General features: G+C 39.0%; 4 protein-coding genes and 2 pseudogenes across 8 annotated transcripts; 4 read left to right on the top strand and 2 right to left on the bottom strand.

Moving 5' to 3' along the window:
* The first annotated feature begins 32,105 nt into the window (after positions 1-32,105).
* On the top strand, positions 32,106-37,511 carry LOC104596450 (transcription factor BHLH42-like). Of its 3 annotated transcripts, none has more exons than XM_010257619.3 (9): positions 32,106-32,278; positions 32,438-32,571; positions 32,703-32,957; positions 33,968-34,064; positions 34,254-34,268; positions 34,364-34,420; positions 34,610-35,222; positions 35,854-36,752; positions 37,207-37,511. In XM_010257619.3, the coding sequence occupies exons 2-9, from the start codon at positions 32,468-32,470 to the stop codon at positions 37,285-37,287; spliced, it is 2,121 nt and encodes a 706-aa protein (XP_010255921.2). In that variant the 5' UTR covers positions 32,106-32,278; positions 32,438-32,467; the 3' UTR covers positions 37,288-37,511. The 3 variants fall into 3 exon arrangements, with proteins under 3 accessions (XP_010255921.2, XP_088751379.1, XP_010255923.2); XM_088895253.1 differs by having other exon boundaries at positions 32,119-32,278; positions 32,703-32,924; XM_010257621.3 differs by having other exon boundaries at positions 32,124-32,278; positions 32,429-32,571.
* A 6,111-nt stretch (positions 37,512-43,622) lies between these two features.
* On the top strand, positions 43,623-44,816 carry LOC148804161 (protein ELF4-LIKE 4 pseudogene; annotated as a pseudogene).
* A 3,268-nt stretch (positions 44,817-48,084) lies between these two features.
* Positions 48,085-53,234, top strand: LOC104596451 (mevalonate kinase-like). Its single transcript, XM_010257623.3, has 5 exons — positions 48,085-48,456; positions 50,005-50,251; positions 50,356-50,609; positions 50,933-51,346; positions 52,932-53,234. The coding sequence occupies exons 1-5, from the start codon at positions 48,324-48,326 to the stop codon at positions 53,048-53,050; spliced, it is 1,167 nt and encodes a 388-aa protein (XP_010255925.1). The 5' UTR covers positions 48,085-48,323; the 3' UTR covers positions 53,051-53,234.
* A 1,018-nt stretch (positions 53,235-54,252) lies between these two features.
* Positions 54,253-56,180, bottom strand: LOC104596452 (AAA-ATPase At2g18193-like). Of its 2 annotated transcripts, XR_016080647.1 has the most exons (2): positions 55,052-56,180; positions 54,253-54,851 (listed from the first exon to the last, which is right to left on the bottom strand). XR_016080647.1 is itself a non-coding variant. In XM_010257624.3 (1 exon), exon 1 carries the CDS (start codon positions 56,178-56,180, stop codon positions 55,575-55,577), a length of 606 nt encoding a protein of 201 aa, XP_010255926.1. In that variant the 3' UTR covers positions 54,880-55,574. The 2 variants fall into 2 exon arrangements, 1 of the variants encoding a protein (XP_010255926.1); XM_010257624.3 differs by lacking the exon at positions 54,253-54,851 and having other exon boundaries at positions 54,880-56,180.
* Positions 56,181-58,378: 2,198 nt separating this feature from the next.
* Positions 58,379-58,840, top strand: LOC148804160 (uncharacterized). Its single transcript, XM_088899720.1, has one exon. The coding sequence runs from the start codon at positions 58,379-58,381 to the stop codon at positions 58,838-58,840; it is 462 nt and encodes a 153-aa protein (XP_088755846.1).
* Positions 58,841-68,735: 9,895 nt separating this feature from the next.
* Positions 68,736-70,280, bottom strand: LOC104596453 (glucose and ribitol dehydrogenase-like; annotated as a pseudogene). Its single transcript, XR_016080646.1, has 3 exons — positions 69,984-70,280; positions 69,136-69,879; positions 68,736-69,031 (listed from the first exon to the last, which is right to left on the bottom strand). The product of XR_016080646.1 is annotated as a glucose and ribitol dehydrogenase-like (transcript).
* Positions 70,281-70,866: the final 586 nt, after the last annotated feature.

Genomic DNA, 70,866 nt, shown 5'->3' with positions numbered 1-70,866 from the left:
TTTTTTTTGATGGCCTTGATGACAGACTTGACAAGATTCGAGCAGATGTACTACAAATGCATCCTTTTCCTACTGTTGAACAGGAATACGCACAGGTTCGTAGGGAAGCTATTCGGCAAAAGGTCATGATCATCGGTAACAATATTGAAACTCCAGGGGCTGTTTTGGCCTCCAAAAGTGTTAAAACTAGACAATCTACTTCATCCTCAACAGGCTCTCTTTCTTTGAGCAACGGAAAATCTGATATGTCCTCTAAATCATGAACATCTTCTGGTGGAACTAAGTGTTCTCATTGTGGTAATTCAAAGCATACCCGGGAGAATTGCTTCAAACTACTTGGCTATCCCGACTGGTGGCATGAACTCCAAGCTCAAAAACGTCAAGACAAGGCAGAAACTGTTGATAAGGCTGCGATGGTTACAGTAGAGCCCCAACTCTCATTCACACCACCTGTTGAATTATCACAAGGAGATGCACTCCTCTCAGATTCAGGTAACAATCTTCCCCATAACGCTGTTGATAGCAATGCTTGGATACTTGACTTAGGGGCTACCGACCACATGACCTATGATGCTACTGATTTTTCAAAAACTTCACCACCAAGACGGACTACAATTGCTAACGCCAATGGGGTTATATCTCCAGTCACAGGAGTAGGCACTGTGACCTTGTCACCTACAATATCTTTAAATAACACTTTGCTTGTTCCCTCTCTCTCCCATAAATTACTATCTGTTAGCCAAATTTCCACTGATCTAAATTGTGTTGTGCTCATCTATCCTACATTTTGTCTTCTTCAGGATATTCTCACCAAGGAGATAATTGGGCGTGGTACTAGAAGAGGGGGGCTCTACTACATGGATGATCTTAGTATGGGTCAAGCACATCATGCACATCATCAAAGTAACACCAAAGAACAACATATTTGGATTTGGCATCACCAGTTGGGACATCCATCATTTGGTTACATGAAACATTTATTTCCGGATTTATTTACAAATATGCAGCCTTGTGATTTTCAATGTAACACTTGCATTTTAGCCAAGAGTCATAGAACTATCTATCTTTTAAGTATGAATAAAAGTAAAGTTCCATTTGCTTTAATTCACTCTGATGTGTGGGGGCCATCCCTAGTAACTACAGTATCTGATTTTTGCTGGTTTGTAATTTTTGTTGATGACTATACTCACATGACATGGTTGTATCTGCTGAAACATAAAGATGAAGTGTTGATTGTATTTCAATCTTTTCATATGATGATTAAGACCCAAGTCTCTACTAAAATTCAAGTTCTCAGGTCTGATAATGGCGGGGAATATATGAATCAACGGTTCCGAGATTATTTCCGAATTCATGGACTACTTCATGAGACTTCATGTCCACAAACTCCTCAGCAAAATGGCATTGCTGAGAGAAAGAATTGACACATACTTGAAACTGCTCGTGCTTTGTTACTTGGAGCACATGTACCTAACCGGCATTGGGCTGATGTTGTTGCTACTGCTATGCACCTCCTTAACCGAATGCCATCACGAGTCTTAAATTTTAAGACACCATTACAAGCTCTTTCATCACATGTCTCTCTGCCATCCGTGTTGATGATTCCACCTTGAATTTTTGGTTGTGACATTTGTACATCTGCATAAAAATCAACGCACAAAACTTGATCCATGTGCAACTAGGTGCTTATTTTTGGGATGTGCATTACATCAGAAAGGATACCGATGTTATGATCCAGCCACCAAACACACCTATGTTACCATGGATGTTACTTTTTTGGAATCTAAAATATTCTACTCTCCTTCCGAATCCAATTCTTCTCTTCAGGGGGAGAGTCAGAGTGAAGAACATAATTGGTTTCTACCTGATTGGCTGAATAATAATGCCTCAACAGAAATGGTGGATAATACGAAACACTCTAGAACTGAAATGGTGGTCAATGAGGAACCTTCTACAACTGATATAGTTTCAAGAGAGACATCTATAGCACCAGAAACATCTACATCGCCACTTCTAGCTGAAATAGAGACCCCAACCTCCACAGTACTTGAAGACTCATCTCTTGAGAATATTCCTAAGGTAAACTCTCCTATTACACCTTCAAGCTCTAACGGTATGAATACTTCTATTGGTTACACTTTACCTTTCAGGCATAATTGTGGCAAACCGCCAAATAGATATTCTCCAGATATTGAGGATCGGAGGTCAAAGTATCCAATTGCCAATTATGTATCAACAAAGAGACTCTCCAAACCTCTCAAAACATTTGTGCAAGAATTGTCCTCAAATCATATTTGCACTAATGTTCAAGAAGCTTTGACAAATCCAAAATGGACCCAGGCCATAAAAGAAGAAATGGAGGCACTATTGAAGAACAAAGCATGGACTCTCGTTACCTTGCCCGAAGGGAAAAGACCTATAGGGTGTAAATGGGTATTTTTCATTAAATACAAGGCGGATGGGTCGATCGAGAGATAGGAAGCGAGACTGGTTGTGAAAGGTTATACGTAGACATATGGCGTAGACTATCAAGAGACCTTCTCACCAGTGGCCAAATTGAATACGGTTAGAGTTTTATTATCTCTTGCAGCAAACCTTGATTGACCATTGCACCAGTTCGATGTAAAGAACGCCTTCCTCCATGGTTATCTTGAAGAGGAGGTGTACATGGACATCCCACCTGGTTATACATCGAATTCCAAGACCAAAGTTGTGTGTAAACTACAACGAGTACTATATGGATTGAAACAATCACCACGGGCATGGTTTGGGCGGTTTAGTCTTGTGATGAAGAAATATGACTTTAATTCACCTTGCTTTTCTACAAATCTTAGTTTTTACATGTTTTTCTCAATTATCTTTCAACAAAGTTCTATCTTAAGAACACCTTTAGAATGATTGATTTATCATGGCCTTGATAAGTATATGTGATTTAGTATGGCTACTTTTATCATTTTTTTATTTGTTACTTTTTTTTGGCTATTTGTTGTTGTTAGTCCATAGAAAGTGTTCAAATCTAAAAATTCAGGGGTTTCTGTTGTAAAACAAAGTCTGAGGGCCTAGCTAAGTGTACCACCTCTAAAATACAATGTGGCTCTCTGTAACTAATTTACCCTTAGAGGCCATTTGATAACCGTTGAAGTTATTGAAATACTTATTTTTAGTGGATAAATTTATTAAATAATAAAATAATCAAAAAGGTATTTTAATCAACCGAATTTCATGAGCTTCAGCCATTAAGGAGCACACAACCTCCTTAAAAACTTATATAGATGAAGCAATTAGAAGTTTTTAACAGGAAAATGGGGTTATAGCTATGGCACTTTAGCTACGGTCAGAAAAACCGTAGCTAAAACATGGGATATAACCGAGGTTCAAAGTATTGGAAACGCTATGCGTATCTGAAAGGCAAATTTAAGAGACGTATCGGGATACACCTTGGATACACATGAATATAAACGAAAAATTAAGATACGCATAGAAACACTGGAAATGCTATAAATACTCTAATAAATCATAAATAAACATCAATACCACTAAATATAAGACGTAAATGAGCTATTTATGCATAAAAATAACACATTTTAGTGGGTTTTATGAAAAAACATATTATAATCAATAAACGGGAAGTTGGGAATAGAAACATACTATCTAATTATGAACATAATAGATCAAGTAATTATTTTGCATGTTTTATTCTAAAAAATAAATTAAAATTAAGAAAAGTAAATATGTGACAAAAAATTGAATGGATTTATGGACATAATAGATGAAATAGTTATTTTGTATATTTTATTTTAAAAGTTAAAAATAAATAAATATCAATGTTTTAAAACACAGAGTTATTCCACTACCTAGAGGCGTGAAGCACATAGTTCAGAATGCAAGAGGCGTAAGCTTCCTTAAGAGGAGGAAGGAGGAAGGGGGGATTTCATTTTTTTCTTTATCTTTAATAAAAAACTTTTATATTAAGAAAAATAAAAATGCATAATAGTTGTTAAAAGGGGGGTTTTGTCGAAGCAGAGGCGATTCGCTCGCTCGCCAAAGGGGTAGGGGGCAAACCACTTTGTTTCCCCTTATCTTTTCTAACATTGGCTGAAAATGTAAAAGAAATTTGAGAAAACATATTTAGTTTCACTCATTTTTTCACGACCTTGAAAACCTTATTGAATCTTGCAAATTTATAGATGTTTTAGCAAATTTTTACAAGATTTGAGTCTTTAAAAAGGTTAAAAAGCTTTTTGAAGGGTTTTGGAAAGAAAGAGGGCTTCTAAAATGGGTTTAAAAACCCTCTTTCGAAAGGAGTTTTATTTGCATTTCCGCCACAGTAAAATCGTATATCGACTGATACGCTACCGTGGCTGATATAGTGCCGAAACGCATCGATACTCAACGATACGGGTACGATACGGGCACAATACGGCTTCGATACGACGAATAGATACGGCACATTCAATTTGGTACCATGTATCGTGCCAAAAACTTGCTGAAATGATACGTATTGGCCCATATGTGACAAAATTTTGAATCTTAGATATAACCACAAACAATTCGATATCCGCAGTAAAATGTTGAACTTTAGCTACGGACAATTTGTCCGTGGCAATAAGTTCAGCTATTTTCAGACAATAACTACATTGGTTGCTTTTCTATATCTACAATGGGGCCCTTGTCCTTGTTTTTCAATAAAAAGGAAAAGAAAAAAAAAAACTCTGACTAATCATCTTTAAATTTATATATATTATATTTGGTGTTAGAGAATAAAAGCTTATTCATAGAGTTCACCTAACAGCATAAGCTTTTAGGTTGAATGATTAGTTGAGATTTAATACCAATGTGTTTAACAAGCGTTCTCTTTCACCAAGAATCAGGATGTTCCTATTATGTTTGGTGGAGATGCATGTTGATGGGATGTTTAATGCGCTTGAACTTTATTTTTAGGGTAAAATATAAAAACCTCATAAAGTTTCTGACAATAATAAAAACCTCTCTTATAGTTTTATTTTTCCTTTAAACTTTTGAGAAAATCGTTAAAAATTCCCCTTTCTAATGAATCATTTTTTTAAATACCAATTTTACCCTTTTGTAAATTATTTTATATAAAAAAATACTTAAATAACCCCATTTTAAACTCAGCAAATACCCCCTTACATTTTTATCCTCACCCTTCGAACTCCCATCCCTAAACTCCATCGACGCCAAGATAGAGGAACCTTGTTCGAAAACTTCACCGATTCTAAGAGAGGAGTCCTGTTCGAAATCCATTAGAAAAGAGAAACCCCAAAAGAACATCAACTCGTTCAATCTTCCAACCCTTGAAATCCCAATCCATTGACCAAGGAGGAGAGGAGCATCTTTCTGCTCTTTGTCGGTGATTCTTTCACCATTGATTCTTATGGTGAAATCAACAACCTTTATTTATTTCACCGCTGAAACTTACTCGGGTTGAGAAGTCAGACACCATTATTTGTGGTTCAGGCAAGGATAACACAGGTAAAGGGAGACACGGTTTGTGGTTCAGGCGGTGGAGAAGTGAGACATCATTTTAAATTATATTGGGGATCATATCATTCTCTAGGTCATTTTATTTTACTTTTGGATTGTTTTTTTTTTTTTCTAAAAATTTTGAATGGAAACTGGACCGCCATAAACATATACATTTGCAAATAAAATTTAAGATCCAGGTGTATAGATGCCATGCGCTGCATACTAACAATAGTCAAGTTTCAAGCCATTCCAGATCATTTTATCAACAACAAATTCTCTGTTTGTCCAAACACACACATCTCAGAGACAATGGAGAGATCCACAAAGATAGAAACTGGTTTCCAGATTTGGCAACCTTCAAAATTTTGATTCCTGAATCAATTACGAAAATGCCTCAAGTTTCACAACAATTTCAGTCTGGCAAAAGCCGAAATTTCGAATTTGCTCGCATGGTTGACGACGAGGCTAAGAAAAATGGGAAAAGAAAAAGTGCTATTGATATGCAAGTTAGCAGGAAGCCCTTTTTGCTGCAAGGAAAACGAATACCTTCTAGGTTAAGAGGAAGAACAATGGGAGATCGATGGAAGAGTCTTGTAGAATAAAAATGAGGGCAAATATGGTCTTGTATGATATCTTTAAATGATGCCTCAGGGTAATTTCGTATGTGTATACATTCTCCATTTGGATCAATAATGGAAAGTTTTGTATTTTACCCTTATTTTTATAATATTTTCTTCATGACAATATACATCTCAAAAAATTTGTGGTGATTTAAGAAATGTTAATACTCTCTCTCTCTCCTATTCCTACCAAAAAAAAATAGGGTAAAATACAAAAACCTCCCCTGAAGTTTTTGAAAATCATAAAAACCTCTTCTATAGTTTCATTTTAATAAATATCTCCCTTGAATTTTTGAGAAACTCAATAAAAACCTCCCTTTTGTCACTGTCCCACACAAAAAACGTCTAGTTTTTTCCAAATATCCATTCTACCCTTTTATAAATTATTTTACATACAAAATTACTGAAATAATTTCATTTTAACTCAACAAAAAAACATATTTCAGTAATTTTGTATGTAAAATTACTGAAATGATCGTTAAAAGAGGTTTTTGTTGAGTTAAAATGGGGTTATTTCAGTAATTTTATATACAAAATAATTTATAAAAAGGTAGAATGAGTATTTGGAAAAAAACTGATGCATCAATCTAAAGTTTTTCGTTGGGACAATGATAGAAGGGAGGTTTGTGTTGAATTTCTCAAAAAGTTCAAGGAAGGTATTTGTTAAAATAAAACTTTATGAGAGGTTTTTATGATTGTTAGAAACTTTAAGGAAGGGTTTTATATTTTACCCTACTTTAAAACTCTCTTTCTCTCTCTTCATGCGGCTATAGAAACGAGAGTTGGTAGACCTGGCAAAAAGTTGACCCAACCCAACCCGAAAAAAAATAGGGTTAGGGTCTAATATTTAGCTACCTGAATGTGAAGACGACCCAGCCCGACCCGACTTGACCCGACAAAAAAAAAAAAAAAAAAACTGGGTTGGGTTGGATCATGGGTCAACCCGCTGACCCGATTAATTGGAATTATTTATGCATTATTAGAAGTCTCCACTCTTTAAATTTTTCTATTTAGTCTTTAGTTTTTATTGTTTAATTTTTAAATTATTAAATGTTTAAATTTTTTATTTTATATTTAGAATTTTAAGATTAATTCTTTAATTTTGACATTTTTCATGTAATTTTTCTTTATTTTTTTTAATTTCAATTATTTTTAGAATAACCCAAATTAACCCATGGGTCAATCCTAACCTGAGCATTTAGGGTTAGGGTCTAACATTTGACAACACAACCCAAAATTCAACCTAAAGTACCTTGACCCAACCTAAAGTACCTTGAATCCTGTGAACCCGTGGGTTCACGGAAGCATGAACCCACCAACCAGAAATGAATACATAAGCAGCTTAGAAAATTATAGGCATTAACCGAGTTCACACGTTAGCTGAAAGAGTCCGATTAAATCGGATACAAAAGGACAAAACCCCATTTCTTTCATTCATTTGGGATTTTTTCTCCTCTCTTCCATTGATCCATAGTCCAGAAGCCTGCTGGCAACCTCATTGCAAACCGACATTCGTGAAATCAACTGTAAAATCTATCGGTGACGGCAAGAAATCAACCGGCATTTGTGAAAGCAAACGTAAAATCTATCGGTAGCAGAAAAAAAATCAACCGGCAGTCATCTAAAATCATTCAGTAGAACAAGTAATCTGTATCCCGACGTCAAATTCTTCTTATTCTCTTCCTCCTTCTCTCCTTCTCATTTTCCCTTTTACTCTCTCATTTCTATCGACTGCTGTAACCAAGCTATTGCTGGCTGCTATGACGAAGCTACTGTCGGCAGATTTCTGTCAATATATATACTTTACTATTCCACATTGTTTTTCTTTAGAAGTTGCTGGATTGCCTGGTGTCCGTGACCATCTCTGGAACTGAAACTCAGGAAGTCGACCCAATCAGAGAAAATTTATACTACAAAGAAACAAGAAAAGGGGAAGAAGAATTGGAGGAGGAAGAAAATAAGAGATAAACTTACCGCTCTCCACTGGTTGTCGATCGGTCGTTAGTTGATTTTTAACGCCAAATGTCACCAGTGTTCTGGTCACGTATGGTGATAGACGATGGGAGGAGATTTCAAATGAGAGAGGAAGTCCAAAAAGTTTGGGTTTAATTGTTTTTTTTTTTTTTTTTTGCCGGTTCAATCATAATTAACAAAGCAATTCCGTTATAAACGAGTAGACGAGTTGACGCTTCCCGTAACCCAGCTACGGGAGGGGGGTTAACTTTGGCTGTTGAGGCCCAATAGCAGTTTTTGGGATGGGCACCTCGACCAGTTCATTTATTCACACCTATGTTTTGATATTTAGTAAAAATATATAATTATTAATTTATCCATTCTTACGACAACGTGGCATTCCTAAAAATTCTTTCAACAATATAGGGTGTTGGCCCCCAACAGTTAAAGTAAAATTTTTTTACGGAGGATAGCCATTCCAATCCTTTTAACCCTCAATTCCTGGTGGCAGTTGCAACAAGTCAAAGATCCTATCAATTAAGAAACCATTAATTGATAAGAAATTCTAGCAAATTTAATGTTTCAATAATGAATCCCAAAGCTTATCATTGCAACAATACTTATCAAATGCCATGAAAGAGCATTTTTGTTTTTTACTTGATATAACAAGTTGGTGATATGGATCACTCAAAAAACATTAATGCCAAACACTCACCTGGTCTAGGAAGGCAATTTTCTTCATGGCCGTCGGAACATCCAGCCAGTGATGGGTATTTTTTTGGCAGGGCGGGGACGAGAGTGTGGACTAATAGGAATCTCCAACCGTGGTCAAAAAGGTTCGGAGATTTGGATCTCGGGGAACCCGACTCCATCAAGGACCGAAGATGGAGGATAAGTTTTAACCCGTGGCCATTCCAAACCTAGTCTATGACACAGTTCCCCTAAGGTTGGGTTTGGTTTAAAAGAAAAGGTAGTGCCAAACCCATTAACGACTTTCCCTACTTTTTAGGTCTGTCAATGGATCGGTTTTGGTTACAAGAACCGGTTCCACCCAGTCTCAAACCAATTCAAATCCGACCCGAGGAGATTTTCAGTAGGTTTATTAGAATGGGGTTCATCGGGTCAAACCCGTTTGTCTCGAGAACAGATTGATATTGTTCTTGATCTAAAATTACAAGTCCTATCGGGTCCAGTTTGGTTCTAAATCCTTAATATTTTTTTATCAGTTCCATTCCAATTCTACTTGAACCCAACCCAAACCCAATCTATTGACGGTCCTACTACCTTTATCTTCCTTTCCCCTCCATTTTCTTTCAAACCAAACAAAGACTAACTGCGCGTTTTGATCTTGAGCTGAGAACCAGTTTACCGTTGTATGGTAACCGCATAGTCATAATACCGCACTTTGGCCTGACATGTGCATATATGGAGTTGATATTGTGATCAGCTAAAATTTAATGTGTAGAGAGAGTTACTTACATCATTACCAAGCAAATTTCCAAATGAAAACTTATACAATGTATGTCTAGTATATAAGTTCATTTAATTTATATTATTTTTATACCAATTTATGTGTCTAAAATTACAAATTTTGTTTGTTGTGTCTCTATGCCAAATATTTTCTAGTTTCTAATTTTAATTTTCCTCTAAATTGTAATGTATCATTGTGTTGTTAAATATTTGCTGTAAGATTGCATATTTTGTATTTCTATTGTTAATAAGTACTTTATAATTTATCAACTTTTATGCTTATATGCATAGTAATTTGTTTAATTTCTTTTTTTCTTCATAAATTATAATCTATTAATATAACATTTGTGTTCAATTTGCACGTATCTTAATTATACTGTTGTTTGTTAATTATTATTTTTTTTAATTTGTAAGTTTAAATTTACAAATTATTATGTTTCATTTGTATCTACATTTTATTTAACTAGTAGGTGTGCACATACTTTGCACGTGGCAATTCTAAATGATGATAATAATAGGAATAGTGTATCCAAATTTTTCAATAAAATTCATGTATTTTTTATTTTTTTATATTTTTATTTTTCACTATTAATTAGATGCAGATTGCAAATCCGTATCTGATTATGTAAGCACCTCATATTGGGGTACAAAGTTTTGGGTATCATTGGTAGGCCTACCTATTCCGCTGGACTCTTTTTTTGTAATGTTTTATCTTCTTATGTATACTTTTTCAAAAAAGTGTAAGATTTAAAGAGGGGGAATTGAATGAGGTGAAAATTGTAGTTCAAACTACATTTTAAACCTTACAATTAAATAGAGATAAAATTCAAAAAATGAGTATTTTAGTCAAAAGAAAGTTCCATAATTTTATTCATATTTTTAATAGTAGTGTAAATATGGTGTTATAGATGTATTCAATTCTTCTATAGTATTTTATTTCTATATATGTAAAAATAATGATGTTATTTACACTTTTTTTAATGTGTTAAATATATGATATTATACTTGTGCCCAAAATGTTTTTTTTTTGTAAAATTTATGTATTTTTTTGTGTTTTTTATATTTTTATTATTTAATTATGGCATTAAAGGTTGACAAATTTGACCCAAAAGTTTAACTATTGATCTTTGCTAAATAGGAAAATAATTTCATTTTTGGTTAGTTCTAGATTATGTATTTCATTTTTATCTTCAATAAAAATAATTCTTGTTTATTACACTTGTTTTTTTTTAATTTGATTGATAAAAAATTTTCATAAATGTGTCTATTTTTTATACATTTTTGTAAATTTCTATATTTATTTATATTTAAAAATTTTATTATCAAACTATAACTTCATGGATTGGTCAATTTAATTTGGATAGTTGAATTGCATAGTCATCACTTGGATAAAGAATGATTATGGTTTTTGAGTAAGTTTTAAAATTTATGGGTTTATATTGTTAAAACTATTTGACATAGATCTAATTAGTAGCATTTATTACTGAAAATTTAATTTAAATATGGGATTTAATACGAGAGAATGGGAGTTAATACCTTAAATACAAGAGTTAATGAAAGGGAATAAAATAAAGTAAAAAGCATTAATTGAAATTATATTTTCAACATTCACAATTAGAGATTGACTAAATAACAAATGTGAACATTTTTAGTCAAGAAAAGTTCCACACCCTTATTCGTGCTTTTCTTAATGGTATAGATTTGCATGTAAGTGTGTATGGAATATTATAATTCAAACTGTGCTTTATGTCCTTGACTACTTGAACCTTTCCAGGTTATTAAAGATTACTTTTTTTCTTCATTTTGAGGGTATTATAGAACAACATTAAATTTAGCAAGAATTCTTAATTAAACCAAAGAATTTTAAGAACTCGTTGGTTCGAGACCAAATCAGCCCCCCACAAGACTGCCCCCCACAACGTCCCACACCACATCCCTTCCATGTGTTGGGAACATCTCCCGATGATGACATCGTAATTCTTGATATCATCATCGGAAGATGTTCCCAATACATGGCAGGAATGTGATATGGAAAGTTGTGGGGGGCAGTCTTGTGGGGAGCTGATTTGAACTCCGTTGGTTCATATTATCCTAGAGTGAGTTTTAATAGCTCGTTGGTTGAATGAACCCAAGTCTATGGTTGAATGAGCTCATTATTCGTTAGCAAGAACTCTTCAAATTTTTTATTTATATTACTTAGTTATGTGCCTCAAGACATAGAATCTAAATTAAGGTTTTGATGGTCTTAGTATCAAAATATTATTTAATGTAACACAGCTAATTAAGCAAATCTCAGCTGAACTTGGTTCATTTACACCCTACTCTGTATTCATTTTTTTTTTTTATAGAATCTACTTCCTTGGTTTTAGCACTTTCCAATTGATTGAATGGAGTCCCACCAGCAACCATCCTTCTTCTCATTTTCTGATTTCCAACTAATGATTTATGTATCATAGTTTAGCAAACATTACTCTAATACAATTGAAACCATTTTAGTGGTCTCGTAGTCATAGATCATGAATGAAGTTGCATACTTGGGGCAGAATACTTGATTGTTGCCTTTTCTTCTTAAAACAAATGGACAAATTACTTTAACATTAATTAGTCTTCTATTGCTTAATTACTTTAACATTAATTAGTCTTCTATTGCTTAATTACTTTAACATTAATTAGTCTTCTATTGCTTAATTACTTTAACATTAATTAGTCTTCTATTGCTTAATGGTAGAGCTTGTAGGTTTCACACGATAGAAAGCTCACCGTTGGGAGACTAGATAAAATAGAAAAGATGATACCAATGGATTTATGAAAATTTCATAAAGATATATGGGGAAAATATAAATTAACAAAAATTTGAAAATGTAATTTTTTTCTCTGTCTATAAAGACTAAATATGTTTTAGACCTATGAGTTTATCTATCATATCTATAGAGCAATTGAAACTTATTCTTTAAAATTTTTTTATATTTTTAGAATTAAAAAATAAATAATAATTAATTATATTTAATCATTTGATCACAACAATTGAATATATTATAATTCTATGGATGATCCATCATATCCACAGACCAATTAAAATTTCTTGTTTAATAATTATTTTTTTTTATATTTTTAGAAGTAAAAATAATTAAATAATTAATTATATTTTATCATTTGATCACAATTATTGAATATATTATAATTCTATAGATGATATATTGTATCTACAAAGCAATTGAAATTTCTTCTTTAATAACTGTTTTTAATATATTATATAATATTTATTTATATAATTTTTGGAAATAAATAATAAATAATAATGATTTAAATAATAAATAATTATTAATTATATTTTCACTTAGAAGTTGTGCCAATGTATGTTTTATGGTTGGATATGAGAGTTGGGCTCCCATAAAACATTAAAACTTAAGAATGATAATTTATAAATTATAGTTAAGCATAGGATTTTTAATGAAATTATAATTAACTACAATTTATTTCTTCATAAAACCATTAAAATGTATTAATTTAATGTATATACACCCATTGAGGTCTTATATTTAGTGTCGTTGACGTATTTTTATGATTTATTAAAGTATTTATAGTGTTTCCAAGCATATCTATGTGTATCTTAGTTTTTTTGTTTTCTGATATGCATGCGTATCAAAGGCATATCTAGATATGTCTCTTAAAATTGCCTTTTTGAATACACTTACTATTTCCGATACTTTGAATCATGCAGCTGAGCAATCGTTATTGTGATTCCAATTGAAAACTATTGAATGAACATAGGGTCCATTTGATTTATAGTCGGATTAGGAATTGAAATCGGAGTAGTCCATTCCCATAGTTTGTTTGGTTCAGACAGGAAAGGGAATGGGAATGGGAATTGGAATTAACAGGAATAGGATTTAATTCCCAAGGGAGCGGTAGGGAATGGCCATTCCCTCAAATGGGTAATTGTCATTCCACCAGGAATGAGAATGGGATTTTGATTCTACCCAAATAAACAATTGGAATCGGAATAGCCCATTTCGATTTTGATGGGCAAGACATATATGCTTGCTACTATTTTCTTCTTAAAACACATCAAACACCAACTTTAACACTAAGCACTCTCTTATTGCTAAATGAGATAGCTTGTAGGCTTCACACGACGGAAATATTAGAGTTAAGGGACTAGATATAAAAGAGAGGACCACCAATTTGTTTCCTAACCCCTAATCTTGGCTTTACTAGGTTCATTTACAACCTTACTCTATAATTCATCATTTTTGAAGGACATGGATATAAGTAGTAAGAAATGATTTTGAGCAGGGTCTTAGATCAATGAAGAGGGCTTTTTATTACTTGCTTTCTTCAGATCGTGGCCGAGGTCAAACGAGCCATGGTTCAAATGATGTCTTTTGAATGGTAGCTTCCGGACAGTTGTGTGCATATATGTGCGGATGTGACACCTCATTAGGTTATCATGGATGCCAACAATTTATTAAATTGGGTTCAGATTCTTGGAATTCAAAGCATCGCATTGATCTGGATTGCTGAATGAAGTCGATCATAGTCGTTGGAGACCCGGGCCCTCCAGCTATAAATAGTTGTCCTTGGGGGGGTCCATTTCCCCTGTCTTTAAGCGAGAGTTTTGTGGCGGAGAGCTCAGTTACGTTGGTTTGGTTGGTAGAAACTTGCGGTGTCGGTCATCCCTAAGGGTTTTTTGGTAAGTTTTTCTTCTTCTTTGCTATCTTAGTGTCAGGTAGTTAGTCTAAAGGGGAAGGCTGACTTTCCACCCATGTCGAGGAGGGGTCCTCGGCCCAAGAGCGATGAGGTTCCCATAAGCGGGCCTTCACCTCCCAACGTCCACCCAAAAAATCTGAGTTTGGTCTAACTGAGGCTCTTGTCGTTATTCGGCACATTCCTAAGGATTTCAAAGGCATTGAGTGCCTAGAAATGCAACCCTCGCGTTGATGTGGCAAGTCGGTGTTATTTGGCTGGAGTGTCGATCTGGTGCCTAGGTTGTTTGATGTCCCAAGGTGTTCGAAGTGGAACTGGGGTCTTGGGTGGTTCACTGATGTTGATGACCTCCTGAGGTCGCTTGAAAATATACATATCTGCCCTAAAGGTAGATGATTCCCGTCCTGTTGTTCTTGCAAGTCCTGATGCTTCCAAGATGATGTGACGTCAGGGGGTCGGTGTGCTAGTTTCACCCATCATCAATTGCCCCCCACTCCCGAGCCCAAGGTGGAAGAGTTTGGATGAAGGGAGTAGATTAGTGAAGAGGTCTTTTTATTACTTGTTTTCTTCAAATTGTGGCCGAGGTCAAATGAGCCATAGTTCAAACGATGTCTTTTGAATGGTAGTTTCCAGATAGTTGTGTGCATATATGTGCAGATGTGACACCTCATTAGGTTATCATGGATGCCAACAATTTATTAAATTGGGTTCAGATTCTTGGAAGTCAAAACATCGCATCGATCTGGATTGTCGAATGAAGTCGATCACAGTCGTTGGAGACCCGGGCCCTCCAGCTATAAATAGTTGTCCTTGGGGGGTTCCATTTCCCCTGTCTTTAAGCGAGAGCTTTGTGGCGGAGAGCTCGGTTACGTTGGTTTGGTTGGTATAAACTTGTGGAGTCGGTCATCCCTAGAAGTTTTTTGGTAAGTTTCTCTTCTTCTTTGCTAGCTTAATGTCACGTAGTGAGTCCGAAGGGGAAGGCTGACTTTCCACCCATGTCGAGGAGGGGTCCTTGGCACAAGAGCGATGAGGTTCCCATAAGCGGGCCTTCACCTCCCAACGTCCACCCAAAAAATCTGAGTTCGGTCTAACCGAGCTAACTTCCGAGGAGGTCGGGTTTTTCATAGGTCGGTATAGGATCCTGAACCGTTTCAAGTGTATTCTTCCCATCGGCAACCAAATGCCCTAGCAACATGATAGGAATGAAGTTTGTATCTTCGAACAAGCTCTAGAGGTCGGACAGAGATTTCCGCTCCACCCTTTCATAGTCGAGGTGTTGAATTACTACAATGTTACCCTTTCCCAGCTTCATCCAAACTCTATAAGGACCTTGGTAGGGACCATTTCGTCTCTCCATCACTTTGGTTTCCCTCTGGACCTCGACACCTTCGCTGGCCTTTTTCACTTGAAGAAAAACCCCATCGACGAATATAGCTTTTATGTCTCCTACCGGTCTAGGTACAGGTTGTTGGACAGTTTTCCATCCAAGGTGCCAAAATGGAGAAAAAAAGTTCTTCCTTGAGCGAAGCCTTACAAGGGCATGTAAAAGGGTTGATCGAGAAGAAAGCATGGGTCGGCAACTACCTGACCAAGGAGGCACTGATCCGAGCTAGGCTGAGTCCTCAGGATAGGTCATCCACCAACACTTAGGCATTTTCCTTGGCTATGTTAGTCTTTTCATCTCACAATCCTTTCATTCATGTATAGGTGAAATGGGTGGTGTCAACACCATGAGAATCCTCAACCGAGCAAAAAAGAAGGCGAGAAAGAGGAAGGCCGGAGATTCATACTGGAGTGCTTCTGGCAAGCAAGAGAACCGGCAGTCCACCCCCGTAGTCGTCCTTGAAGAGGAGGAGGAGGTCAAGCCAATGCAAACAGGTCACACTATTGCCGAAGAGACTACGTCGAGCTTCGAGTAGATTGGTTCAAGCTCCAGGCCTGGATAAACAAATGTGGTCGAGGAAATTCCGTTAATTGCTAACGTGCCACCACCTCGGTTTTCTTCGAAGTGGTCATTAACAACATCAAACCGGATCATGGACCCTAGGGTGGCGCTTGAGATGATAGGGGCATTCTTCTCCCTAAGGATGTCAGGGACTTCACTGGCTAGTCCACTCAAGTGCTCGAAGGAAAACTCTATAGAGTCGTTTTGTTGGTAAGAACTCGATCCAACTTCTTAAGGACCCTTTTGTTTCCCTTATTCTGATATGATCTTGCTTTGCAGTCAAACACCATGGCCCAGGTTCTTACAGACCGATGTGTGAACTTTGAACGTCAACTTAAGCTACTAGGAGAAGTGGAGGATTTTCAAGCTCAACTAGAGGGATTGCCGATGCAGCGCCGCATAGCTGTTAGAGTAGGTCACCATTATGGAATCGTAGCTGTCAGAGTAGGTCACTCCTTGATGATTGAGCTGAATGAGTAGTCTGCCCAGCTGAAGGAGTAGTAGGCCAAGAATGCCAAGGACAAATATGCTACCCACGCCATGAGGGAGGACTTGAAGTTGTGTCGTAAGCTCATTGGTTTGCTTACCCCAAATTACGACATCAACTCCCTGGTAATCGATGTCGTCATCCTTGGAATGGCCGCGGAAGTCCATAACGAGCCAGGAGGATGACTTCGAGGAGAGAGGCAATGAGGACAAGGGCAGCAAAGATGGTGACGACGAAGGAAGCACGAGGGCCGATGATTTGCACCCTAGCTAGTAGTGGTTTCTTTTGCCTCTTTTCTTCGATTTTTTGTTCATGATTTGTAGCCCTAGCCTCCAAGTTTGGTTTCTTATTTTAATCCAAAGTACACTTTTTTCTTTGAATGAATATATCAAACTCCTTTTACTTTCTTTTACTTTTGTTGCAACAAAGCATTTTCTTCGTATGCTTATACGATAGGGTTTCGACGTAATAGCAGGTCAGCTTGTGCATCCTGATCCGAAACTATACAAAAACTCTTTTAAGTGTTGGAATATGGTAAAAAAACATTCCTCGAGGTAGTCCAAGCTCCTATATTCAAATGTGAGCTCCAAGGTAGCTCGAGGTGTAGGCTCCTGACTGAGGTGTTCGGTTGCCTAATTTTAGCAAAACCTTTATGCGAATACTGCGAAAATGGAGCTCGATCCCTACATCGGGCTTTTTCTCAATGAAATATTGTCAAGACAACGCAAATCGAAAAGAGCCAAGCAAACAAAATTAAAATTTGGAGTGTGAATTAAATCCAGGCATTTGAGCTGAATTAAATTGAAGCATTTGTGTTGATGAATTTTTAAAGGTGAGTCACACACTTGTTACATGATGAGCTTAAAACTTCTAGGCATAGTACTTCCTTAGGTTCTCGGCGTTTCAGGAGAGGGGTACAGGCCTCCCTTCCAAAGTTTCAAGCTCGTAAATACTAAGGCCAATGATCTTCATCACCTTTGTAAACACCCCACTTTTGTGCTCTTCAGTCTTTCTGTAAAACTTTGAGCTTCAAGCATGCTTCAGCTAACCTCTCAACCAGCTCGGGGGGGTTTTTGGAATTTTACAAAATTTGGGGCCTCAAGGATCCAAGACCATAGGTACATAGATCCTAGAAACCCAAACCCAATGACTCTAAGATCACCCAAATCTGATACCGTTTACCCCTTCATCCTAAGACCCAAAGCCGAAACCGATTCAGATCGTCCGATCAGAGTCATTTTGATCCTGAACCTCATTTCACATCGAATCCAAAATCCAAGACCATAGGTACGTAGAGCCAAAAAATCCAAATCCAACAACACCAAGATCACCCGAATCCAACACCATTTACCCTTTCATCTCAAGACCCAAAGCTGAAACCAATTTCGATCGTCCGATCGGGATCATCTTTGGTCCTGAACCCTATGCCACTTGTAATCTGAAATCCAACCTGGTAGATGGATAGAGCTCGAAATTCGAAATCCAACGGTACCAAGATCATCTGATTTTGACACCGTTAACCCCTCCATCCTGAGACCCGAAGCTAGACTCGATCTGAGCCCTCCATTTAGAATCCTCTTCACAATAACTTTGAACCTAGGGCATCCTACGACTAAAACTTCCTCTCAGGCTCTAGAAACATCTTAAAAATATAAGATTTGACCAACTAGAACCTCCAATCAATCAAGCTAATCACCTAAACTTGGAATGTCCAATTTAGGTAAATTGGTGAAACCTTCTACTCTGTCTTGATTGATTGAGAGGATCTCTCTCAAATCTGTCTTGACAGCCCATTCTCTCAATCAATCTTCCTCCAACAATCCTTTAAACCTTAGCCATTGATCTCCCTTATTTCCCACTCAAAAAATCTATAAATACCACCTCTTTCTTACATCCAAGACACACAATGAAGACTAGAGATGTTACAGAATCCCCCCTAGATCCATGGTCTAAAGTAAGTATGAAACGGATTTTAAAGTGCCACAGGAAGTCTCCATCGTGCAACAACATCCTTCACCATTGGGGCCATACAACTCACGTCTTTGGCTTCTGGCAAGTAATTGGAAATCTATTTCGTTGGCAAGATAGAGGAGGTTGTTCATGTTCTGTCCATTTACAGCGGTAAGAGTGGAGGACAAAGGAATTTCAATTTCAATCCGAACATTTAGTACCATACTTGCCATTAAATTTTCATTTTTTTTTTTTGTTTCCGACGGATAGTTAGGTTGGTCCGTTTCAGATTGCATTTCCTACGGTAGTACAATTATCTCATTGGTTTGCCATTTTTTTAGATTAACTATGTGCATTTCCCTTAATTATTCTTGCATCATGATTGCCATTTAATAAATAATTAGTTTTATGAATTGAGTAGACATTCCGTAGGCTTATTAATACACACATCTTCTCGTAAAGTTTTTCTTCTCTTTTTCAACAAACAACTACCTTGCTAGTCTACAAAAGCATTTGCCTTCTCTTTCTTTAAATGTTGTGTTCAGGTCATCTTTTCTACTTAAGATAGGAAATTGCCATGCCTTCAAATTCCACCTTTTTCTTTTAGTCTTTTTACTTCTACATCCTTAACCATGCTAGAAACGCCCTTTTCAGTTATTCCTTTCTTTTTTTTCCTACTAACAATTTAATCAATAGCAAATCTCTTTTCATCACATGCATTAGTAATTAGTATTAGGTTAGATTAGAATTTCTTGCATATTGTTCATTTGTTTTTAGTTTTAAATTATCATTTGTGGATTTTTACCTTAGAATTCGTACTTCAAAATTGTTGTTTGAATTTCCTAGCCAATTATTAAGTTGCTCTTACATCTCTTAGCGTTTATTGACTATTATTCTCTTGTTATTTGTTAGGCCATAGTTAGTTTTTCTCTCTTTTTCAATTTAGTATAATATAGTTTTATTAGTGTGATATTTATTACTTTTACAAGCCCAAAATTATAAAAATCTTCCTTGGAATATTGGTGAAGTAGAGGCCGGTTCAACCGGGCATTTGTGGGGTGCCTAACACCTTCTCACATCGTACCTTGGTCCCCGGATCCTAAGAATCTCATCCCCAATGGGCGACGAGTCACCAAGAAAACAAAAATGTTTTTTTTTGAAAAATCCTAGGTTTTCCTAAATTCCCATATTCCAAAAATTTAGGTAGCGACTCCAAACTCCATATCCAAATCTGTCCCCCCACTCTGAGTCGGGTAGCCACAACCTTGTATGGACCCATCGAGTTCAGCCCAAGCTTGCCTCTCAGCCCAGTTCAGGTACCATGACTTTTTGAAAGACAAGGTTGCCAACTTATAAATCTCGCCTTTTGACCCGAGCATTATGATAGCAGGCTACCCTTTGCTAGTATGCAACGGCCTTGACTTGAGCTCAATCCCTTATTTCTTCGACAAGGTCGAGGTTGGTGCATAGTTCGTCATCATTACCATCCTCATCATATGCTTCTGTCCTGTGGGTTGGTATTTCAATTTCAGTTGGTATCACGACCTCGATTCCATAAGTGAGGTTGAAAGGAGTTTCACCGGTGGTCGTCCTGCAGGTCGTTTGATTTGCCTAAAGGACACTAGGGATATCTTCTACCCATAACCCTTTTGCTTAGGCCAGCCGAGCTTTCAAACCTTTTAGAATAGCTTGGTTCGTTACCTCGGCTAGCACGTTTGCCTAGGATGGGCTATGAATGTGAAGTGTCGCTTGATCCCTAGCTCGTTACACTAGTTCTAGAACCCAATGTCTTCGAACTATTTACCATTATCCAAAATCAGTGTGCAAGGTGTCCATACCGGTAGAAGATGTTTCTCTAGAAAAAAAAAAAGAAAAAAACTTTGCAAATTTTGAGTTGTAATGGTTGTTAGCGGCTCTGCTTCAACCCATTTGGTGAGGTAATCTACAACCACAACCAGGAACTTTCTATGCTTAGTTTCCAAGGGAAAGGGACCAAGGATATCTAACCCCCACCGTACAACGGGCCACGGGCTAGTGAGGTGTTGCAGGTCAGCTGCAAGTTGCCGAGGTATATTAGTATGGCGTTGGCGTCTATCACATCGTTGGATGAGTTTGATAGCGTCGACCAGTAATAACCTTGCATGAGGGCTTTTTGAGCTAGGGCCCTACCCCCCAAGTGTTCTCCACACAATCCGCCATGGATCTTGTGAAGGATATGTTCTGCTTTCGTAGGTCGGAGGCAATGCAGGTACGGAAGAGTGAAAGACTTCATGTACAACAGCTCGCCAATTATCACGTAGTGGGCCAACTTTTGCCTTAGTTATTGAGCTTCGTTCCCATCCAAGGGTCCTACTCAATGTTTCAGGTATTCAAAGATCGGATCTATCCAGCTTGGTTCAATGATTTGTATAGGGGCAATTTCTTTTGTCATTGTTTTTATACTAGGTTGGGGAAAATATTTGATGTGCATCATCCTCCTTCTGTTATCTGCGGCACTGGCTATCTTTGAAAGCGTGTTAGCATATGCATTGTCTAACCCCAGTATGTTACGGATGGAAAGTGAATCAAATTGCCAAATGAGCTTGCGAGCCTTGGTTAAATATTTGATCATTGCGGGTTCTCGAGCTTCGTAGTGCCCATTCACTTGGTTGACGATGAGCTATGAGTCGTTGCACACCTGTAGATCTCTTACACCAATCTCTTTTGCCAAGGACACACTGGCTATCAAAGCTTCATATTCTACTTCATTGTTGGATGCTTAGAATTTTAATCTTAAGGCACATTCGAGGCTTACTTCATCTGGCCCGAGCAAAATGAGTCCGGCCCCACTATCCCTCTGATTTGATGATCCATCTACATAGAGGATCCAAGGTTCTACTCCAGGTTCACTGGGTAGTGTCGCATTGGTGGATGCTTCTTGACTTAGGGTAGGTTGTTGGCTGCTAATGTATTGAACGTACACTCTAAGATGAAGTCTTCCAAAACTTGAGCCTTGATTGCGGGATGCAATTCAAAGCGTATGTTGTAATCGCTTAATTCAATCACTCATTTTTTTAACCACCCTAATACTTTGGGCTTTTATAGGACTTGGCGAAGCGGTTGGTCGATGAGTACGACGATGGTGTGTGCTTGGAAGTAAGGTCGTAGCTTTCTGGCCGAGATGATGAACGCAAAAGTGAGTTTCTCAATGTTGGGGTATTGGGTCTCAGTAGCATGTAGGACTATGCTTACGTAATAAACAGGTTGATGTGCCTTGTCAACTACTTAGACCAGTACCGAGCTAACAACTTCATCGCTAGCTAATAAGTACAAGATTAGCTTGTCACCTGGCTCCAGCCTTGTTAATAACAGTGGCGAGCTCAAGTAGGGCTTGAGTTCTTCGAACGCAGATTGGCACTCCTCGATCCATTGGAAGTCTTGAGATCTTTTCATTACTTGAAAGAAAGGGAGGCACCGTCCTGCTGACCTGGATATGAAGTGGCTAAGGGCAAAAAGTAGGGGTGGGCAAACGGTTTATTCGGTTAAAAACCAAACCAAATAAACTGAATTTTTAAATGAAAAGCCAAAACCGAAGTATTGAAAAACCAAAATTTCCGGTTTGGTTTTCAGTTATTTTGGTTAAAATTGAATTTCAACACTATATATATATATATTAATTTATATTATAGTGTACATTTTAATATATAATATATTAACGTATAAGTTAATCTTATCTCCTATTAATTCAAAAAACTATTTACAAGTCATTGATAGGTCGCTTCAGCGTTTTTAAGGCCAAAGGGCATGACCTCGTAGCAGTATAGGATAGTCTCGGTTACAAAAGTCATCTTTTCTTGGTCGGTAGGGTCTATCAAGATCTAGTTATAGCCTGAGTAAGTGTCCATGAAGCTTAGCAGTTTGAACCCCAAGGTGGCATCTATGAGCCGGTCTATTCGAGGAAGCGGGAAGCAGTCTTTGGGTCAAGCTCTATTAAGGTTGGTATAATCTACGAACATACGCCATTTACCGTTCGCCTTTGATTTGAGTACCATGTTGGCAATCTAGTCTGGGTATTTAACTTCTTTAACGAAGTCGGCATCTAGGAGCTTCCTGACCTCCTCATCAATGGTCCTCCACTGATCAACGACAAAGTTCCTTTTCCTCTACTTCATGGGTTTGATCGAAGGGTTTACATTTAGTTTATGGGTTATCACAAAAGGGTCTATGCTGGGCATATCGATGGCCAACCACACATAAACATCAGAGTTAAGGCTAGGAATCTTACCAATTCGATGCGTCGTGGCTCCTTAAGTAGTGACCCGACTTGCACTTTCTTTTCTAGCTCGGTCTCAAAGAGAGGAACCGAGACCGTCCCCTTGGCGGGCTTGCCACGCTCTTCCTTTGGCTACTTGAGTGGGTCAAGATCGATGTCCATAACCAAAGATTGTTTGCCCTTGCCTTTTAAGGCCACCTCGTAACATTTGCAGGACTCAAGCTAGTCCTCGTTGACTATGCCAACCCTATGCTTGGTTGGGAATTTCATCGCAAAGTGGTATGTTGATACCATGGCTCAGAGGGCATGGAGCAAAGGGCAGCCCACAATGGCATTGTAGGGCAATGGTGAATTGACAATTAAAGAATTATGTTTTACCCTCTACTTATTTGGCATGGTCCCTGCTGAAATCAACAGGTTTATTTTTCCCATGGGGCGTACAACATCCCCGATGAAACTAACCAAAGGCATGCCAATTAGGGTAATGTCCTTTGTTTTCAACTTCATCTTCTTAAAAGCCTCTAGGAATAGGATATCGGCTGAGCTTCTGTTGTTTACGAGTATGCATTTTACCTCGTATTTGGCAATAATGAGCTTTACAACCAGCGTGTCATTGTGTGGGAAATACACTCCCTGGAGGTTGTCTTTAGTGAAGGAAGTGGCCTCTTCCAACCTTGGCTTTTTTGGCGGGTTTTCTTCTTCATGTTGTAGTTCTTTAATGGAATTTTTTTCTGTTGAGATACTACATCCGACCACAATTGACCCTTCAATGATAGTTGCTATCATCCCCGCGATCTACTCCTCATCATCAGTCTCATTGTGTTGGTTCTTGTGTTGCTCGGGCGTGCGTTCTTCCTTCTTTATGAATTGTTTCGAGTTGCCCCTTTGATTAACTCCTCGATCTTATTTCTAATGTCTCGGTAGTATTCAGTGTCATGGCCCTTGGCTTTATGGAAGTGGCAATACCTGTCTTGGTTCCTGTTCTCCGGGTTTCCCTTCATGTGAGGTGGCCACTTTAGATACTCTGCCTTCTTGATTTGCATAAGAATCTCCCCTTGTTTTGTGTTAAGCGATGTAAAACTATAATACTTGGTCGAGGGAGTTAGTGACCTTTTGGTCTGCGACTTTGATCTCCTGGACAAATTATGCTCATGTCGTCCTCTCTTGCTACTTTCTCTGCAAATGTCATCTCAGCTCTTCCTCTTCTTGTCTCCCTGGTCACCTCGATCCATGTCTCCTCGATCCACCATGAGCTCTTCCACGTTCATGTATTTTTGGGCACAGTCGAGGAAGCTCTTCATATTCAACAAGTGATTCTTGACCAGGGAGAGCCTAAGGAATTGGTTTCATACTTTGTGGGTTACAATAGTGATCTATACTGCTAGATTGAAGTCTCTAACTTGTAGGCACTTCAGGTTGAATTTGCGGACGTACTCCCGGATACTTTCTCCAGAACATTAGTGAATAGACATCAAGCTCGACGTGGTCTTAGTATACCTCCAGCTAATGGTGAAGTGAGAGATGAGCAGGTCGGAGAACTATTTCCAACTAGTGATGGAGCTTGGAGTGAGCCCTGAATACCACATTCGAGTTGTCTGGCAGAACATGGTGGGAAGGCCAAGCACATACTAGCCTCTATGGCCCCCTGAAGAAGCATGAGGGCTTGAAAGTTTTCTATGTGGTCCACAGGGTTTGTCGTGACATCATAGGTTTCAAGGTTTGTCGTTTTGAAGTCCTTTAGGTGTGAATCAATGATGATCTCAATGGGCAAAGGAGAGGGGCGAGCAAGTTCGGGAATGTCGGAGGTCTTTGTGTGGCTTGCCAACTGAGTAGCGATGGCATGTTGTTCCACACGGGTCCCAGACGGTCCAGAATCGAGTTACGGCGTGGATGCCTCCTAGATCTATTGTGTCGCAAGTTGGCCACAGAGCGGGATGCCTCGATTTCGATCAAGGTAGTGGCCTTGTTGTCCGTGTTGTTAGGAATGTACGTGGGGTCCTGCTATCTTGACGTAATTGTCTGTGTATGCCTCCTCGGGGAATGAGCCCGTGAATGCTAGCAATCATTGTTGGAGATAACCTGCTTACCACGGCCCCTCATGTCAACTACGTGCTTATTGCGGTTCTGAGGTTGGTCCTTACTATTAGGGTTTTAGCCGTTAGTGTCCGATAGAGGGTCCTGATGAAGGGCAATTTGGCACGACCTAGCAAGAAGGGGACACGTGGACACAATCAGATCAAGGGATGACAGCTCAACTCGACAAGTCTAGTTCGCAACATTCGGAGCTCGGGTATTCAGCCACCTCGGCCCAGAGGCCTCTCCAACGGATCCCAAGTTTCTCGGGATCACGATGAGCTAACAGATTTCGACTCTCCCGAGATCACGATGATAAGTCGTCCCGGCTCCACCGGAGTCAGAAGTGAAACGATAAGCCTTATCTACACACCGCTCTCCTTCAAAGGCGGAACGAACCTTATCTCTACACCCCGGAGATCTCGGAGCTCTTTCATGAAACTCACGACTACTTCGCTATATAAAGGCATGAAACCTCAAGGCAAAGGTATGCGTGGTTACTCTACTCACTAGCTCTCAAATTCTCAAGCTTTTAGCTCGCACAGCAAAGTTACTGACTTAAGCATCGGAGCGACCTCGCCAGGTTAGCTACCTAGGTTCTCTAGTCCATTGTCTTGTAGATAGATCCAGCTCGTTGCTCGATTGGAAGCCATATCGCCCTCCAGCTAGGAGTAGTCAGATCGCGCAACAACATGCTGTACTAGAGCTTGCATAAAGGGTTGTCCCATGGAAGCCATGTGTTGTTCCCATGTCTGCATTCGGAGGTCAATACCTCATATGTGGGTCATCAGCTCTTAAAACTGTTGAGCGCTAAACCCCGCCAGGATTGTTGAGGGGTCTACAGGTGTTGCTCCAATGGAGTTGGCTCGAGCATCCTTTCCGTTGTGTGAAGTCATATTGATTGATAAGGGAACTAGTACTCAAAGCGGTGAGCAATGAGGGTGACTTTTCAGTCCGTTCCTACAGACGACACAAATTTATAGTGCTCGATCTACTTGGGTCCTTGTGTGAGAGCGGATAGTGGCACGAGCCCTATAAGAAAGAGGATGTTAGAGAGGCTGGGTTGTGAGCCCAGGCGAGGAGGCTCCGACGGTCAACTTAATCCTAAGCTAGATGAACTGAAAGAGAATTTCAAGCTAGACAAACTGAAGGCGAAGGTACCCCTTTTTATAGAGATGAGGAGTGATTAAGGCGCTTCCAAGATTCTCAGAAGTAATGAATTATGGGCGACTGAATTCTTTGGGGCTCATGGGAGCATTCTCCGGATGAGGCGCTCGCCATTTCCCTAAGAAGCGGGAGGCTCTTGCCATTACCGTTAGTTGATTGACACATTCCCAAGGATTTCTGAGGCATTGAGTGCCCAGAAACGCATCTCTCGCACTGATGTGGCAGGGTGGCATTATTTGGTCGGAGTGTCAATTTGATGCCTGGGCTGTTTGATGTCCTAAGGTGTTGTAGGTGGAACCAGGGTCTTTGGCAGTTTGGTTCAACTGATGTTGATGACCTCCCGAGGTTGCTTGAGAATATATGTATACACCCTGAAGGCAGATGATTCCCATCTTGTTGTTCCTGCAAGTCTTTGATGCTTCTGAGGTGACATCGCATCAGGAAGTCGATGTGCTGGTTTTGCCCATCGACAGGTTCCATCAGTGCAGATTCCTTTTTTGGGTTATCATCCTAACAAGAGTTTTTGAGGAATCAATCAGGTGTGTTTCATTGCTTTGATCCTAGCTTTCATTGGCTCAAGTCGTTCCTTGATTCTTCTTATGAGGCCATGTACTCCATAATGATTCCGTTGAACTTTTGCCATTCTATGAAGGCAAAATCCATATGCACTGTTAGGGCGTTGTTGGGATGACAACAATGTTGCGTCATACCTAGTGTAGGGATAAATGAGGAAGGGTTGGGAAATCAATGACTATTTAAGCTGAGTTGAATTTGAGTTAAGTGAAATCAAAGGAGAGAGAGAGAGAGCCCACCACTTACATGAATTTGAAATATTCAGGTTTTTGAAAATTTGAAAAAAAAAATGAAGTTTAAAAGAGTCCTTTAACTCTTTTTGAAAAACTCGAGGTAGGTTTAGGTCAATTTAAGAAAATTCTAGGTATGTTTTTAAGTCTTTTACCCTAAAAATATCAAAGATCAGGGTTGAGAGATCAAATATAATAGAAGAGATGACCACCCATCTGTCCTATAATTAACCCGTTAAGGCAAGTGGTCCATGACTTGTAAAGAGATAGGGAACCCATTGTTTATTATCACGAAAATCAAAACATGTGTGTTTTTGTCTTCTGAGGCATATACTCTGAGTAATGATAAAGGGTGCATCATGTTTATAAAAGATTGGATGTGACCAAATCACTTCCCATATCCTTTTAATTAAAACTTAAAAATAAGAAAAAAAAATGACTAAGTCAGTTTGATCAAATGGGATATGTATAATTATCTTATTCTTCTTTTGTTTTCAATACCAAACATATATATATATATATATATATATATATTGGGCTTGTTGTTTCTATATTTCTTGTACCTTAAGTTTTATGACCCCTCCCCATTGCTTAATAGTTTGGAGAATTCATGATTGGACTATTTAAGACTAGTTGAAACAGGAAAGATTTCCATATAATAAAAGAATGATTATTTTTATAATCAATGCTTCACAAGTGAATGAAGTTCATCTTCCTCTAGCCTTTTGCTAAATATCATACAAATTTTATGAGTTGAAAATGTATTAAACTGCTTGTTTGGGGCCATCTATCTACAAAACAGTGGGCTGTTGTATCCTGGAGACTGATCTTCTACAACCTTTTTGAGTATTACATCCACAAAGGTGATTGCAATTTTAAGTTCTAGTTCAATTATCTTTAATTCTTTATCATGTGATAAATTTGCTCTAACTTTTTATCAACACCAACCTCACAGAGCACATCTCATCATGTATTAGGAATGTCTGTCTTCCATAGTTTTATGTTATTATTCATCGGATATATTGTACCTGTGAGATTGGTGTGAGGTGCACTCAATTCTAAATCCCCACCTTCTCTGTTTCTTCGGCTCGAAAAGTAGAGCAGAAGATGATGGCACATGGGATTGCAGTTTTGGGGGAAAAAGAAGCACAGTAAATGCTTTCTAATTAGAACTGTGCGCCCGGAACAGGAACTGTTGAATTGGTATATTTTTTATCTTGATTGATGTCTGCTGTTTTGTGCAGTCTCGCCGTGCTCTAGACCCGAGGAAAATGCTGGCCTATGGGCTGTACTGCTGAACCCAGAAGCTATCCATCCCTAATATCCTCGATTCCCAAATCCTAACTGAACTTCTCCCGAAGAAGAAGGACGACGTCAACACGTGAAAGGTGACAACCTCTGATCATTTCGTACCGTCGAAACTCCGTCCGATTGTAATCTGAATCCAAGCTCCACAGGGCTTACGTTGATGTCAAATGAGAATATACCCCACCACTAATTCTGATTGGATATCAATCTGAGCTCGTCACGTTTTTTTGGGTAATGAGCCCGTCTCGTAGAGTTCAATCGCCCGTCGGCCGTTTGACGTCACACAACTCCGCTCCAAACTACTACTTAACAATGCCAATAATGAATGAATGATAGCGATACGAGTTTGGGTTTCTTCGTACCGTTATCAGGACTGTCTGGTAGAGTGATACGAATATCGGGATTCGGGGTAACGTATACTATACGATTTCGACCGTTAGTTAGCGATATTTTTTAGCCCAAAAATTCTTATCCTGGGCTGAACCGCCATTCACCCTTTTTTTGTTGTCACCGCCCGTCACGGTAGGGTGCAAATGCATGATCTGATTTGGTCTTATTTGGTCGAATTCGTATCGCTTCAGTTCGAATTTTCGGATCACCCCTATTCGATTCAATATATATTATATATTTATAAATATAAATATATATAATACTTATTTATTTAGAAAATATATTTTTAATATTATATTTATAAATTTGTTATATTATTTATTTTTATAAAAAATATGTATATTTATAATGAAAATAATTAAAAAACATTTGTATTTTTTGTTTTTATTTTATCTAAATTAGTATATTTTATTTTTCTTTTAAGAATTTATTAATTTTAAAGAAAACATATCGGATCAGATCAAATCCGAAGATCTGACTTACCGATAGGATTTGAATTCAAATCAAGTCCTATCATATCCGATTGGATCCAACATAAACAATGTTGGATTGGAATTCGAATATACCCAGATTCGAATCTGATCTGATCCATTTGCATCCCTATGCCATAGTTCACAAATATATCTGTAAGGACTAAAGGGACTTTTTACGGGGTTGTCAACGAGTCGAGTGCAAGTACAACCAAAACCGACCTAACAAGGAATGCTAAGAACCCACAACCAAATCAGACTCGATAAGGTCTGTATTTTTAGACCTAGAACTGAACTAATCGGTTTTTGGGACAATTGGGTATGACCCGATGGATCCGATTATAATATATATAATTAATTAATTAACCATATATTGAATATAAATCATACATTTAATATATGTAAATCAGTCGGGTCAGAATCAGATTGGGACTAGGTGGAACCCATTTCAAACCAATAAGAACCATAACTATATCAGGAACTAGAACCAACCCAAGCGGTTTGGGTCCATTAGGTTTGTCAGATCCAACCTGACCCATTGATAGCCCTAGACATTCTTGGATCCAGGGGTGGAAGACCCAACTCATAGAAGATTCAAAATCATTTACTATGTTTCACTAGATCTAGGGATGGTAATTTTCCCTATCCTCATCGGGTACACATGCAACTTCCCCTACCCCATTGGGGTAGGGTTGTCAATAATTCAGGTTAAACCCTATAAATCTAATGGACCCAAACCAATTTGGTTGGTTTTGGTTCCAAGAATTAGAAATGATGGGTTGATTTCGGTTCTTGATATATTGTTCCAATTCTTATTGGTTTGGAATCAGTTCCATCCATTCTCAAATTGATTCAGACCAATGCGACATATATATGCATGTATAATATATTAAATAAATTACTATTATATATAATATTTTTAGTAGGTTTATTATAATCGAGTCCATCGGGTCAGACCAAATTGTCCCAAGAACCAATCAGTTCAGTTCTGGGTCTAAAACTATTGACCCTATCATGGTCCAATTTGGTTTTGGGTTCTTGGTATTTATTGTCGGCTCAATTATGTTCTACCTGGAGCTAACCCGTTGACAACCCTATCTTGGGTGGGGGATAAAATTGCCATGACGGGGATGGGATTGACCAAACCGTGGGGCACATTTTGTAACCAAACCGGTAGTACCGATTTTTGGAAAACCAATAACCAAAAACTATCGATTAACCGGTTGACCGATTCGATTAATCCTCAGTTCAGTTCATCGGTATTTTGGTTTTTTAATTTTTACAATATATATAAATATATAATAAAAGATTATATAATATTATATTTTAAATAATAAATAATATATATATATATATATACATTTATATATATAATACATATTTATTAATTTATAATATATAAAAAATATAAAATATATATAATATACATAAATATATATAAAAACATATGTATACTAGTTGGTTCGGTTAACCGCCGATTTTCTGTATTGATTAACTGAAATCAAATCGGTACCTTCGATTTTCTAAAAACACCGAACTGACCAATTCGATTAACCAATTTTTCGATTCAATTTCGATCAGTTTTTCGATTTTTTTCTCACCCCTAACCAGTACGGCATCGCAAACATGATTAGGGATGAAGGGTCATTTTTACCAGGTCAGGCCGTCAGGAACATGGATTTGTCTCGAAGTCGGGATCAAGGACTGGGAGTATGGTCCCCGCCCCATTGTCCATCCGATTAATCACATTTGCAAGTTGTATTTAATTTGTCCAACCATTAGATCAAAGATAAGATAAAATGAAATTTATCTTTCTATTTCTTGTTTCCTCAATTGGTGCCCCCATCTCAAATACTGAGTCATCGGTAAAATATCACAATAATGAAGGCTAATTATTGTAATGATTAGATGATCACACTCTCATAGAACAAGCCAATAAGACCGTGTCGTGCTCATCACTCATTGGCTTTTGCTGTATGAAGTATGAACTCCCTGAGAGGGAGAGGCCCTTATCATGCAGAAAGAAGGAGGAAAGGAAAGGTTTGCACTCAAATTCTTGGAAAGATGGAGTACGTATGGTAGGGAACCCACTAACACTTTGATGAAAAGAGACAACTGGCCCATGGCAGGGCACCCTGGACTCTCCACTTTCTAAATTACCCCTTGCAAGAAGTAATTCCTATTCCCTGATAAGTCATAAAGCCTCCTATTGGATTTCCATCAACCAACCGGGCCCATCTTATTAAAACTGTCTGATCAATGCAAACTTTCCTTTCATGTAATCTATGCACCTAATTTACTTTCATTGCATGTATGCTCCATTCATAGTAAAATAAGCTCATAACATCTCTATATTTATAAAATTGCATATATAATACCTGCAAAATATAAGTTTTAGATAATAATGTAAATAATATTTAACTTTAAATTAAAAAAATAAAAAATAAACAAGTAATTAATCATTTTCAATCCATCTTTTTACAACACCAAAATAGAAGTATAGACAAACTATTGTTATTTTGTTATATGTTTCTTGCGGTACTACGGCTACTGCCTGCTAGTACCTAGGTATGGGAAATGAAGAAGCTGAGGGAATACTCTACGGTTCGACCTTGATTGGATGAAGGCTGAAGAGCGGATTTCGTGAGGTTGAAAAGCGTGCAAGGTAATTCAGGATCCCAATGGGCAGGCAGTGTGGAACTGGAAGGCGGAAGCTAGCTACGAATTGGCGTCTTACATGTCAGCTTTCAGCAATTTCTATTTTATTTTTTATTTAATTTTAGTCTTGGCCTGGCCATAGTGTTGACCTTACAGCCAACTTACAGTCACAGCCACCACCTAACAAGCTAGCAGCCCTCCCAAACCGGCCCTAAATAGCTAAAACTCTTTCACTTCTTTTTCTTTATTTTCCTTCCTCTTCCAACCAAAAAGCGACCAACGAAGCACGTGACATAAGACGGGTAAGAACCGTCCGGTAGAACGGCCAGTCAAAACCCACAAAAACCCTAACTACTCTCTCTCTCTCTCTTAATCTGCCGTGGGAAGTCAAGTCCCAACTCCCAACACTAACAACCATGCAATCATCCATGGACCTCGGATTTATCAGAACCCTCAAAGTTCTCTAACTTTTCACCTCCCTGCGACTCTGCAATTCTCTGTCTTTCCTTTTGCTCCCTCCCTACATCATCTCACCTAGGTAACTCATGATGGATCTGATTCTATTCTCTTTTTCTCTGTAGAGAGAGAGAAAGTCTTCCTGTAGTTCAAAATCTTCTTACATAGCCTGAAACTAGAAAGCTCCCTTTTTTTCTTCAGTTTTTTTTTTAATTCTTCTCTTTTCTTGAAGCACTCGCAGAGACGAATTGAGGAGGAGGAGGAGGGTTAAATGACTACCCCAGGGAGTAATCGTCTGCAGCAGATGCTGCAGTCCGCGGTGCAATCCGTTCAATGGACTTACAGTCTCTTCTGGAAAATCTGCCCACAACAAGGGTAACTCAATTACTGAATAGAATGAGGAAAAAAAAACTCAATTATACATGTATTGTAAGGAACCTTTGGTTTGCCTTGCTTCGTTATCGGACTTGTATATGAGTTTTACGTTGTAACAATCTACTGTTCAGGATCTTAGTTTGGGGAGATGGGTATTACAATGGGCCGATAAAGACGAGGAAAACGGTGCAACCAATGGAGGTGAGCGCCGAGGAGGCATCACTTCAAAGGAGTCAACAGCTTAGGGAACTCTACGAGTCATTGTCAGCCGGAGAAACCAATCAGCCGGCTCGCCGGCCTTGTGCTGCATTGTCGCCGGAGGACTTGACAGAGACTGAGTGGTTCTACCTTATGTGCGTTTCCTTCTCTTTCTCACCTGGGGTTGGGTAAGTTTAACCAACTTTACCTTTTTATCTCCAGACCAGAAATTAATTATATGGTTTTGTTATTATTTGGTTCTCTCCCTCTCTCCCATACAGAGACAGAAAGGCTTTATTAGGTGTCTGAATTCCGTTTCTTTCTTATGATACAGTCAGACAATACCAACTAGTCATCTCTCTCTCTCTCTGAATTTTAAGAAATTTCCTTGGGCTATGTTTGAAAAGTCAATTCAAGCATTTCCGATTCTGAGATTCCAGTGTACACAATACATGTCTACATGTATATTGTACATACAATGGATCTATCCAGATTTGGGAGAGAATCCTTTGTCAGTATATATTACTTTAAAAAAAAGAACCATTTGAGGATCAATTCTTCAAAATTTTAACAAGAGTTGCACATCGGTTGATAGTTTCCATTACTGGTTGAAGTTGATGGTAGCGCTCACAGGGAAGGTGAGCAATTTGATGGGTTTCATTCTTTCTGCTAGAGCTTATATCATATTGTTCAATGTTACTGTAAGAACTGAATGAAGGCCCGCCCCTTGAACTTGTTAGTTTTCAAGTAGGGAAGTATTTATGAGGGAATAGATTCTTGAGACTGTCAAAGGTTTAAGGAGAATTGAATTGGTGTCACTCTATAGCACTTCGCTCACTAAATTCCACTGAAATGGAAGCTTCTCCATCTACTAATGTTGATACCTTCCTAATATGGTCCGTTCTAACGATATTAATTCCTATTAGTGACTACATTACTCTCTCTCTCTCTCTCTCTCTCTCTCTCTCTGAGAAAAGGAAGCCTATTCAGTTACTGCAGGTAGTATAGTCCAAACTCCTAAAAAATTTTAGCTGTTGAATCTCATACCGAGTTGGGAATTATTAAATGTTACAATCTTAGACAACAGTTTTCTATATATGAAGTTATAAATGCACGCATACATATATTTAATAACATCCCTATGTTTATATGGAATCTTATGTGGAATAACATTGATCTAACAGAGTTTGGGTTGTAGGTTACCAGGAAAGGCATTTGCACGACGGCATCATGTGTGGCTCACCGGTGCCAACGAGGTCGATAGCAAAACGTTTTCTAGGGCTATTCTTGCCAAGGTAACCTCCATTTTCTCTATTATATATAATTGACAACAGTTGAACATGGTCTGAGAAAATCTCCAAGAACTATCAATTTTCTCTTATAATTTCTTCTTAATTTCCAGTTTTCCAGTTAGCTAATTATCTTCCTTTTGGTTTTTTCTTTTTTCCTATATCTTGAATGCGATTTCCATGGCATTGCACCAGAGCGCTCGGGTTCAGGTGATTTTGAATACTTCCAATTCAAGAGAATGATTACGTAGTGTTTCGAGCTATTTTTCAGTTTGAATATTAAAACGTGTCCTTCAATGTTACAGACTGTTCTATGCATTCCTCTCATGGACGGAGTTGTCGAACTGGGTTTTACTGAAAGGGTGAGATAATTGATTTATCAATTCTACAGTGTTGATTAACGATCGTTAAGCATAAATTAATACCTTCTGAAGTCTGATTAAATGAGCACCTATATAATAAGTGAAAAATGTTGAATCAGTCACTTGAAAATTTCTGATATTAGTGGGTCTATCAGACGAATAACAATCGGTATCTAACTGTCAATGCAGGTACAAGAGGACCTTGGACTGATCCAACAGGTCAAAAGCTTCTTCGTTGAACACAACCACAACCCAAAACCAGCTCTCTCCGAGCACTCGACCTCTAACCCAGCTAACTCCTCAGAGCGGTCTCGGTTCAACTCTCCTTCCCTTCCTGTCATGTATTCGACCGTAGACCCGCCTGTGAAAATGAACCAAGATAACGAGGAAGAAGAAGAAGAAGAAGAAGAAGAAGAAGAAGAAGAAGACGATGAGGACGACGACGAAGTTGAGTCAGACTCCGAAGCCCAAACGGGACCTACCAGTCACCGGAATGCTGCGCAAGAACCTCTACGCATATGCGAACCGACCAGTCAGGGTGCAACAACAGCTGAAGCGGCAGCTGAGCCCAGCGAACTTATGCAACTAGAGATGTCGGAGGACATTCGTATTGGCTCGCCAGATGATGGGTCTAACAACCTGGACTCGGACCTACACATGCTTGGGGTGGGCCACTCTGGAATGCAAACTGTGCAATCCGATCATCAACGCCAAGCGGATTCCTACCGGTCCGAGTCGGCTCGTAGGTGGCCACCACAGTCGCAGGGCCAGTTTAGCAACGGTCTTCAACCACCATCCTTGGGTACGTTAGTTGTAGACTAGTAGTTGGCGAATGGCGAGTTCCCCAGCGGAGTGCGCCAGTTGTTGATTTCTTTGTTTATTGGAAACCATAGAAGTATGGGTTCAACTAACCATAAAAGTATGGGTTCAACTACTATGATATCCGAAAAACAACCCATACTCGTCATTGATTCTTTTATTTAGTGGGCCCCCATTTACACTAGAGATATCCCCTAGGCTAGTCCTTCCGAATTAACCCAGCCCGTTCTCATTGGCGACCGTTCTACCTGCAGGCTGCAGCAGTGGCATTAACTATAAGAACTATCATATTGTCTTCTAGCGGCTTTTGCCGCATCATTGTGATCCACGTGTACGGTTGTCGTTTTCTACCCTATCGTAACTTGATCTATTGATGAAGACAAGACCCTGATGCGGTGGTTTATATGGGTGGCCACTGCAGGGTACTTTAGGAATCAAGAGTTTAAAACCACGTGTGGTAAAAGTCAAAACCCTTGTAAAACGTGTCCGACCCAATCGGATTGCTTGTAATTTTATGAGTAGGCATAACTAACCCTAAATGTATTCTTTAATGACATTTAAGTCCGAATCTCACGTCTCCCTCTCTCTGTTTTGTTGGTTTTTTTCTTGAGCAGCCCCTCAGATGGAAGAGTTGGAACAAGAAGACAGTCACTACTCCCAAACGGTCTCCACAATTCTCCAGCGGAATTCCAGCCGGTGGCCGGAAATTTCGTCGGCCGTCCACGCCGGATGCTCGGCACAATCCGCCTTTTCGAAGTGGAACAGCCGGAACGATCATCTCCTCCTCCATCTCCCTCTAGAAGGCACGTCGCAGTGGCTCCTCAAGTACATTCTCTTCACCGTGCCCTTCCTGCATAACAAGTATCGCGACGAGAACTCGCCAAAATCCAGAGATGGCGACACCGGGGCACGGTTCCGTAAGGGCACACCACAGGACGAGCTGAGCGCGAACCATGTCTTAGCAGAACGGCGGCGACGCGAGAAGCTCAATGAACGGTTCATAATATTGAGATCGCTGGTCCCGTTCGTCACCAAGATGGATAAGGCGTCCATCCTGGGTGACACCATTGAGTACGTCAAACAGCTACGGAGAAGAATTCAGGATCTCGAGACACGAAATCGGCAGATGGAGGAGAATGAGCGACGGTCCAGAGGTGGTGGGGAATCCCAGAAGACTAGCAGCTCGAAAGAGCAGCGGAGTGGGCCTGGGAACAGCGGGATCACTGTACAGGAGCGGACACGGGGACTTGCCGCCGGTTCGGATAGGAGGAAGCTGAGAATAGTAGAAGGAACGGGCGGTGCGAAGGCTAAGGTGGTGGACGCGCTATCGATTGTAGGGAACACAGTTCAGGTATCGATCATAGAGAGCGATGCACTGCTGGAGTTGCAGTGCCCTTACAGGGAAGGACTTCTACTGGATATAATGCAGATGCTCCGGGAGCTCCGGTTTGAGATCACCGCCGTCCAGTCTTCATCTACCAACGGCATTTTCAACGCGGAGCTACGGGCTAAGGTACGAATTACTCCGTTCCATAGTGGGCCACCCCCACCCCAACCCGACTCATCCAAGCAAAGTATGAAACCTTTCATTTGAGGGTCTAGGTTTGGGTTGGGTTGGGCTAGAGACTAGAGACTAGAGTGGGGTAGAAAAACATCATTATATCCAATTAATACGAGGCTGAGGCCCATCTGAATCTGGCATCCGTAGTGAAAGGACAACACACAACTAACTGTATACTATTTGTGGGGATGCTTCTTTTAAAACCAGTGCTTTATTCATCCCCATCCAATTTCAAGTTTTCAACTTTTGGGGTTGGAATTTGGATGTGGATTGATTATAGGACGACCACCGATCATGACCGTAGATTGATTGGCTGGACCCTACCCAATCAATGGTACGTAAAATATTTATTAACATTTTTAATTTTCTCTTCTAATTTGCCTTCCTCTCTTCTTCTTTTTTTCAGGTGAAGGAGAATGTTAATGGAAAGAAACCAAGTATTGTGGAGGTGAAAAGAGCAATACACCAAATCATAAATCAATACTGACCTTGTGTGTTTGCAGAAGTAGGATTATGTAACTAAGATAAGAGAATGAACCGTGGCTTTCCGCTGACTAACTACTGATTCTCTCTGTGGTACTGCAACAATGTAGTTGTCAGATCCATGATGTCAAAGTGTAGTTGAAACTTGAAACTTGAAATGCCAAAATGTGCGCATGTATTATGTAATATGAAAGCAAAAGCAATTATATTGTTTTATTTATTTATTTATTTTTTTTGACCATTTGTGAACGAGGCTCCATTCTGTCAACTTCTGATGATAGTGTCGGAACTGGATTACTGGAGAGACATCTCATCTCGTACATGAGTTAAAATCAGCTCCCCACAAGAGCACCCCCCAAAACGTTTCATAGCAAATCTCCGCCTCCTATTCAAAATATTTTTCAATGATAATATCAAAAATGATGACGTCATCGGAAAATGTTTCCGTTGTGGGGCTGATTTGATTTGGAAGAATGAATTTATTATAAAGTTCAGGCAATCCCCTGCCCCCCCGTTAGCTTTCTAATTGACGAAGAGCCCCTTTGTCTGAACTTTGCAGCGTGAACTACGCTACACAGCTAAGGACCGGTTTTTCTACTGTAGTACCAGTATATGATTCGTCAATTGCTAATAAAAGAGCCAGAAAGCATTTATTAAATACATTGAGAAACTTCAAAAGCTTTAACTTTTTAAGTATAAAAAAAAAAATATGGCATTTATACCTAAAATGGACCACTACATTGCCTCTTGATTTGAATTTTTTATACAAGCATTGCCTTACAAAATAGTTGTGGATGTGCACATTGTTTAACCAGTGTTTTGTCAACCCAAACGGGGAATAGATCCGGAATAATATGTTTGGTGGTTCAACCTTGTATAGAGGTGCAATTTGGGCGGGCCCATAATTTTACAAGGGCCAGGCTTGGATTTTCAGTCATTGGTCTGGGTATAGGCCCAAAGTTTCAGGCTTTTTTTTTAATTAAGTTAGGCCCAGGTCTAGCCTTTAGATAGTCCAAGTTCAATTTGAGATTTTCCCAACCTGAACTCAACCCTACTATATACATTCAAACATACGTCTATAGATTTACATATACACACATATACGATATATTTATACAAATACTTACTTTCATACATAGCTAAGGCCAGGCCCAAACCCAATCTGAATGCATCAAATTTCAAATCAGGTTAGGCCCAGATTGGAAAGATTAGACTTGACCTTGGGCTTGATTCAGGACCAGGAGGTGTTAAAGCATTAAAGGATATACTTAATTATCTTAAAAATATGTAAAAAAAAAATATAATGATATTATTAATAAGAGTGTGCTCTTCACTCTCTAATTTGTATTTCTTCAATTTAATTTCTTTTGATATTAAGGCTGTGTTTAGTTGCAATGCAAATAAATTTATATTTATGCAAAACTATGATAGTGCAAATGATTTGAATGTTAATTTTGACCTATTTTTGTTTCAAACTTTAGCTTATTTTATTTGATAAAACAAATGAAGAAAATTAAGACATAAAGCAAAATAAAGTAAAATCCAAAACAAAATTAAACGAGAGTGCAAATGATTTGAATGTTAATTTTGACCTATTTTTGTTTCAAACTTTAGCTTATTTTGTTTGATAAAACAAATGAAGAAAATTAAGACATAAAGCAAAATAAAGTAAAATCCAAAACAAAATTAAACGAGAGTTTGTATTTTTTTCATTTGCATTCTCATGCATTTGTACTAGTACAAATAAAATTTCACTGCAACCAAACACAACCTAAGACTCAATTTGGGAAGAGCACAAATACAAATATGAATAGTACAAATACATACAAAATAATATGAAATACAAGGTTTTGTACTCTACATATTTGTATTTGTACGCTTTCCAAACTAAGCCTAAGATTTAATTTGGGAAGTGTGAATACAAGATTTAGAAATACTATATACGAGGTTTTGCACTGAATAAGGGGGTGTTCTACAACATGAATGTTTTTGTATTCATTTTGGAACCACCACATCAACAAAAAAACAAAATTATGTAATTGAACTCTGTTTTTGTTTTCAAAGGAAAAAAAAAAATAAAACAAATTGGTTTTGTTTCAAAAAAAAATAACAATTAATACATGTTTTTCAAATCAACAAAATATTGGTTTTTAAAACAAAAACAAAGTTTCTAGTATAGAAATTATACAATTTATGGAACATGATGTTGAATAATCAAATCAAAACATATTTTTTAAACTAGATTCAAGATCATTTTTATTTCAATTTCAAAAACAAAAAACACATACACAACTATGAACATGTTTTTTGTATTTTTGTTTTAATAAACAATCTGTTTTCAAACAAAATGGTTTTGATTTATTGTTGGAACCAAGGTTCAAAGTATCGATACGCCCAATATGTCGGTAGGGGCGTATTGGGTGTTTTGATACTTGTTTTTTTTTTACTTTTTTTTTTATTTTTATTTTTCAAAACTGATTCAGGGGAGCCGGTTTAAGACCCCTCCATCCTCTGAACCGGTCAGACCCCCGATACACCCATTGTAAAGGTGTATCGAAAGGGTCCCAGAACGATACGCATCGACCGATACGTAACGATACTTTGAACCTTAGTTGAAACTGACAATAAAATATATATATATATAATTCATGTTATAAAACGCCCCCTAAATTTGTATTTACACATTCTTAACAGAGCCCGTGTGCATATTTGTATTTGCACTCTTCCCAAACTGAGACTACTAGAAAGAAACACAACGAAAACAAACTCTAATTTAATATTGTATAGAAAACCAAAACACTCATAATCTAATAGATTCAACCTTTGTATGTGTATACATACATAGGACAATGATACGTAACAATGAGCCAGTCTGAGCTTGATCAGGCCTTGTCATTCAGGTTTGATCTATCCAAAGTACAACACTTAGATTGGATTTATAGTTTGGGCCAGACTAAGGCATGACAGCTAAGCCCATCCTAACTAACTGGCTAGGCAGTTGGACTACAATTCCCGATAGAGCTGCAGCCTAGGTCTGATTGACCTGGCTTGGGCCTCAGCTCAACCTAAATGTCAAATTTTAATTGGAGCCAAGTTCAAGATGAAGATAAAAGTCCAAGGGTTGGGCTTAGGTTGATAGGTTCACTTAAACCCGCCACAGCCCGCCCAAATTGCACCCCAAATTATCCACCAACGGAGGAAGTGTTATCTTGGATGAATGCGGGAACCAATTGAAATTAATACTTACATCTCACACGTGTAACATGTGTAGCAACCAATGGTGAGATCGGATTTGCTGCTCATAGAGCGCGCCACACACCAATCTCACAGAATATCTTGGTTGTACATGGGGAACATCTCTAGTATTTGTATTTAATATATAGATCCCAATTCACCGATGATTCCTTTACAATTTAAGTGATTGTTCAGATGTATGATTATTGATAAGACCTCCACATTGGGATTTGAAGCTATCTTTGATCAAAATTTATAGGCTCAAACTACATTTTGGGTAGGTATCAGTTGGGAATTGATGTCAATTCACAACCAATATAAATGTATAAAATATGAATTTTTGACCTTTTAAATATTGATAAGTTTGTAGTGGAAATAAAAAATCTACATTAAACCTGTCAGTACTTCTCCACTTCTTTAAATTGAGGAGCACTGAATAATATGGTGTCCCCTTGGATTACGTCCTCCCTAAATTGATCCTTACAATTTACAATACTTGCAGCCAGCCATACATTGGGAAAATCTTCATATGTTTATATCAAAATTGCACGGCTGCAAGCATATACCTGGGCATATAGAATTCTTTGATTCAGCCTTTAGAATTGGGATTTACTCCTCACACCGACCTAACACCCCACCCCACCATTGGGAACGAAATCCGGACTGCAGGCTGTAATGCTGTATTCTTGATTAAGGCTGTAATCCAATTGGACTCAAAATCAGATTTCGATTGTAATTTGCATCCGAATCCGATCCAAACTGCGATTGGATTTGATTCGAATTCGAATCCTAATGGATTTGGATCAAAATTCAAATTTAATCTGATTTAATTTTATTTTTTTTCAAATATTAAAAAAATTATAAATTTAATTATTTTTCTATTTTTATATATAATAAATTAATTTAAATATAAAATTAACTGACCCGACTGGTATATATATTTCTATATGTTTTATGTATATTATATATATATTATAAATTAATAAATATTAATTATATATAAATATATAATGTATTATTTATTATTTAAAATATAATATTTTATATACATTTCTAGTTTTTTATTATTTGTAAATTTAAAAAAACTAGCAAACCGAACCAATAGTTAACTGAATCAGTCAATCAGTTAATCGATGGGCTTCGGTTAGTTTCGATTACCGGTTTTCCAAAAACTAGTAATACCGGTTCGGTTTAAAAAATAGGCCCATAGTTTAGTTAACCAAACCGTGAGCACCCCTAGACCATATGCTCAAACATCTAAGGAGCACTGTATATGGAGAAAATCCTAATTCAAAGGTGAACTGCAATAGGATCTACTCCTCATACCAACCTCATAAGATGTCTCAATCGTACATGGGGAACATTTACTGTATTTGTATATTATTATTAAGACAAATTTCTTAAAGTACCCCTATGGTTTAGGAAATTGACTAACTCTACCAATATTGTTTGCTTAGTCTTAAAGTATACCCATAAGTTTTTTGACAATTGTGTAAAAGCTCCATTGACATTATCTTTCCGTCACACTCCATTCACATGTGACATCACGTGATTGATATATTTTTAAATATTTCTAAAATACCCTTTTATGGTTACGGTGTGTAAATGACAAGGAAAACCTACTTCTAAGTCCACTCCATCTCCTCTCCGCATCTATAAGAGCTCTACATTCAAAGCAATTGAAGTCAAAAATATGCATTAGAGGTTGCTGGTTCCCTTTCAATATCTCACTGTAATTTACATTATTCTTCCTTGAATCAAGTTCTTCACTTTCAAGAGAGTCATCAATGATGATCACCTCTTGTATGCAATGAGAAGCAAAAGCAGCATTCTGATGTTGAAGTTGTGGAGCAAAAACAACTCTCTAAACATTATAAGAAAAAGAAGAACTGAGCTTATTAGTTAACCTCTTTTGTTGACCTTGTATGTTGCCATTACCATCTGACTTGGGTTGTTGTAAGGAAGGACAAACAAAACTTAATTCCTGCATGCATACTATGGCAAATGCCTCATGCTCCTTGGTGTGCCTTGACAGTATAGTGACTTTCTGAAGCCATTTGAAAGAGTAACATCAAAACATTGTGGTGAAGGTTTGGAATCCTGTATCCGGGGGCAATTTTCTCTATTGTAATGGGCTTACAGTTCAAGGGCTTCATGCACGGTGTACTTTGCTTTTTTTTTTTCCAGTTCTACTTTAAATTAAATGCGTCTAACTATTCTTCTTCCATGGAACTTGAAGTTCATTAGGTAGAAGCAGCGATTTGAGATTAGCATAATCAAAAGATTACATAAAGGGTCCAAAGTTGAATAAACCTCACAAGAACTCTCACTGAGAGGTTTTACTATCTTCGAAACATCATGATCGTAACTGTGATCCACTTCCTCATCTTTCTGAAAATTTTTACCAATGGGGTTTTATTTCGAAAATTTGAGAAATAGTGGAGGGTAAATTCGATATTTTATTTTTTTTCTATTAATGCTTAAAGACGATGTCAATTGTTAGAAAATTTGGAGATACTTTAAGAGAATATATTAATAATAAGAGAAAATTCCTAATTAGTACCCTGTACTTTGGGCCTAATGCCACTTTGGTCCCCAAACTTTAAAATGCGATGATTTAGTACTCGAACTTTCAAAATGTGCCAATCTAATACTTGACGTTAACCATTCGTTAAGTGGCATGTGAAAAGGTTCAAATGCCCTCCAAGTGTCATCTAATTTTCTTTATCAACCATCCCCTAGAACAACTGTCAATTTTTTCATCCTTTAAAATTTTCCTCTAAGAGATAATTCCTATCTTAATATTGCTTTAATTAACCAAATAGCAAACTGAACAAGAATGATCTGTTGAAAGAGATTGAGAGCGTGACTGTCAATTCTATTATATAAGTATTTTTTTTTTTTTTTTCTGACCATCTCTCTCCTTAGTCGCTACCCCTCCCCCTCTCGCTCCGTCATTTCTGATATTAGGGCTTCTGCGTTTAATCTCTGGAGATTCAATTTAACCACCCATTTTGGAATTCCTGGTTGCTCTCTATTTCCTTCTTTACTCGGGAAAATGTTCCAGATTTTCAAGGAGTTTTAGTTGGGTTGAATTTTGTCTGAAATGGATGGGATGTATTTACGGGCATTGGCAACGGTATGCAAGTAGATAACAAGGTGTTGCAAACGTTGCAAAAGAGCTTTGTTCAAAGTTCAGAACATCCTAGATCATAACATGATACGAATCCCTCCTACGGTCCATTGAACCGGCTGTCCACCGCCTCCACCAACTGTTCCCACGTCATAGAAGGTTGATGGTCCTTTGCCCAGCAAAACCATTCCATCGCCCGACCCTCAAAGCCCATACTGGCAACTGTAAGTTGCTGTTCCACCGGCACCTCCTGTAGTTCGAAGTATCGGTGGATCAACAGCAACCAACCATCAACATTGGTACCGTCAAACTTTGGCAATTCCACCTTCAACCTCCGGAGCGACTGGGTAGGAGCCCCGCTCCCTTGAGTAGAGTCTTCCGTCCTCTGTGGTGGCCGCTGTGAGTTCCGCCCTTCAGATGCTGGTCGTGCATCGAGTCTATTAATAATTTCGTTCAAAGTTTCTGAAGAGATTCATGGCTCCTCTCCATGCTACTAACCCTCCGCTCTAAATCCTCCATCGCTGCTTCCTCAGGATTGGTTGGCTCTGATACCAAAATGGTATCGACCTCTTCGAGCTATGGTGCTGCCGGCACCACTCAGGAGAAATCTAGAAGACTGTGTATTGGGAAATAGTTAGCTTTATTCATGCTTTCTAAGGGGGCTTTATAGGCAATCCTTACGGTTACAGCCATGTGGGTGTGGGTCACTATTATGTCATATCATAAATACAAATCATTGGAAACTGGCCAATGATTGGCTATAATAATAACTGTCAAAAAGGAAAAAGTAAAGAGTTCGGTGAAAAAATTTATGCAACCTGTGTGAGCCTTCTACTAGATCATGAGATAATGGGTTGGGCCTCTCCTATACGGGCCTTCGTCTAAAGGAGGGATCCGTATCATAACAGGTTGCTCATCAACGAGATAAACCAGAACCATGAGTCGAACATCCCAGACATGTGGTTGGTCTCCTTGCTGACCTTTCAAGCTCGTTTACCAAATCAGTTGAAGCTTCATCCTATGGGTATTCGGGTGAGACATTGAAATCGGACGGGAAGCCAGGACACAAAAGAATTAGGCTCGGTAAGGAGCTGGAATCTTGGGCATGTCACATGTCCTATGCTTCGCAAACTCTCTCTACTAATTCTTTTACACCATCGGAATGAAGGAATTTTCAATATCAATCCAGTAGACCCGATTATGTAACTCGTGTATCTGTATTGGGGATTTATTCGACATAGTTCTCATTAGAAATAAAAAAACAAGAATGATCTGGAACAATTCCAACCATTCAATGAGTGGGTCTGTCAGAAAAGGTCACCCCCGGTGGTGTTTGTGACACGAGATCTTGGGCTTTGTTTCATCTTTCTGAGGAAGAAGATGATGAATAGTGTGTTTTATTTCTAAGGGTAATTTTGACATTTTCAATAGTCTTAAGTCGCACACGAGGTCACATGATATACATAACTGACGATCCATTAATGACAACTACTAGATTGACATATTTTGAAAGTTCAGATACTGATTTGTTGCATTTTAAAATTGGTGGACCAAAGTGGCACTAGGCTCAATGTACTGTTGGGAAGAAACTAAGTTTATCCACAAACTATTTCTCTTCCAAAAATAAAAACTTGTAGATATTCAGCTATAACAATTCCAAACAAGATATCAACAAAAATAATCATAAGCTAAGCAAAGAGAGACACACACGATATTTAACGTGGAAAACCCCTCCATTGTGAAGGGTAAAAAACCACGGGGCCAAAGAGACCCAACCAAAAATCTCCACTAATAACTTGACGTAACAATTACAGCAACTCAAACACCACAATATGCTCACAAACTTAGAGCAAATACAGATTCTCAAACATACAAACGAGAATACCAAAAGTGGTGAAAATAATAGTCAAAAAAACTCACAAACGCGGCTAATGTTCAGGCCACAACATGGAGACCTTCACTACACCAAATCAGATCTCCACCGTTCCGATCGTAGGTCTGTGCGTTTCGAACAATCCCACCAAATTTCAGCCAAATCGAACCACAAATGACCCTTGATCAGAATAACTGATGAAGACTGCCGCGAAATGTTTTCCTTTCCCGAACAATTACGAGTTGCTTCTATTCGACATCAAATAACTGGCGATTCAGAGCTCCGATCAAAGATCTGACCATTCAGAATGAAGAAAAATGAGTCATCCACTTACTATCCAAATTTCTGCTCGATCGGACGGTGGATCAGAAAGTTCCGGCCGTTTGATGAACTCTGCACACTGAGAAATCTGCACAGTATTTCGATTTCTCTCTTTTCCTCTCTCTCTTCAACACGCCGCGCGCAAAAAAGATCTAACCCTATTGTTTTTCTTTTTTTTGAAAAAAAAAAACAGTTGGCTGAAGGAGAATGGGCTATAATATGGGTCAATATCCCATAATGGGCTGGGCCCAACATGTACAAGGTATTAATCAGAAATTTTTCCAAACAATATAGATAGAGTTAGGCCATGTTTGATGATTAAGTACTAATCAGAAATTAACAACCACTTAAAGGCTATTTAGTAACTCACTTTTCAAATCACTTATTATGTTTTTAAGCACTTATTGGGGTGGGGATGTTTGGTAAGTTACTTTTCTCATAAATTCTTATATTGACACAAATAACAATTTTAGCCCTCACTTCACAACATCATCTTCTAGTTCTTGTTCTGATGCATCCAACAACTGTTTCTACTTCTTATTATGTTTAGTAGAATTGTGATTAGAGCTCTTTACAAGAGTTTCTTCAGCATCCAGAATTTCTTCATCCACTAATGAATGAAGAACGGAATTTCTTTTACCCATTTTCTGTAAATCAATGCAAACCCATTAACGGAAATGTATTTTCGTTTGAAGGAAGGGTTACTCTACTTCTGAAGCTCTTCGAAAGGCCGTATAATTACTTTTTTCTTCAGCAACCAAAGCAATCTTTAGATGTAGGTAAGGGTTTGCTACTTGTATTTATTTCCTGCTATTACCGTAAGTTGGTAGAAATCTTCGGATTGTCAACTTCTTTTTGCAAGGTTATTGAAACGCATCAACAAGAAAGAAATTTTCTGCAACCTTCCAGTATATCAAACAAAACCCTTTAGTGGAACTAGAAAATTAATTATGTCGACCTTTCCTGCACCTCTATCAACAGGGCAGACGCAGAACTATTAATTCTGACCATCTTTTGCACCTAACATAAAACCAGTCAACCGTTAGCACCTAACATAAAACCATTTAATGGTAACAACTATAACTCCTCGAGATCATGTTAGCACTGATCTCAGAGATCATTTCTTTCTTCCTATAAAACAAGCAGAATTGAGAGACGGAGGGAGATCGGGAAGAAGAGGAACAAGTGAACAGAACAACAACAATATCTCATATCGACTCTTCTACTTTTCTAATCGAGCTTTTTTTTTGCCTTTCGAACAAGAGAGTTCACAAGTGTAGATCTACAAAGAGCAGGGAGTTTAAGTTAGAAAAAAACAAAAAAAAAAAAGCGATTAAATGAGAAAAAAACTTCAGAACATAGAAGAGGCCAAACCAAACAATAGGTCCGCTGACCACTATTCTTCACCGCCGATCGTCGCCGATGGACCTGCAAATAATGCCCCGCTACTTGGGTTTGAGGTTCGAATGAATGGAGACAGAGGTATAACCCTCACGGGGGTATTTTAGGCATTATCAAAAATTATCAGGGATTGGTTCATTCCGTTTTTTCGAGAAGTACTTCAAAAAGTACTTCAGAACATAGAAGAAAGAGGCCAAACGATAGGTCCGCTGACCACTGTTCTTCACTGCCGATCGTTGCCGATGGACCTGCAACTAATGCCCCGCTACTTGGGTTTGAGGTTCGAATGAATGGAGATGGAGGTATAACCCTCACGGGGGTATTTTAGGCATTATAAAAAATTATCAGAGATTGGTTCATTTCATTTATTCGAGAAGTACTTCAAAAAGTACTTAAAAAAAACCAATTTGAAGTCATTTTTTCAAAAAATTACTTTAAAAAAAATTACTTTTTCCTCACTTTTTTACCAAACACCCATACTTAAAAACCACTTAATGTATAATCCTATATCTCTAAAGAAATACTTCTTTTAAGTATTCTCAAACACTACCTTAATCAATTTTCTAAACCTTCAGGATATTTTAAAAAATTTGCCTTTATTATTATATTGCTAAGCTCGATTTGAAAGGAGTACAAATATAAATATGGTAAAGCGCAAAACCGTGTCTTTTTATATATTTGTAGTCTTTCCGATGGTGGAATGTGCTTTAAGGTCGGTGTGAGGTGCGCTCTGAGGAGTAAATCCCGTTCATTGCAACATGAAAGAATGCATCCAAATATGTAAGCAGCAGATACGGAGTAATTTGTTGAGCTGGCAACATAAGGCTGGTCCACAAACAGCACGAACATCAACACGACAAAACCTCACTTCCGTGACCGTGTGCGTGAGAGCGCTTAGAAGTGAGAATACGCTTTCTACCAGAACAAAGGAGACGTGAGAATACGCGCATCTGGCATTTCTGTTGAAAGCCTCCTCGACCTTGACGTCGAAGTCGAAGATTCTTTTTCCCCTCTTTTATACTTGACACTGTTAGAAACTCTGAGAGAGACAAAGATCACAGGAAGAGAAACAACAATAATGGAAGCCACAGCTCGAGCTCCCGGTAAAATTATACTTTCCGGCGAACACGCCGTCGTCCACGGATCGACCGCCATCGCTGCTTCAATTAATCTCTACACTCAAGTTAATTTACGGATTTTTGATGATCACGGTATGAAGTTTCAGCTTCAAATTTCTCTTATTGTCTTATGCCTGCATGTGTTTTTCTTTTCCTTTTCTGCTTGTTCTTCGATCTGTTTATGCAAGTGGAAATAGAAATGTTTACCTATTAGATATCGGTTTAATACACACTGTATTTTTGGCTGCTTCGGGTTTCATGAATGGTTTAATGGCAGGAAACTCTTAGCATTTGGTTATGACCGGAGATTGATGATGGTTTTTTATCAGAATTACATAATTCCTATTCATTCTGAATCGTTCTCATTTTTGTTCGTCCAGAAACACAAGTTTTGATTCCCTCTTCTCCCCCTCCCCCGCTCTTCCTGTGTGTATGTTATCTTTATCTGATTGTGATCCATAAATGAGAGTTCCTATTTTCGATGTTGTTATAGAGAGAGCAGGTATCGTTTTTTTAGTTGTCTAAGTTGATTGATGTGGATGGACACGAGAGACGCCCTTCCTAGATATTATGAAGACGATGGGATGAATTGAAGCAACAAGACTTCATAATAGTACCTAAACGAAAATGACGAGTTACGTTTACCAAGAAGGGAAGGGTCTATGAACTCTTCACATGAGAAGCTACATTAAAGAAAGAATTTTATATCCGAACAACGAATTTCTTTGACGCTCTTCCTTCAAGGATTTTAAATCTCTTAGTCAATGTTGTTAGAAATACTTTTAGAACTGCTCATAACATTGGCAGGCAGGAGAGGATCAATTTATGAAACTCGGACCAATTTTTCACATGACAAGCTTCTCTAGAAGAATGATTATAGATCCTAACAAGACCACTTTGAAGCTGTTCCTTCAAGAACTTTCATCCATTAAGCATGGTTGCTAGATACTTTTAGAACTAGTCATAGTTAAGCACATTGGATTGATGAGAATTAGAGAATTGGTTGCAAGATTTCCCTATTTGCTGCGCTAAATTGTAAAAGATTTTCAAGTTGCCATATTCATCTTGAATGGCCTTGGTTGCAAAGTGTCCTAATTTTCTGCATTACAGCCTTGCAGAAATTTTTCATTTTTTCATATTCATCTTGAATGTATCCTATTTGAATTCTTATAGAAGTGTTTATAAAAAGAAAACCTAAGAAAAATACAAGTCATCTAAGTTGTATGCCAAAATCATCACATGGAGCCTAATCAATTCCATTGATTTTCAATTCACCTAAGCTTTTGCCAGAAAAGGGAAAAAAGTAATGGACCTCTTGATACCAGAGAAACTGCAAAGATTCCTCATATCAATGAAGTAGATGACGGTTCATAATGAAATAATGACCAACTGTACAAATTCCACATACATAATGTGTTTATATTTAATGACCAACTGTACAAACTGGCTATTAACCGATTGTCTTTGGTTATAATTGTAAAATTTATATCACCACTTACCAACTTCTTGGACCATCTTATTTTGAGCTGTTTTCTTTCTTTTTGTATTGGAGAAGATGATACATTCATCAACCATACATGCACTGATCACTTTGGCATGCTGTTTTTGTGCATTTTATGGAAGCATATTTATTTTCTGCAGAGAATGGTGACAGGTTACTTACACTTCAGCTCAAGGATGTAGAATTAGACTTTTCTTGGCCAGTTGGAAGAATCAGAGAAGCACTTCCTGAGCTGAGTACTCCTTCTTCTTCATCACCAACAGCATGCTCACCACAATTCATGAAATTGATTGCTGCTCTTGTTGAGGAACAGGATATTCCAGAGGCAAATGCAGGACTTGCTGCTGGAGTTTCTGCATTCCTTTGGCTATATGCCTCAATCCTAGGGTATTTGTTGACTTAAGCTTCCCATGAGTTAAATGTGTTCCCAGCTTCTAATGTTCTCTTCTAACTATAATGATCATTTTGAGCTGGTTCCTTTTATTTGTCAGTTGTAAGCCTGCAACAGTGATTGTCACATCTGATCTTCCTTTTGGTGCGGGCTTGGGTTCATCAGCCGCATTTTGTGTTGCACTTTCTGCTGCATTGCTTGCACTTTCTGATGCTGTAAGTTTGGATCTCAACCACCAAGGATGGTTAACATTTTCTGAGACCGATCTTGAATTGGTAAACAGATGGGCCTTTGAGGGTGAAAAAATAATTCATGGCAAACCATCTGGAATTGACAACACCGTAAGCACATTTGGTATGTGATTTTTCTTAGAAGTTTAAAATGAATTTAATTTATCTTCTTCTAGTGTCCTTTTCTGTTTAAAAACTTCCTCTCTCTCTCTGTTCTCCTAAGACAGAAACAAATGCATCATTACTTCCTATAGTTAATAAAGTAGTAAGTTCTGTCTGTTACTAATAAAAAAACATAAAAAAAGTACTCTGTTATAATTGTTTCAGACATTCTGTTTATTTTTCTCATCAATTTCATTGTATTACTACTGTAGTATTTCTTTAAGTTGCCATTGCAAGAGGATTTCTGTTTTTGAAGATTAATTGTAATTGGAGTCTATATAACAGGAAACATGATTACATTCAAATTGGGTAATCTGAGTTGCATCAAGCCCACTTTACCCCTCAGGATGCTCATTACTAATACAAGGGTTGGAAGGAACACAAAGGCATTGGTTGCTGGTGTTTCAGAGAGGACCTTAAGGCATCCAGATGCCATGGCTTCAGTGTTTTCTGCTGTTGACTCTATCAGCAGGGAATTATCTGTTATTATCCAGTCACCTGCTCCTGATGATCTGGCTATAACTGAAAAGGAAGCAAAACTAGAAGAGTTAATGGAAATGAATCAGGGACTTCTCCAGTGCATGGGGGTCGGCCATGCTTCTATAGAAACTGTGCTCCAGACAACTTTGAAGTACAAATTAACTTCGAAGCTTACAGGGGCTGGGGGTGGAGGCTGTGTTCTGACATTGTTACCTACACGTATCCAATCTTACAGTATTTACTTCGGTCACTTTATGATTTTCATTTCTGCTAATTTTTCATTTTTGTTTTCTATATAAATGCCATAAGATAGAACCTAACTTAGACCATCTTAGTATATTGCATACTGCTCTTTTGCTAACATTCTTTCTCTATTTATATATTTTGTAATTACAACTGTGAAGATGCAGGCATTTTATTAACTAGTTTCCAAGTCCAATATGATTCCAATATTAGGGTTAACTGGGTTTCTTCTGTGATTAACATAATACTGCATCCTATTTTGATGCATCTGCATTTAATGTGCTTAGTTTATTAGGACCATGAATGAAAGTATTAATTTTAATGGTTCAGAGATGAATGGACCATGAATGACTTTGATAAACAGAAATTGAGGTAGGAATAATAAGCAAAGGTCATTATTGTCATGGACTTGCCTATAGTGTGTTGCTTTGATATGTACATCTGTGGTCTGTTTAGGCCCCAAATATGCTAAGTGGAAGGTTTGTGGATCATATTGGTTCGTATTGAGATGAATTAACCACTAAACCTTTTGCTTAATTACAACTAGTTAATGACCCAAGTTGAAGGGTCTAGAAGAGATAGAGGCAGACCAAAATGGACATGGGTTGAATGGTTGAAGTAGTTAAAGATGATTTAAGGGCCCATAAGTTAATGGATATGGAACTGATTAGAGCATAATGCGGGAGCAGGATTCATGTAGCCAACCCCATATAGTTGAAAGTTGAGACAAGGCCTAGTTTGAGTTGAACCAATTAATGATACCGTACTGTATAGGGGAATTGTACATACGTATTTTGTTTGGGACCCACTATCCATGTGGTAAGTCTTGAAGCACATAGGGTTTTTGATCTGATTTAGGAGATTAAATTAGGTTTGATTTTCAGACCAGTGTAATGTCTTGAAAGCCTTTGTTCTGTTTTTTTATTTGGGTTAGAAAACCAAATTAGATTTGATTTCTTATTAAAGGATATGAGATAATCTTCAAACATAAAATAGTAAAAAACATAATTTTATAGCTAGAGTAGGACCCGCACAAATCTATATATATTCTTATTTTGAATTAAAATTTATTTAGCCCCTTTTCTAAGTGGGAGGCCTAGCCAAATGTTTTAGGGAATTACTCTAGTACCTTGGTTGATATCTTTGGTGTATGGATTGAAACAAGTCCCATGATACAGGGAATTAGTATGACAAAAATTGTATTGGAAAAATTAATAAAGTTGAAATATGTTGCTTTATTGGTAGATCTGCCATGAAAATTTGTGGTTGCAACTATAGCTATATTATACATATATGACGAAGAGTATACAAAATTGACCATCCCCTCCATATGAGGAATTAAATATTAGGACTAATTAGTCAGATCCTCAGTTCATTGAGATGTTGGTGCAGTCAACCATCTCTAAACAGAGTGGTCTAGCAACATTTCACAATTAAGTTCAAATCTCACAAGGTGGTACATTTCCTCGACGTTGTTCTGACTGTTACTCTTGTTTTTGAGCTATTGAAGTGCTTTTGAGGTTCAGTGTTCAGTGATGAGATCCTTGACAACATGAATCAGTGTTAGCAACATCTGTTGTGGATAAAGTAATTGCTGACCTAGAATCATGCGGGTTCCAATGCTTGATAGCTGGAATTGGTGGTAAAGGTGTTGAGATCCGTTTCAATGGTTCCCCCTGAATTCTTACAAAGGATGGCACTAAATCAAAGTAAGATATGGCGGTGAATGTCAAAAAACGACAGATGATGTGCTGTTGTTGCTATCTTTTTTTTCTTTCCTGTTTGTATATTTAAAATTTTCCCCCTTTTATTGTTTTGTGTAAACCTCTTTAAATTACTAATTTAACCTTCTAGCTTTGTTGAATATTGATTTCTCCTCTTCAACAGAAAGAGTAACTGAATTAATTAAATTCTACGGGCAAGGTCAATAGTAGATAAAAAGGTCATCATCAGGGCTGAGAAAAAAAAAAAAAACCAATGGTGCTGACTTGAATACTTGATGTAGATGATGAAGAGTTTGTGTTTTATCTTGACGTAGTCACACCAAATCATTGTGTCCTTGTAGTTACAGTTAAACTTTAGATCAGTTGTTTATTGATCAGTGGTTATAGATGATGCCTATAATTGTTTTGCAGGAAATTTGGACTGGTTTTCTTTGAGCCATGATACATGAACTGTTTATCAACTAAATCAGGACTACAGATTTTCTTTCTCAGCACCAATTACAGCCCCACCCACTGGTGTATTATTAGTACGGCCCACCTAACATCACCCCTTAAGCTCAAGTAGATTGGTAGTTATATTGTTGTGTTTGGTACACTGGTACTTTTTTTAGGAATCGTTTGTGCACATAACCCAAATCAAGGTTTAAAATTTGGATGTCGGCATGGGCCTATCGTTATTTAAATTAATGTGCTTTTATATTTTTTTAGTTTTTTTTTTTTAAGTTTGCTTTTTGGGCATATTTTTAAGCATATTTTTTTTATTAAAAAAAGTGATTCCTGAAACCCTTTTAAAAAGGCATATCGTGAAGCCATGATATGATATGATACGCCCTCATATCGAAATTTTAAACCTTGAACCAAACCTCATTTATTTATTATTGCTTATTCCAGTATATGCCATTGAATTCACATCCTATAGACCCTTTGGTCCACAACCATTAGCATATATCCTCCAATACAAACATGCCACATCATCTCAACTATTTACTCTCAAAGCTCTGATTGGGTGAGAGGCACTGTTTATTATCTTCAACCTTTTGGCCAAACAGGGAACAATCAATCAGCCAGTGTACCTCTCTCTCTCTCTCTCCATACTAGAAGAGAAAATCCTCTCTTTAGTCTTGATATCTCAGAAATTCAACAATGAAATTCCAAACATTTAAGGAGTGGCAAAAAAGTATATTACATTATTGGCTTTAGCCATATATATATTTTCCTTGAATTAAAAATAGAAAAAAAAGGATGATTCATAATCAACCACTTCCTGTCTTCGATTGTCCTAACAAATGCTTTTTGTCTAGGCAACTCGACAAGTTTTCCTCGAATCCTTTCTGGCCATTCTCAAAATGCAGAGCTTCCTCTGAACCCAGCAACTTAAATATTTAAAAGAATTTTTAGCTACTGTTGCAGCAAATGCTTCACTTCATAGTTCATCTCCTCCACATTCATTTTGATATTCACAATCTGAAAGATTAGGCCAATCGATTGAACCCAAATGGATTGAAGCAGATATTAATCACACGACCAAAAGAAGACAGACAGACTTCCAAACCCAAACGGCAACTTTGATGGCAATGACACGAGAGTTAGAACCCAAAAATGGTACGGCCTCTCAGGTCTTGGAGTCATTGGAATTTGATTGTCATCGTTGGTTCTAGTTACCAGAATCTCACCGTGTTCACAACTCTGTTTGTTTCCTCGTTTATTTCCTTTTATTCTCTCTCTGTGGGCGAATGTAAAAAAAAAAGGATATAAAGCTGAAACACAAATGTAAAAAAAAAAAAAAAAAAAAAAAAGAACATTCGTTACTTTCACCAAAATGAGACATAAGCATAAACGACCTTAACAAACAAAAAGAGGATAAGACTTAAACATACCCTAAAGCTTAGAAATGGACTTAAAATACCTTCCAGCCTGTTACGATATTCTACAGATTCAAATAAAAAGGCACTTTTACCTTTCAAATAGGGGTTCGCATCTGCCCCCCACATAGTTGCCCCCCAAAAACGTCCCACACATTCTATGCCTGCCGCGTGTCCTCAGGCACGCACACTAAAATGGCTCGTGCGGCCTCCATTTGACGTTCGTTTGCAAATACTCCGTTAATTCCATCTCGCCCAAAAAGGTTCCTTGGTATTCTTCTCCCATTCTACTGCCAAACTAAAACCTTTGCACCCCTTTCATAGCCCACCACCGGAGATGAACTTTTCGAGTTCCGCCGGTCGATGCTGACGACCATACCGGCAGGAAGTACGTATTCCGTAAGTTTTTCTCATTTCCTATCTTTTTTTTTTGTTGTTTTTTCTCATTCATCTTCTAACATTCTGAGATCTGAAACCCGCCGGAGTGGGCTTCGAGTTCCACCGGTTGACGGCTTGATACCGACGACCATTACGGAATATTCATTTACCGGAGGTACGTTTCACTCTTTCAGCCGATTTTCACCAGTAACAGAGCTCAAACCCACTCCCCTGTTTTGTTCAAACAGGGGAGTGGGTCGAGATTGATTGATCCCCATACACCTTCTTGAGTGCCTTCGATTTGTTTAACACAAATGGCAAGTAAAAATCCAGCACCTTTTCTCTATATTTCTTGTTGAATCTGAGCTCAAAGTATCGCTCCGTGCTGCCAGTCCTCTCGTTATCAGAGCAAACGAAACTCCATTTGAGCTCGACTCCTTTGAAGGCATCCACGACCTCTTCGCCTTTCTCTATTGTGATGGCGAGGTTCTTTTCTCTGGGGGCCTGCACACCTTTAGACGTTCGATCGAGGGGGTGATCTTGGTGGTACAACTCGGCTGCCTCATAGACTTGATTGCGGGTGATCCCACTGAATTCTTCGAAGATGAGCGTGGGCTGAGAAGGCCGAGGGGAGAAGAGGTAGCGGAGGCCTGAGAAAATGTAGTCTTGGAGCTGATGGGGTATGAACTTGTTGGCCACCGACCGAATGAGCATGGTGGAAGCGGCCAAGGAGGCGTAGGCTGATAGCATCGTTGACACTGAAGGCATGTCTGAAAGTAAGTACATGTTTAGCTTAGTGCTGCTTTTCCTTGGGAGATGGATGAAGAGAGTTGCTATGGCTTCCATGGATTAATTGATCGGTTGAATTGTATTGTATATAAATCTGTCTCTCGGTCTTGGCCTCTTGTTTTGGACCTTTTTGGTTGGCTTACGAAGATGAGACACGTCTGCTTTAAGTTACGGTCCTACTTCTTCTAAAAAGTGGGTCTCCCTTTGAGCTCAAATTCAACAAGAAATAGGCTCCGACTCCGACGGATTTCGGAGCGGTCGTTATGGGTGTCAACGGACCGGTTTTGGATTGGATTCCGTTCAAACCAAAATTCATTTGGATGGATTGGACGGACTAATAAGACGTATTGAATTTGGACGGATTGGACGGATCAATATAAAATATTGGATTGGGCCTAGTCCATCCATAATGAATTTATATTGGATTGAGCCAATATTTGATCCATTGATAGAAGATAAGAACATAGGTGTCAATGGACCAAGTTTGAGTTGAAATCAATCTAATTTAACATGAATTTGAACAGATTGGGCAGTCTCTGGACCGGTCTATAATAGTCTAAAATATTCACTGGACTGGATTGAACCAGATCCATTTATAATACTTGCATTGAACTAGACCAGATTGAACCAAATCCAGTCTAATTGACACCCCTAATGATAGTCGGCATCGATCGGTGGAACTGGAAAGAGTTGATCTCTGGTGGGCTATGGAAGGGGAAGCCAAGGTTTCAGTTCGGCAGTAGAATGGGAGAAAAATACCGAGAGTAAGGGATTAAACCCTTTTTGCAAACGGACGTCAAATTGAGGTCCGCACGAGCCATCTTAATGCGTGTGTCCTCAGACACGCGGCGCGCATAAAATGTGTGGGACGTTTTTGGGGGGCAACTAAGTGGGGGGCAGATGCGAACCCCCTCTAGAACCCATCCCTCTCGCCCTGGTAAATGAAAGACGGGCTTTACCAAACCAATTCAGACGGTGTCTCGAGAGGTTTATCACATAAATAAAAAGATACGGTTCAAGACGTGTGCTATGATCACCTAAACCACCCCTCTTTTATAAAGCCTATCTGGTAATGAAAAGTCTAAGACCCCTTCCCCCCTATTGGTAAGGTCATGGTTTTAAAACCGAACCGGTCAGGGGTCTGGTTATCAGGTAGAACGGTCCGATCGTTCGAACTGAATGCTCGGCCTGTTCTGACAAAAAAATAAAAAATGATCAAAACCGTTCGAACGGTTAATCGCCCGGTTCAACGGTTCTCTAACCAAAATCAATAGTTTTTAGGGAAAACAGAATCGGTCAGGTGACCAATTCCCGATTTTTCTGGTATGACCGTCCGGTCCGGTCCGGTTTTGAAAACCATGGGTAAGGTAAGAAGAGTGCAGTGTCACCACAGTTGCAAAACAAAATGAAAAACATATAAATGAAGGTTTTCAGGCCAAAGCCTCCCTCAATCAAACACATGGCTCTCCTACATTCAGACACCTGTCCTTCCAAACTCTAAAACAAATTAGACATGTGTCTATTTCTGAGTAGTGGTCTTTCAAGAACAGAGCCCACTAACATGCATAGTTGAGTCCATCACAATGCATAGTCGTGTGAATTGGGAAGATCCCACTCCCAACCCTTTCCTAAAAAAAGGAAACTAAAAAATTGAGGAGAGAATTTCAAGGAATAGAAGACTCACGAAATAGCAATAAATATGCAAATTAATTTGCACAGAGCTCTGCAACTAAAAGAAATCTGCAACTCAGAGAAGTTCAGCTAACTTTCATTCGGTTAGTGCATCATCTCCCAACAACCTATGTTTCTTCCCCATTTAGATGTCATGTAACTGAATTCAAATCTTTCCTCACATTTAGAGTAGTCTTCAACTTCAGAGAAGCTTCAACCTAACTGTATTTGCTATTAGGATATTTGGTGACTAAAGTCAATTTGACTTAGTCCATCTTAGTTGTTACTTCTGTTAATAATTTCCTGGTTTGAAGGATCTTATCTTAGCTTAGATTCCTATAACAGATTGACCACGTCTTTAGGCTCTGTTTTCGCAATTCTGTTTTTGTAAGGCTTGTATAAAGTCACAGTATCTTTCATTCACTAAATGTGCTTTTGAGCTTCCAGTTATCTGTATTTTCTGTTTAAAGCTTGAGAGTACAACAATCTGGTATCGGAGCCTGGTTGAGAGAAGTTAGGAACTGCAGTATCCTAATAAGAGAGAAGAGTGAAACACTTGGTGAGAACGAGTGGAACACCTTGCGATGGCAACAGATAAATACGTCCAAGCTGATATTCCTCAGTTTGATGGTCACTACGACCATTGGGCTATGCGCATAGAGAATCTTCTCCGATCCAAACAGTATTGGCACTTGGTAGAATTAGGAATTCCTACAGTAGAAGATGGAGCTGTGCAAACAGAGGCACAAAAAGAAACAATGGAGACGTTGCGACTCACGGACCTAAAGGTGAAAAATTATCTTTTCCAGGCTATTGATCGCACTATCATGGAGACAATCCTTGACAAAGGGAGTTCAAAGAGCATATGGGACTCTATGAAACAAAAATACCAGGGGTCAACACGAGTCAAGAGAGCTCAATTGCAAGCTTTGAGAAGAGAATTTGAGGTGCTACAGATGAAAGAAGGGGAGACGGTGGATGAATACTTTGCTCGGACACTGACTACTGTTAATAAGATGAAAGTTCGTGGAGAAAAGATGGAATAGATCATAATCATTGAGAAGATTTTGAGATCGATGACTTCCAGATTTGATTATGTGGTATGTTCGATAGAGGAGTCTAATGATTTGAGCAAACTTACCATAGATGAGCTTCAAAGTAGCTTACTTGTTCATAAACAAAGAATGAACAGTCATAATAGAGGTGATGAACAAGCTTTGAATGTCTCATATGAAGGAGGAAGAGGTAGAGGCAGAGGTGGTCGAAGTGCATCTCGAGGTCGTGGAAGAGGTCGAGGCAGACAAGGATTTAACAAAGCTTTTGTGGAGTGCTACAAGTGCCACAACCTAGGACACTTCCAATACGAATGTCCTAATTGGGAAAAGGGAGTTTATTATGCTGAGTTAGATGAAGAAATGTTGCTGATGGCTCAAATGGATCTTCACAACTCTAAGACAGGAACAATGTGGTTCTTGGACTCCGGTTGCAGCAACCATATGACTGGAGATAGGCAGTGGTTTCTCCATCTAGATGAGTCTTTTAGGCAGGTTGTGAAACTCGACAATAACACCAAAATGGCAGTAATGGGGAAGGGAAGCATCAAGTTGCGAGTCAATGGCACAAGTCAGGTAATTACTAAAGTATTTTATTGTCCTGAGCTTAAAAATAATCTTCTTAGTATTGGTCAGCTACAGGAACGCAATCTAGCTATTCTAATACAGCATGGAGAATGCAAGATTTATCATCATGAACGAGGGTTGATTATGCAGACTCAAATGTCTGTTAATCGAATGTTTATTCTTCTTGCTGAAATTGAAACACAAGTAGACCAAGCTCAAGTTCCTGTCCCTACATGCTTTAAGATCACATCCGAAGATCAAACTGACTTGTGGCACCGTAGATTTGGGCACTTAAATTTCAAGGGCTTAAGAACCCTATCCTACAAGCAGATGGTGACGGGCATGCCTCCTCTCAATAGTTCATCTACAGTATGCACAGTATGTATGATAGGCAAGCAACATCGAGAAACCATTCCTACAAAGGGTTTATGGAGAGCTACAAAGAAGCTGCAACTCATACATGCCGACATCTGTGGTCCCATCACACTTGAATCAAACAGCCATAAAAGGTACATACTCACATTTATTGATGATTATAGTAGAAAGCTATGGACTTATTTTTTGAATCTCAAGTCAGAAGCATTTATTGTATTCAAAAAATTCAAGAGTAGTAGAAAAAGAAACTGGAAATGTTATATGTTGTTTTCGAACTGACCGGGGTGGAGAGTTCACCTCACTTGAATTCAATGAGTATTGCAGCTCAAATGGTATTGCTAGACAACTCACCATAGTCTACACCCCACAACAAAACGGGGTCGCAGAATGGAAGAACCGGACGATCATGAACATGGTACGATGCATGTTGACGGAGAAGCTCGTCCCTAAAGAATTCTGGCCGGAAGCTGTCAATTGGGTTGTTCACTTGCTCAACCGATGTCCTACTCTTCCTGTAAAAGATAAGACACCAGAGGAAGCATGGTCTGGCTTCAAACCTTCAGTGGCACACTTTAAGGTGTTTGGATGCATTGGACATGTGCATATCCCCGACAACAATAAACAGAAGCTTGATGATAAAAGTCTCCAGTGTGTCTTCTTAGGCTTAAGTCAAGAATCTAAAGCCTATAGGATGTATGATCCTGTGTCAAAGAAGATAATTATAAGCAGAGATATGGTGTTTGAAGAGGACAAGAAGTGGGAATAGAGTAAAACAACTAAAGGAGCTAGTTGTGCGGGTCTTGAATGGGGAGATGAAGATGGGTCACAAGAGCATGACGCAGAACACGTACATGAAGAAGAAGAGCAGGTTGTTGATGGTGCTACTGGGTCTAGTTCGTCATCAAATGAAGAAGCTGAAAACAATCCTTCAAGTCCAGTTCAAGGGAGGGTTAGAAGGGCACCAACGTGGATGGAAGATTATGTAAGTGGTGAGGGATTATCTAAAGAAGAAGAAAATAATTTCATGATGCTTAATGCCTCTAGTGATCTTGTGTCTTTTGAAGATGCTGTCAATAGCCAGAAGTGGAGAGAGGCAATGGACTTGGCAAAGCCATTGAGAAGAATGGAATTTGGGAATTGACCACACTTCCAGTTGGAGCAAAAAAAATAGGAGTAAAATGGGTATTTAAGACCAAACTAAACGAGAATGGGGAAGTAGACAAATACAAAGCAAGGCTCGTGGCCAAGGGATACTCGCAGCAGTTTGGGATCGACTACACCAAAGTTTTTGCACCTGTAGCTCGCTGGGATACCATTTGAATGATTCTAGCTCTTGCTGCTTGCAGAGGTTGGAATGTGTACCAACTCGATGTGAAGAGCGCTTTCTTGCATGGGGACTTGAATGAAGCAGTATTTATTGGGCAACCCCAAGGCTATGAAGTAAAGGGAGAAGAAGACAAGGTTTATAGACTCAAGAAGGCCCTATATGGACTCAAACAAGCTCCTCGAGCTTGGTACAGCAAAATTGAGTCATATTTCATGAAAGAAGGTTTCGAAAGGTGCCCAAATGAACATACCTTATTTACAAAGGCAAAAGGAGGGAAATTGCGTATAGTAAGTGTGTATGCTGATGATCTTATCTTCATAGGGAATGATGAAATAATGTTTGAAAAGTTCAAGAATTCTATGAAACAAGAGTTTGACATGTCTGATCTTGGAAAAATGAAATACTTTCTCGGTGTGGAGGTGGTGCAAGACAGCGAAGGAATTTTTATCAACCAAAAGAAATATGCTAATGAAGTGCTCGAAAGATTTGGCATGGAAAATAGTAATCTAGTAAAAAACCCAATTGTTCCAAGTTTTAAACTTGTAAAGGATGAAGGGTGGCGCTGGTGTTGATGCAACTGCTTACAAACAAATGGTGGGTAGTTTCATGTATATGACTGCCACTAGACCCGACTTAGCTTATGTGGTGAGCTTAATCAGTAGATTTATGGAGAGGCCAACTGAGTTGCATCAACAAGCTGTGAAGAGGGTTCTGCGTTACTTAAAGGGAACTACCGAGTTGGGAATTTTCTACAAAAGAGGTGGAGAAGAGAAGCTGGTGGCCTATTCAGATAGCGATTATGCTGGAGATGTTGAAGACCGAAAGAGTACATCAGGGTATGTGTTCTTGCTCAGTTCAGGTGCAGTAGCATGGTCCTCAAAGAAACAACCAGTGGTCACTCTCTCCACCACTAAAGCTGAGTTCATAGCAGTTGCTTCTTGCGCATGCCAAAGTGTGTGGATGCGTAGGATTCTTGAAAAACTTGGCCATAAACAAAGTAAGTGCACTGATGTTTTCTGTGACAATAGCTCTGCGATTAAATTATCAAAGAATCCAGTTATGCATGGCAGGAGCAAACACATTGATATTAGATTTCATTTTCTTCGAGATTTAACAAAGGATGGGGTTGTTAAGTTGGAGCATTGTGGTTCGAGGGATCAGTTGGCAGATATTATGACTAAGCCTTTGAGTCACGAGGTGTTCATAAGATTGAGAGAGCTGCTTGGAGTATGCTTGGCACCAAAGGTAAACTGACTACAAATTGCATGTCAGTTTAAGGGAGGGTTTGTTAGGATATTTGGTGACTAAAGTCAATTTGACTTAGTCCATCTTAGTTGTTACTTCTGTTAATAATTTTCTGGTTTGAAGGATCTTATCTTAGCTTAGATTCCTGTAACAGATTGACCACGTCTTTAGGCTCTGTTTTCGCAATTCTATTTTTGTAAGGCTTGTATAAAGTTACAGTATCTTTCATTCAATAAATGTGCTTTTGAGCTTTCAGTTATCTGTATTTTCTGTTTAAAGCTTGAGAGTACAGCATCTGCAATTCATAACATTAAGAGTAGTCTTCAACTTCAAAGAAGATTCAACTGAATTGTGTATGCAACTCATACAAGCCTACAATCTCAGAGAAACTGATTCTATCAGGTTATTTAATTTATCATGCTTTGTATTTTATTAATGTTTGAGAAGTTAGTTGACGCTATTAAGGTTTGCTTTGTTTAATTTCTATTCAAGAGTTATGCTTTAGTCGATGCATTTTCAGTTTTGTAGTTCATTGTTATTTAAATCTTCATGCTGTTTAGAAACCATCACGACCAACGGCGATCTGTAGTTGTGCTTTCTTCCATTTATGTTATCTTTTGCTTTTTATATTTTTTACATGTTTTTATATCCAAATGGGTGATAAACCACCAATATTTGGACTATCGATGTAATATGCAATGGCCTCTGTGTTCATTGCTCTAACGAGTGGATGATTTTAATGTCAGGTGAAGAGGTGAAGGTTTTTGGATAGTCGGGTCGGGTCAGTAATTGATTATAATTTGACTCCTTTAATAAAATGATTTGGCCCGGTTCATTAATTGAGTTGCAAACCCAGTTTAATTCAATTAAAATCAAACCGGTTTCATTAATTAGGAAGTTATTAATTCAACATGCTAATTAAATACTGTTAATTATTAACTAATACTAATTAATGCTATCTAATTAATTAATTCCATCTATTAATTACTAATAATAATTACTCACTGAATTAATTACTGACGGTTTAATTAAATTAAAATCAAACCGGTTTCATTAACTAGGAAGTTATTAATTCGACATGCTAATAAATTACTGTTAATTACTAAATTAATACTAATTAATTAATTACACCTATTAATTACTAATAATAATTACTCACTGAATTAATGACTGATAATAATTTCTTATAATAATTACTGCTAATACTTAATTGCTGCTATTAATTATTTATTGATAATATTGCTAATTATTATTTTGGAATGATAATTAACATCGATTTTCATAAAGGTACATAATATTTCGTAAATAACCATTTTATATTTATATTAATATGAATTAATATAAATATAATTATATATTTAGTGTTAATTATTTACATTATTATTATAAGTAATTATAATTAATACTATTATTAGTTTCCAATCAATATTTCATTTAGTGAAAGTTAAATTATAAAACTTTCACTATGGCATGTGGCGACTAGTCCGATGATGATGAGGAGACCGGTGCTAGCGAGAGCCGCATGGAGACGGATCCTCCTGCCGAAGCCTCCAACAAGGGTGAGGAGCCGCGAAGTGGTTAGAAGCCTCTTTTATTGATCCTTTATGATGTGTACCCCGAGCCTCCAAGCTCGGTTCATAGTGAAAGTCTCTTTTTTCTTTTCTTTTTTTATACTCAAAACTTTACATTAATGAAATACAAGTATTTTGGCTATCTCTGTGCAAGAAACTTTCTAAGTGTAAAAAACTCCCGAACTAGTGAACTAAACCAAAAATAGAAGTAGATATTTTCCAAGTGTTGGTTATCCCGAGTTGTCGAGCTAACAAGTTGGACTACTGATAGGGATAACTTCGCATCGTTGTGCACCGAAGTGGGCAGGCACTATAGGTATATACCCGACCTGTCCACACACGGGCTACTCGCTTAGGTGTCGGTTATCCCTCAGTGCCGAGCCATCGGGCTTGACTTCAAATGGGATCAACCTGTTGTTATATGCCAAGGTGGATTAGACATAGTAGGGTTTGGACCCAAACTGTCTATGCCTCAGGCATGAGAACTGGTTTGCCTATGCTGAAGAGGCGACTAGGACTTGTTTGCCTATAACGAAGAGGCGATTAGGACTTGTCTGCCCATGCCGAAGAGGTGACTGGGACTTATCTGCCCATGCCAAAGAGAAGACTAGGACTTATTTGCCTATGCCGAGGAGGCGACTAGGACTTATCATAGTGCCGAGGTCTTATGTCAGTTCGGCATCATAGCCCTTGGGCTTCTAGGAGTGACTCGTAGTCTTCTCTCCAATTTAGTGATCACAAGTAATATCTTCTTAGGTTGCCAATATTCCACGCTCGAGGTACTTGCTTCCCTTCTAGAGTCTCGAGCTCGTACGTACATTCCTCAAATACCCGTCTTACTCGGTACGGATCTTTCCAATTCGGTCCAAGCTTACCAACGCCGGGCTCAGGTACCATAACCTTCCAAAGAACCAAGTCACCGACGCGGAAGTGTCGCTTTTTGACCCGGGCGTTATATCACCGAGCTACTCTCTGTTGGTAAGCTGTAGTACGGATATATGCCAGGTCTCGTACTTCTTCCACCAGGTCTAGGTTGGTACGGAGCTCATCATCATTCGTCTCTTCGTCGTAGGCCTCCAAGCGTAGTGTAGGCACCTCGATATCTGTTGGGATCACCGCTTCTGTGCCATAAGTGAGGTTAAAAGGATTCTCACCTGTGGCAGTCTTGATGGTAGTTCGGTAGGCCCAGAGTACACTGGGCAGTTCGTCTACCCACAACCCTTTGGCTTGAGCTAAGCCAGCTTTCAGTCCGCGAAGTATGGCTCTGTTGGTGACTTCCGCTTGCCCGTTCACCTAGGGGTGTGCCACCGAGGTGAAATTTTGTTGATTTCCCATTTCGGTACACCAATTCTAAAACTTGATATCCTCGAATTGCTTCCCGTTATCAGAGATGAGTACCCGAGGTAGCCCGAAGCGACATACTATGTTCTTTCAAAAGAAATTTTGTATGTTGCGGGTTGTGATTGTTGTTAGAGGTTCAGCTTCCACCCACTTCGTAAAATAGTTTACTACTACGACTAGAAACTTCCTCTGTCCTGTCGCTGGCAGGAATGGGCCAAGTTTGTCAATTCTCCACTGTATGAAGGGCCATGGGCTAGTGAGGTATTTCAGATCGGCAGCAGATCGGTGGTGGATATTGGCGTGCCTCTGACACTTGTCGCACTTCTTGACAAGCTCGAGTGCATCTGCCTTCATCGTGGGCCAGTAGTAGCCTTGCCATAACGCCTTTTGTGCGAGAGCCCTGCCCCCCAAGTGTCCGCCGCACAAGCCTTCATGGGTGTCACGGAGTACGTACTCGGCCTTTGAGGGTCGCAAGTAGCGCAAGTAAGGAGCATGAAGGACCTTCTGTACAGTTGTCCGTCTATAATGACGTACTTAGCCGACTAGCGCTCTAACCTTCGGGCCGCATTGCGTTCTATAGGGAGGGTCCCGTGAAGCAGATAACTCACGAGTGGGTCGATCCATTTCAGTTATGCTTGTGCTACAGGAGCGACCTCTCCTGCCCCCCGAGAATGCTAGGCCGAGGTAAGTCTTCTATATACACGGTCCACATGGTGTTACTGCTTGTGCTGGATAATCGGGACAAAGCGTTGGCCTCAACGTTCTCGGATCTCGGGATCTATCTGATGAAGTAGGAAATGAAGTCGTGTAGGATCTCCCTAAATTTGGCCAAGTAAGCCACCATGGTGGGGTCGCGAGCTTCATACTCACCGCTGACTTGGTTGACTACGAGCTGAGAGTCGTTGCATATGATGAGGTGCTTTGCCTTCATTTCCCTTACTAGGGTGAGCCCGACGACCAATGCTTCATACTCTGCTTCGTTGTTTGATGCCACAAACCCAAACCAAAGTGCATATTCCAGCTTCACCTCGCTTGGGCCACACAGAATTATTCATGCACCACTTCCTTGTTGGTTAGACGAGAGCCGTCAACATAGAGAATCCAGGGCTCCTCGTCCCAAGTTGGACCTGCTCTAACCGGGACCGGTGCCACTTGATGCTTTCATCGTGTGTTCGAGCTCGGTCAACTCGGGAGTTGCAACACTGAATGTACATTCTGCCACAAAATCAGCCAAGTCTTGGGCTTTGATCGTCTTCCGAGGTTCATACCGGATGTTGTACTCACTTAGTTCGATAGCCCACTTCGTCAATCTGCCAGACACCTCGGGCTTGAGTAGTATCTGTCTCAGAGGCTTATTGGTGAAGACGATGATGGTGTGTGCTTGAAAGTATGGATGAAGCTTGCGAGCTGCTATGATTAACGCGTACGCTAGTTTCTCGATCTACGGGTACCTGGTTTTTGCATCCTACAAAACTTTGCTATCATAGTAGATGGGTCGTTGGACCCGATCTACCTCTTTGATTATTACCAAGCTGACCACCTTGTCACTCGCAAAGAGGTGCATCTTTAATACATCCCCTTCCTCGGGTCAGGTCAGAACCGAGGTGCGAGCTAAGTATCTTTTTAGCTCGTCGAAGGTGAGCTTACACTTTACAATCCACTCGAAGTCTTTACTCTTTTTTATGGCTTTAAAAAAGAGTAAGCAGCGATCTGTCGATTTGGACATAAAACGACTTAGGGTGGCTATCCAGTCATTCAGCCTCTGAACCTCTTTTAGTTTAAGGGGTGATCTCATATCTAAGATGGCCTTTATTTTTTCAGGGTTGACTTCGATGCCACGTCAGTTAACTATATAGCCCAAAAATTTACCCGAGGTAACCCCAAAGACACTTGTTGGGATTTAATTTCATATTATATTTTCGTAAAATTTGAAAAACACTTTTCAAATCATCTAGCAAAAAATTTGAATGATGGGTCTTCACGACCATGTCATCAACATAGCATTCGATTTTATTGCAGATTAACGGCTCAAAAATTTTATTTACAAGGTGTTGAAAGATTGCCTCGGCATTTTTTAGTCCGAAGGGCATGACCTTGTAGCAATACAACCCGAGCTTAGTTATAAAAACAATTTTTTCTTCGTCGGCAGGGTCCATCCTAATCTGATTGTAACCAAAATAGGCATCGAGGAAACTCAGCAACTCATGCCCTGAGGTCGCGTCCACTAGGCGGTTGATCTTGGGCAATAGGAAGTAGTCTTTCGGGTAAGCTCTATTCAGGTCGGTGTAATCGACGCACATGCGCCACTTGCCATTGGCCTTTTTTACCAAAATTAGGTTAATTACCCAGCTCGGGTAATGGACTTCCTTGATGAAGTCTACCACTAAGAGCTTCTGGACCTCTTCATCGACTATCCTCCAACGTTCTTGGGGTGAGGTTGCGTTTTTTCTGTCTAACCGGCCTGACTAAAGGATCAATATTTAATTTATGAGTTAAAATCTTAGAATCTATTCTGAGCATCTCTACCGCAAACCAGACAAATATATCTAAATTTTTTAGTAAGAAGCTTACCAACTGAGAGCGAAGTGGCTCATCAATCGAAGCACCGATCTGGAGAATCTTGGCTAGGTCATCGGTTGAGACCGGAATATGGACCGTCTCCTCTGTTGAGGCAGCTCGCTCATCGACATACTCTATTGGTCGCTCAAACTCGATATCAACTGCTAACTTTGCTTTTCCCTTGAGGACAGCTACGTAGAACTTGCAAGATTCAAACTAGTCACCTCATACAACTCCGATTCCATAGTCCGTTGGAAATTTCATTGCTAGATAGGTGAAGACTACCGCACGTAGGACGTGCGTAATGGAGCGATCTACTATGACATTATAAGGGGAGGGAGTTGCAACCACCAAAAACTTGTGCTCGAACTTCGTGATATTCAGCCACATGCTGGCCTCTTTAGGTACTAAGAGGCACCCGAGAAGTCTGACCTTGGGTGTCTATCAGCTTTAAGTCATTTTTTTAGAGTTACAGCTTGTCGAAGGTGTCCTTGAACAGTATATCTACTGAGCTACCCAAGTCGTCCACCAAGATGCACTAAGTCGTTAAACCTCAGTTTTATTACCAAACGTCATCGCAAGAATATTGGATCCACACGCATCGCCCTCCGTAAAGTAAATTGGTTCTTCAAGTAGTGACCTCCTCTTCGTTTTCTAGTTCGCAGACTGAGGTTCCGGCCGAAGTACACCCCACGATAATGGACCCACCACCCCGCAGATCGGTCTCTGGCAGCTGCCTGTTACAGGTCTTGGGGGCATTCTTTCTTTCGTCCCCCTGCCGGTCTGTTTGCCAATATGCCTGGTGTCTTTCTTCTCACTGTACAATGAACTCCTCGATCTCATCGTGGAAGTTCCTGCATGTGCCCGTGATTGCAATTGGGCAACACAGTTCTATTCAAACTCATCTCTATCAAGTACTATATTTATTATTTTCCTCTTTTCCATCATGATATTCAACTATTTATTATTTTAACATGGACGCTTTGCTAGCTGCATGCACACACCACACCAGACTCTACAACCCCATCAACCCAAAACACACCAAAATAACGTATATAAACATATATAACGCCCCAAAACACATTCACAGGTTTCTTCTTGAGCCCAACAGAAGCGACAAAGTACAAGTGAAGACCATTATCTCTGCAGATCGATCGACTGTAATATATTTTCCATATCAAGCGTTCACTATCATTCCACCTGCAACATGTACAGATACAAGATTCAAGTGATGATGAACAGTACTGAACAGAGTCCTATATATCCTATGCAATAACTAAATTATATATATGATGAGTACTTACCATTAGGATGGAGAACCTGACCGGTGATGTAAGAGGAATCGGTCTGAGAGGCAAGAAAGACATAGGAAGGTAAAATCTCATAGGGTTGGCCTGCTCTGCCCATCGGCACTTGTGTCCCAAATTGTGAGGTCTCCTGCTCCTGGCTAACCGACGCCGGTATAAGCGGAGTCCAAACGGGGCCCGGCGCAACCCCGTTGACACGGATCCCCTTTTGTACCAGCTGCAGGGCTAAACCCCTTGTGAAGGCCACGATAGCCCTTTGGTGGCTGTGTAGTCCAGCATATCAGCGTTTCCCTTGTACGCATTCACCGACGTGGTGTTAATGATGCTGCTCCCTTGCCTCATGTACTTCAAAGCATGCCTGACCATGAAGAAATGGGCGAAGATGTTGGTCCTGAAAACCCTCTCCAGCCGCTCCTCACCGATCTCCTCTACCGAGTTGGCCTTGTGCTGCTCCGCAGCATTATTAACCAGTATGTCGATCCTCCCATAGGCGTTTACCACCTCCTCCACTACTCGCTTGCAGTTGTGATCGTAGCCCAGGTCGGCCGCTAAGGCCATGGGATTCTTGCTGCTGGCGTCCCCGGCGTTGGCTTGTTTTATCAACTGCAGGGTGTCGTCTGCGTCCTTGTCCTCTTGACCCTTCACATAGGTGAAGGCCACGGTCGCACCCTCTAGCGCGAAGCAGTGGCACACAGCCCTCCCTATGCCCGAGTCTCCACCCGTCACTAGTGCCACCTTCCCCTGTATATCAAATATGAATTATTAATTTATTATTATTATTATATGTAATGCAACATTAATGCATATGCATTTGCATGTATGATCCTCTGAAACAGAGAAAGTACACGGAGCTTGTTAGAGGGCTTGTATTCATGGCTTGTGGAATTAGGGATGGGGTCCATGGCATGCTCCTTCCCTGGTTGCCTGTCTTGCTTCTGGGGCTGGAATTGTTGCCCGCCGGACGCCATTATTATCTCGATCGAATGCTTTTTTGGGTACTGAAGATACCGGCCGGAAATGTTACACGAACCTTTGCAGGAAAGGACGTTGTCTGATAAAAGAGTGTGATAATAATAGGAACTCCGAGCAATGACCCCTGAGGAAAAGATGGCGCGAGAGAACATGATCATCGACATGGGGTCGACAGCTTTCATTGTTAATTTGTTATGGAGCGAAGCCGTCCGCTTCTTATCTCCACGTATCAACTGCATGGACTTACGTGTCAAGTTGCATGCAGCTGGCCGGCCCCTACACGTCATTGAATAAGACAACATTGGTAATTATTTAGGAATAGAGCTGTTGTTGATAATCCCCATCGTGTCCGTGGGCCTTCAAATTCCTGAGCACAGTGTCCACTAATCCTCCTTCACTCGGCTGATTGATCAGTGAAGGGGAATGGCACAGGATTAGGAGGTTACACGTACCGATTATGAATTGAAGTCATCCGTAACAAGAGTTTCTAATTCAGCCAGGTGTATAAGTTTTTGTCTCCAGCTAATCCACCCCTGGCCTGGCAAGCCTTCGTTTAACGATGTGGCTGCAAACAATGGTGGGTGGTCCCTCAGATCTATAGTCTGAACTCTAAACCATCATCAACGCCTACCAAAAGAACAAGATTCTTTTTGACTCATTAATTCTGCTAAAGGCCCATCCTCCCTAAGTTCGAGTTATTTATCACAGTTTGGGTCAAATAATAACAATTTAATTGAATGTGGTTATAATTGCATT

The sequence above is a fragment of the Nelumbo nucifera genome, chromosome 1, assembly GCF_055504915.1.
Source record: "Nelumbo nucifera cultivar China Antique chromosome 1, China Antique-T2T, whole genome shotgun sequence".
Classification (NCBI taxonomy): Eukaryota; Viridiplantae; Streptophyta; class Magnoliopsida; order Proteales; family Nelumbonaceae; genus Nelumbo; species Nelumbo nucifera.
The sequence above is the reverse complement of the archived record's forward strand: the minus strand, read 5'-3'. Positions and strand labels throughout refer to the sequence as shown.

Excerpts from the sequence above, each read along its gene's own strand:
- LOC104596451 (XM_010257623.3), top strand. The coding sequence starts at position 48,324 with ATGGAAGCCACAGCTCGAGCTCCCGGTAAAATTATACTTTCCGGCGAA. Across the intron at positions 48,457-50,004 it reads ACGGATTTTTGATGATCACG|AGAATGGTGACAGGTTACTT; the intron begins GTATGAAGTTTC and ends TATTTTCTGCAG. Across the intron at positions 50,252-50,355 it reads CTATATGCCTCAATCCTAGG|TTGTAAGCCTGCAACAGTGA; the intron begins GTATTTGTTGAC and ends TTTATTTGTCAG.
- LOC148804160 (XM_088899720.1), top strand. The coding sequence starts at position 58,379 with ATGGCAACAGATAAATACGTCCAAGCTGATATTCCTCAGTTTGATGGT.
- LOC104596450 (XM_010257619.3), top strand. The coding sequence starts at position 32,468 with ATGACTACCCCAGGGAGTAATCGTCTGCAGCAGATGCTGCAGTCCGCG. Across the intron at positions 32,572-32,702 it reads AAAATCTGCCCACAACAAGG|GATCTTAGTTTGGGGAGATG; the intron begins GTAACTCAATTA and ends TCTACTGTTCAG. Across the intron at positions 36,753-37,206 it reads ACGCGGAGCTACGGGCTAAG|GTGAAGGAGAATGTTAATGG; the intron begins GTACGAATTACT and ends TCTTTTTTTCAG.
- LOC104596452 (XM_010257624.3), bottom strand. The coding sequence starts at position 56,180 with ATGGAAGCCATAGCAACTCTCTTCATCCATCTCCCAAGGAAAAGCAGC.